This window comes from Perognathus longimembris, chromosome 5 (genome assembly GCF_023159225.1).
Source record: "Perognathus longimembris pacificus isolate PPM17 chromosome 5, ASM2315922v1, whole genome shotgun sequence".
NCBI classification, from domain to species: domain Eukaryota; kingdom Metazoa; phylum Chordata; class Mammalia; order Rodentia; family Heteromyidae; genus Perognathus; species Perognathus longimembris.
Genome location: NC_063165.1, coordinates 46,687,139 through 46,749,551, shown reverse-complemented (window position 1 = coordinate 46,749,551; position 62,413 = coordinate 46,687,139). Strand labels below are relative to the sequence as shown.

Sequence of the window (62,413 nt, the reverse complement as noted above, 5' to 3'; positions counted from 1 at the left end):
GGTTCAATTCTTCACTACCACATACAAAGAAAAAGCCAGAAGTGGTGCTGTGGCTCAAGTGGTAGAGTGCTAGCCTTAAACCAAAGAAGCTCGGGGACAGTGCCTAGGTCCTGAGTTCAAGCCCTGGGACTGGCAAAAAAAAAAAGAATGTAGACATCAAGCTAGAAGCCAGTGGCTCATACCTGTAATGTCAGCTGATATTCAAGAGGCTGAAATCTGAGGATCACGGTTCAAAGCCAGCCTGGGTAGGAAAGTCTATGAGACTCTTACCTCCAATTAACTACCAAAATAAGCTATTAGTAGAGCTGTGGCTCAAGTGGTAGAATGCTAGACTTGAGCACAAAAGCTCAAGGGCAGCATTCAGGCCTAGAGTTCAAGCCCCCAGACCAGCATGAAAGGAAGGAAGGAAGGGAGGAAGGGAGGAAGGGAGGGAGGAAGGGATGAAGGGAGGAAGGGAGGAAGGGAGGGAGGAAGGGATGAAGGGAGGAAGGGAGGAAGGGAGGGAGGAAGGGAGGAAGGGAGGAAGGGAGGAAGGGAGGGAGGAAGGGAGGAAGGGAGGAAGGGAGGGAGGAAGGGATGAAGGGAGGAAGGGAAGAAAGGAGGGAGGGAGGGGGGAGGGAGGGAGGGAGGGAGGGAGGGAGGGAGGGAAAGAGAAAGAGAGAGAGAGGGAGAGAGGGAGGAGGGAGGGAGGAAGGGAAGGAGAAGGATATAGAGAGGGAGAGGGGAGGGAGGGAGGGAAGAAGGAAGGAGGAGGGAAGGAAGGAGATAAGGAGGGAAGAAAAAAGAAAAGAAGGGAGGAAGAATATGACATTTGACATTAGATCTATAAAACTGCACGTTCTCCCTGTAGTGCCTTTTTTCTGGCTCCCTGGGGAAGGTGTCTGTAAGTCACCACCAGAAAAGATATTGCTACCTCAGATACCCAAAGAAAAACAAAGAAAGATGTCTTCATCCATTTGTGCTGCTATATTAAAACATCATTTAGGTGGCCAATACATAACAAAAAGGCACCAGAGTGCTGACAAATATAATGTGCAGCAAGAGCTTCCTTTCTGCTTCATAGATGGCAGTTCTTGTTGTGTCCTTACAGGGTGGGAGGCGCAGGGACTTCTTTTGAGCTTCTTTTATGTTTGCACTAACTCCTTTTATGAGATCTAAGTGCTAAAGTCCAATTCCCTCCCTAAGGCCCTACCTTCTAGTACTATTACCTGGGGTGTTAAGATAGCCAAGGAGCATCTAGTAACAAAAAGCATAGAGGTAAGAAAGATTCATAAGGTGATTGATAATAAGAAAGATCATAGAGTCAAACGAGCAAATCAGAAAAGCTTAGATGTTAGTCTCACCTTCTGTGAATTTTCAAGATTCTATAGCCTTTTTCCAGTAATGCCCAGAAAAGACTTTAACAAACATCTTTATGCATAATAATTTTAGTAAGATGTCTGTTTCTCAGACTCTCCTGTGTATCACCAAAGTGCTCATGTGTAGCACCATTTTACACACACACACACACACACACACACACACATCTAGCTTTGAGAAATTGTAAACTTCCTTTGTTCTGAACTCCCCAACCAGTCATCCATCACTGAAACATAACCAATGAAATAGACACCAAGAAGTCTTACCAGGCTTCCAAACATTCATTCTGAATTTTACTCAGAATTTGACATGTGAAAAGCCTGAGATCCAATAAAAGTATCCATTTAATAAAACAGAAATAGAAATAAAAACACAAGACTTCATCATACAGACCTGAGAGAGGCATATTATGGGAGCTCCTCTCATTTTGGTTAACTGGTAGCACACTAGACCTGATCGCTTGCTTCCTTCCTTCCTTCCTTTCTTCTTTCTTTCTTTCTCTGTCTGTCTCTTTCTTTCTTTCCTTCCTTCCTTCCTTTCTCTCTCTGTTTCTTTTTATCTCTTTTTTTTTCTTTCATGATGTCTAAGACAAAAAGATCATTGTCCACAAGAGAAACCAGGGCTCCATTGCGTAAGGGCAAATCAGGTCCTTGAGTAGATGTAATTAAAATCTCTTAATAGTAGCCGTAGGATCCAGGATACTTTTTCTCTGGAGGAAAAAGAGAGAGGGAAGAAAGCAGGAAAACATGAAAGGTGAAAGTTTTGTGTTAGAGGCAACCCTGCACTTAGTCCCAATGATTTTGTTAAAGCCACACAATGAAGAACACTGGACATTGAATTCTTTGTTCCTCTAGAGTGACAGCTGGCTAAGGGGGCTCCAAGAATCCTTCATTCTCTGAAGGGGAACCAGATCATTACAACGCTCCATTTGTAATAAGAGATTTTAATGTATGCACCCAAGAGTGTATTCATTCATTCATTTAACAAGTATTCTTTGGAGAACAATTTGAGAAGAAACAAGACAAAAGAGAAGGAAGAGGGATGCAGTGGTATTTCCTACTAACTCTCAGAGAGAAAAGGAAACAGCAATAGAGGCTGAGGGACTTAGAGTCTCCCAGAAAGGAGCTGATATCATGAAGTCAGCAAACCATACCACACCAGCAAGTTCAGGAAGAAAATTATCCTCAGCCAAGGAAAGACTGGTGTCCTTGTGAGCATGTGAGACAATGGGATGAAAGGAGGAGGATGCACCTCATCTTCTGTTCTTCAAGGAAAAGAATCAAGGAGTCACACTTGCTTTTTATTTTGTTTTGGTTTTTTTTGTTGGTACAGGGAACTCAGGGCCTGGGCACTATTCCTTCTCTTTTTCACTCAAGGTAGGCACTCTAACATTGGAGCCACAGCTCTACTTCTGGCTTTTTTTTTTTTTTTGAGGTTAATTTGAGATACGAGTCTCATCAACTTTTCCTGCCCAGACTGGCTTTCAACCATAATCCTCAAATCTCAGCCTCTGACCAGCTAGGATTGCAGGTATGAGCCACCACCAGTGTCTGGCTTGAGCATTTTCATTTGGAGGTTCTAAATTAAGCGGCATCTCTAGGAGAGTGCTAATGAGATTAGTTCAAGATGAATACCTATTGTGGGACTGCAGTTTATTAGGAGCCAGAAAAGTCAGACAGAGAACTTTGTCCTTGCAGGTAAGATTCAGTCTTGTGATAAGATGAATAATAACAAATTTGAGCAAGAGCCCAAATGCTTTGAGTGGCCTTGTAAGGAACAACACAATCTGACCTCCTGTTATCCTTCTGATCTTAACTCCTGCACTCTCCATGAACCCTTCTGTTCCAACCTCTGGCCTTCTTGCTGTTCTTTAAACCCACAGACCTTGACCACTTCTAGACTTGACTCCCTTCTTTCTTCAAGTCTTTGTTAAAGTTTAACTTCCCAATGAGGTTTTCTATGGACATTTATTTAAAATTCCAACTTTTCTTCTCTCCTACTCCTCTCTTTCAAATTTGCCTTCTTGGCTTTATTTTTCTCTATAGGACTATTCACCAATCTGAAATTCTACATAATGTTTTATTTTATACTGAAATATGAATACATACAAACAAGGGTGTATGTCAGGCCCAATTGTGTGTGTGTGTGCGTGTGTGTGTGTGTGTGTGTGTGTGTGTGCATGTGCATGCACCAGTCCTAGGGCTTGGACCCAGAGCCTGGATGCTGTAACTGGGCTTTTGTGCTCAGAACTAGTGCTCTATCACTTGAGCTACAGCTCCACTTCTGGCTCACTATTCTTTTTCTTCTTTCTTTCTTTCTTTTTTTTTTTTGGTGTTTAAGAGTCTCAAAGACTTTCCTGCCACGGCTAGTTTTGAATGGTGATCCTCAGATCTCAGCCTCCTGAGTAGCTAGGATTAAAGGCATGAACTGCCAGCACCCAATTATTTTTCACAAACTGAATATAACCATAGAACCAGCACTCAGGACAAGAAACAGAATAAACATACCAACACTAGTAGCTTCTCATAGATCCTTTCTATACCCCAAAAGTAACTACTGGCTTGATGTCTCACAGTATGGACTCTTTTCTATTTTTGTATTTTATTTATATGGACGCATCTGGTGACATACTATGTTTTAATGCTTTGTTTATTTACAGCCTATTTGTCCCTACTGGCAGCATGTAAGCCTCACAAGGGCAGGTGTTTATTTTGTTCCCTGTTGCCTTCCAGTGTCTAAAAGAACATCTGGCACAACATTGGAACCTAATACATGTTTAATGCCTGAACGAATGAAATATTGAACAAACAAAAATGAGAATAAGAAGAAAGAAAAAAGAAAGGAGAACAAGAGAGTTCAGAAGGGCTTCAAGTCTGAGCCAAGTGTTGAAGGATAAGCAGGAATCCACGAAGCAGAAAGAGAAAAGGTATTTGAGGAGAGACAGAGCCAGTTCAAAGATGTGGCAGTGGAGGGAAACACACACACACAAAGTCTAGAAACCACAGGAATCAGCAAGCTCAGAGCAATGAACGCTGGCCATGCACTGAGAAACAGTAGCTGCAGAGCTGGAAAAACACGCAGATTCCAGACCTCAAAGGCTTTATATAAATAAATATATGAAAAGAGGTGAGGGAAATTAAATACAGAAGTCTTTTAGGTATTTCTAGGACCCTTTTCTAGGGTGCTGGAAATTAAGGGGATAAAGAAATCAGGATTCCTTTGAAGTCAGCTCATTAATAATGTATCTTGGAATCCTCAGAAGAGAGTCAGAGGCCCACTCTGTTCAAAGACTTCTAACTGCTCCTGGATATGTGGAAAAGCCTTACAAGTCTGGGGAATAAGCAAGGCCCTCTTTTCTTTCCTTTGAAGGAAAGGCCAGCTCCAGTGGGAATGTTAAATTTATGAGTTCTGTCTGGTTAGTCTTGTTTTATGGAACTGAGGGAAGGGGGCCAGGAGCGCTCTCCCTTCCACACCTGACTGACAGGGCTTCCAAGGGAGGGTGCTCTATGCCCAAAAGCAGGGACAGGACAGGGATACCTCAGGCGTCTTTACTCCCCCAATGTTCATGGTGTGTATAAGTGTTTCCCGGAACCACCTAGAGGCCTTGTCCAAGCACAAATTGCTAGGCCTACTGCAGAGTTTTGTATTTGAGCGGTCATGGGTGAGACCTGGAAGCCTGTACCTCCAACAAACTCCCAGGTGGTGCCAATATTACTGGTTTGGCAATGGTATGTGGAGATCCTTACACAATGCCAGCATCCTAAGCCAGGAGGGGGCTTTTTAACAACTTCTTTCTCTTCTTTCAGAGGGGTCTGGACATTCTATATCTATTCAGTTTCAACCCCACCCCCGGCTCTCACCATGGAGACCAGGCTGGCTTCTATTCTCTTGCCTTAGCCTCTCAAATGCTGGGAGTGCATAGGTAAGCACCATCACACCTGGCTAACTATTGTGCCATCTCTTAATGAATTTCCAGATAAACTATAGGACAGCTAATTAAATTTGAATCTGTGGGAAATAGCATTTAGCATATGACATTATTTGTTGGTTATCTGTAATTCAAATTTTGTGCTTAATAGCTACATTCTTAGTAAAATTCTTCATTTCCTCATGTACCAGGGGGATAGTAAGAGCAATTATCACCAGGCACCAGTAGCTCAAGCCTGTAAGCCTAGCTACTCAGGAGTCCAAGATATAAGGACTGAAGTTTGAAGATAGCCCAGCAGAAGAGTCTGTGAGACTTCTACCTTAAATTAACCAGCCAAGAACTGGAAATAAAGGTGTGGATCAAGTAATAGAAAGCCAAGGGAAAAGGGCAAGCAATAGTGCAAGAAGAAAGCTAGGTGCTAGTGGCTCACACCTGTAATCCTAGCTACTCAGGAGGCTGAGATCTGAGTATCACAGTTTGAAGCCAGCCCAGGAAGGTTGTCCATGAAATTCTGGTCTCCTGTTCACAAAAAAAAAAAAAGCCAGAAGTAGAGCTGTGGCTCAAATAGTAGAATGGTAGCCTTGAGCACAAAGCTAAAAGATATTGCCTAGGCCCCTGAGTTCAAGCCCCCGGGATGGCACCAACAATCATCATCATCATCATCATCATCATCATCATCATCATCATCATCATCATCATTATATTTCTTCCAGGGTTTAGGTAAAGAGTTAAAATGATACATGTAAAATACCAGGCATGTGATGGGTGGCAGTCTGTCATAACACAAAGCTGATGTCGCTAGCAGAGGAACAGAAGCCTCATCAATGGTGACACCCACATCTATCAGAGCAAGAGCAATTAATCCTGACACATGGTCTTTTTCTCAAACGCAGGAAGACTCTACCTCATCTTCTTCTCTGGCCCCAGGTGGCAAGCTTATGTCCCTGTGCTTCTTTAAATCCCCAAAGTGCCCAGAAGTGCATGATGCATTTGGCATTCAGTAAACATTAATGAATAATGCTTCTTTATGATGAAATGCAGCTCCCTCTCCCCTCCCTCCCTATCCCCCACCTGATTTGCACTTACTTGGGAACTTCCGGATGACTCTAAAAGGTCGGTGGTTCTCATCTGCCTCTGCTATGCGGCAGACATATATCTCATGTAACTTGACAGGGTATTTGAGGACGGTGAACACCCTGAACGAGCCATTCATCTGCTCCTCCAGGACCTCCACAGTACTGTGGTTGCTCAGGTCCCTCTCTTTCCGATCCATCCAGGTCACATTGGGTGTGAAGTACCAGCCCTTGGAGATGCACGTAGCCACATCCTCATCATCAATCTGGGAGAACTGCACCTGGGGCATTTCAAAGTCTGATTGGTGGAAAAAAATAACAAAACAATTAGTTACTTAAAAAAAAAATTCAGCCCCAGGAGGCCCAAGTTAGGAAAACTTTTGCCCTCTGTTTTTACATGAGCTCTTATGGAGGCCACATGTTTTGAGATCACCTAGCACAGTGTAAGAATGGGATACACAGGTGCTCTTACAGTCTGGGTCTTACTACCATTACTGTTCTTACCCTGTCCTTTATCCCAGACTCCCCACTGACCCTAGATGCCCTGCTGAGAATCATGGAAGATAAGGAAAGATTCACACCAGCATGTTATCATCTCTTCCACCTCTCATCCTGGAAGAATTCCTCCATGCAGGCAGAGCCCCCAGGCCCCATGCAGTCTCAAATGGGAAAAAGACTCCTCTCCATGAAATTCTGTGAAGGGGAGAGATCCCTGGGGCATACAGAAATGCAATGATCCTGTCTAACCTACCTATGAACATATTAACAAGTGAAAAAAAAGCAAAGCTCAAGAAAGCTAAATGAGTTGCCCTAATTTTTCAAGACTTAGATCTTGAGTCTCCCGATTTCCCAGTGTAGGGCTGTCCTCACTAAAGCATATGTCAGGCTGGCTCATGCCTGTCATCCTAGGTACTGAAGAAGCTGAGATCCCAAAGGGATGCCAGTCTGGGCAGAAAAATCTGTGAGACTCCATGTCCAAAATAGACAGCAAAAACTGGGCTGGAGGTATGGCTCAAGTGGTAGAGTGTTACCCAACAAACAAGCTAAGCAAACAGGAGGCCTTGGTTCAAACCCCAGAACTGTCAATAAAGAAAAGAATAAAAATGAAAAAGGACATGCCAGATGTCAGAGTCTTCATGTAAGACTACTAAGATGCATAAATTTTGGGAATTTGGGGAGTTTGCTGCTGCTTTGTTGATCTGTTCTAATGGAGAAATATTTTGTTGTTGCTTGTACTGGGGGCTTGAACTCAGGGCCTGGGTGCTGCTATCTCTTAGCTTTTTCACTCAAGGCTGGCAGTCTACCACTTGAGCCACACAGCTCTACTTCTGCCTTTTGAGGGTTTATTGGAGACAAGTGTGTCATATACTTTTCTGCCTGGGCTGGCTTTGAACTGGAATCTTCAGATCTCAGCCTCCTGAGTAGGTAGGATTACAGGCATGAGCCACAGGTACATGAAGAAATAGTAATGGATGTACATCTGTACAGACATGATAACTTTTGTTCAGATATTTTAAGTTCACATAAACCAACACCCCAAACCCTTAACTGTTACAGCTTATCCACATAAACAAAGACAGAGTTCAAACTCAAGTTTATCTGGTAAATTCCTTTACCTTCTACTATTAGCTTAATTGAACTTTCTCCTCTTCCATCTGGCGTGATGGCTGAGCACTTGTAGATTGCTTCATCCAGGAAATCCACATTTCTTAGCAGAAGAGACAGAGTCCCCTCTGAAATTTCATCCCTGTCCACCGACACTCGTCCCTCATACAAGGGATTTTGATCTTCTAGCTGTTCTTTGTTGTCATGAAAGTAGTAAACCAATTTTGTGAAAACTTCGAAGAAGTCATAGTACCTGAAAAAGCGGTAATAGTCATCATCGTTGTCTACAAAGTATTCCTCTCTGATGTCTTCTCTTTCCCAAGAAAACTCCAGATTTTCTGTGCTCTCCACAAAGGAGAAATGGCAAGAAAGGGTCACATCGGTGAATGGGGCAGCCCGCAGCTCTTCTACTGATACTGAAAATGTCAAAGAAAAAGTGAAATTAGCAAGAACCCAAGACCATCGCATCTGGGGAGTTTAATAACAGATCAAATAAATTTTTCTACCTATCTCAAACAGTAAAGGATATAATCTAGGGAACTAGACATTTACAAAGCCACTAGAAAGCTGGAGGAATGAGCCTAACATGAAGCTTGGAAGGTGAGAATTGAAATGCATATTTGGCTCAGAATGAGAGAGGCCTGCAGATTTGCTGTGCTTTTATCTGAAAGCCAGTGAATCAGGACAGCGTCATTGCAGGGGCTGGCTCCAAAGCCAAATGGTACCTGCCAGATTCACCCTAGCAAAAGAAAAATGCCTTATGCATGATAACCTTTCTCCCACGTCAGTCTGTTGTCAGTGAATCCTTGGTAAGCATATCTGACTAACAGAGCAAGGGCCTCCCCCCAAGAAACCTTGACAGCAAAGAAATTTTGGCCCTGATGCTCTTTCCTCTGTACTTTTGACTATCCAGGCAGGCAGATATAGATGGCCAGTACATGAATTTATTCTACCTGACCCAAATATCTGCTAGTCTTGGGAACAGTTACAGCCAGCAGAGCTTGAGAGCTGAGAGGAATCAAATACAACCTTCTGGAATTATAGCATGTCTAGAATCCTGGGATGTTACAGGTGGAGAAAATTTAGACATCACCCAATGTTTAGACATGATTAATGTTTTCTGACTATTTTCCCCAGAACTCACCCCAGAGGTTGCTACTGCTGACCAAGAGACCATTAATGGGACTTCCATTTCCTTTCTACTTCACTCCAAACAACTATTTTCCATTTCTCAAGAAGGCTATTGAATCAGAATCATTGTTAAATGTCACTGCTACCAAAAGACATGACTGATTCCCAGGAAGCAAAGTCTGTTAAGGTCACAAATTAAGGTATCAGTAGCACTGCAAAAAGAAACAAGCTGTTTCACAGTTTAAAAATAGTCTATATGGTCACAGTTGCCATTTTTTTTTCCTTGATGGTCCAGGAGTTTAAACTTTAAGCTCTCATACTTGCTGGGCCAGTGTCCCACTGCTGAGTCATAATGCCAGCCTTTTGTGGTGCTGGTTATTTTTTGAGATAGGGTTTCTCTTCCTGCATGGTAACTGGACTCAGATCCTACTTTTGCTTCCCACTGTAGTTGGGATGACAAGTGTGAACTACTGTACCCAGTTATTGCTCAGAAAGGCTCTCTCAAACTTCTCTACCTGCACCTGCTTCCAACTGCAATCCTCCCAATCTCAGTCTCCCACGTAGCTAGGATAGTAGGTATGAGCCAATAGGCATTCAGTTCCAAACTCTTGAACCTATAAGACTAAATGCCTAACTTAAATAATAATGAATAGTGAGATTAAAGTAGTATGAAAGTAGGGACTCCCAATAAACATATTCTAAGGGTTTTTCTGGCGTTCATTCACTAAATCTGCATCACATTGAGGTAGTCCCTATCACTATCCCCAAATAACATTGAAACAACAACAACAAGATAAGAGGAGAAGTAAACTACATGTAGTAGATAATGCTGGAAACCCAGGTGTCTAGCTCCAAAGTGCCTCATCTACAACTTGCTCTTTCAGCTCCTAATTGTGGCACTCTGAGCAAATCATGACTGATGAAATGAATGACTACAAAGAAAGGCAGGTGGGAAGATGGAAGTGGAGATAAACAATGTGAAAATTTAAAAAAAAAACAAGTATTTTAGCCAGGTACCAGTGGCTCATACCTAGCTACTAACCCTAGCTACTCAAGGAAGCTGAGATCTGAGGATCGTGGTTCAAAGCCAGCCAGGGTAGGTAGGTCCCGGAAACTCCAGTTAACCACCAGAAAACCAGAAGTGGTGTTGTAGCTGAAAGTGATAGAGCACTAGCCTTGAACCAAAAAGCTCAGGGACAGCAGCCAGGCACCTAGATAGACCGGGAGTTCAAGTCCCATGACTGACCAAACAAAACAGAACAAAACAAACAACAAAAAAATCCCAAGCATTTTCTTGCTCAAATCGTCAAATTTCTGCTGTGTTTATAATACAGCATAAGAATTATAAACCCAAGTTCTGGTTCTAAGTAACCCCTTCCTAATTATTTGGTATCAGGCACCTAAGTTAACCTGAGTTACAGTTTCCTTGTCTATAATTATTATAATAGCACCTGCCTGAGGGTGGTGATGATCCTGGGGACTATTTTCACAAAAGAGCTCAATCCTTTTCCAGAGGGACAGAAGGAAGAGAGCAGATGGGTGGACAGTTTAGTGAGCTGCCCCCACCCAAGTCTCTCTCACAAGAATATATATGGTTTATTCCTCAGGGACTTTTGATTTTAGCTTCTTGGGTTCTTCCCCAAGAGGCTTTGCAACAGCTGTACCCTTTCTGGCCCCAGGGGAAAGGCACTCAGACTAAGAAATCTAAAGTCACTGGCCAATAAATCATGAAACCTAGTTTCCTGAGGACGTGGCTGATAATGTACAAGCCAGCTTCTAATCCATAAGTCTGCACACGATCTTACTGGATTTTAAAGAACACCTTGGTCTTTTTCTATTTGCGTGATTTCTAGGCCACTGCATCTTTTGCTTCCCAAGGTCCAAGTGTCTGAGGCAAAAGCTCAGCAAAAAAAGTTAACAATGGAGGAAAGACTTTGAAAATGGTACAGAGGTACTACAGTGCCTGGCATGTAACTGATATTGCTGTAACATGTCTTACTACACACATACCCATTCCTTTCACGTATTTGGTTGGGCATTGCCTCACAATGTGTGATTATGAACTCATTTTGCCCTTATTGCCCCTCTCCACCCCTCATGGGTGCACACATAGGTGCACCAAGCATCAGGAGAAAAGAGCCAGCACACCTACTCCCATGGGCCAGGCCTTGCACTCAGTTATCTCTGACTCAGAGTGGGGCACATGCTTGATGCTTCAAACACATTGGGTCATTTTGTAGTGTAGTGAAGTGAAAGGTTTGGATGCACAGTAATTTTGTGTATAAAGAATGACACAAACCCTTTTACTGATGGCACATCTTAAAACAGATATTTTGGATATTACATTGTAAATTAGCATTTGTTAGAGTCACTTGAACTCAGGAGGAAATCTACTTTTTTTTCTTTTGAGTCAGGTGACTTAGACTATAGATGTGAATAGGGCTAGTCATGCAGATGGCCTCACATAAACAAACCAAATTGGAGAAGGAGGCTTTTGTCATGAAAAAGAAAATAAATAATAATGCCCCACAATATGTGTTCAGTATATTTTCCCATCTGCTCTCACCATTTCCAGTAAAGCAAATGTAGCAAGCATTTATTATTTACATTTAGCAGATGAAAAGCGTGTGACTTGAGCAGATTAGGTCATTTGCTTCTTTGCTTGCTTGCTTGTTTTTTTTGTTGCATTTCCCTCCCTCCAAACCACTATCCTCAGGAGTCCCCAAACTCTTTCAGAAATACAAAGTTTTTGAAAAATGACTTACCTGCACCATGAAGAAGAAGAAGAAGTAGGTTGGCATACATAAAAAAGGAAGACATTCTGTGAGAAGAAAGAAAGAAAAGCAGAGCTTACTTAGAGTAGGAAACACTCTGGGTCAGCGTGACTAGAGACCCCTGCTGCTGGCAGGAGGAAGGCTGTGGCAGGCACCACTTCTAACCTCCAGGCCCACCGGAGGCACCCTGAGCAGGCAGAGGTTTCCAGTACCTCAGGACTCCACGTGGAAATGTCATCTGAGTCATGTGCACTCAGGTTGACCTATGCAGTCTGGTTTGATTTGCTACGTAAACCTAGAATTCAATTTCTATCATACCCACACCAGTCTCTCCACATGAATCACTTTGGGATGCAGATCATCAAGATCAGCCATCAAGATATTTGAAGGACCAGTGAGAGAATTCCAAACCATCCTGACCTCTCTGAAGGGTCTTGGGGTACCTTGGAGAAGATACAACTTGGAGATGCACAGGTGGACTTGGGAAGTTCTGAAGTGATGCTTCCAGGTGGAAAAAAAATAAGCAAGAGGTAGTATTAACCCATCCTGCCCAGCTAAAGCTGCCCTGCATGGGGAATAATATTTAATGGGCCTAGGACATCTCTGGAAGGGATGGGAAAGGGCTCCGGGAACAATCCGTCTCCTCAAGGAGTTCTAGCACAAATGCACATCTGTGTGCATATCAAGCCACCGAAGCTCTCAGGTTGAATCCAACCTCCTTGTCTGGCCTCAATTCTCCTCATTCCCCATACTATAAGTTCCATCAGTACACCCCAATGTCTTGAGGCTGGTCAAACTTTCTCTGCCTAGCATCCCACTACTCTTACCTGGCCTCTACTCATCCATTCACAGTTCTGCTCCAGCAACCAACCCTCTCAAGCCCTCTCCAATCCCAAATCCAGTTAACCTTCCTTCATCTTCATCATGGGCCTACTTTTCTTTTTGCATAAATACACTTTTACCCACAACAATTTCTTTACATGTTTCTTTGTCCCTTACTATTTCAAAGAAGGACAAGTAAGAGAATCATTCCCTCACCTTGTTTTCTTGTCCCCTCTTCTTCCTGTTATTTAAGAGGAGGGGGAAAATATACCAAAATTCTCCAGGTCTACACCCTAAGAATACCAACTAAATGTCAAATGCTCACAAAGGACAAATTTAATCTTCAAAGTAAGTCAAGGAAGTAGGTACAATTGTGACTTCTACTTTGTTGGTGAGCCAACCAAGACAGAGAAAGTAGACTTCATCAGGGCCACATAGCACCAAAACTTGTTCCTACTCTTTAGTGTAGCTGAAACCTGTCCATTCCACCAAAGCTCTGTCCTAGCTAGGCTCTGCCAATCACCCACACATTTCTGGATGACCCCATCTCCCTGCGCACTCACCAAGAAAACAGAAGGTTCATGGGTCAATGAGGCAATGGCTTGTGGGATCTTATAGTTTGTTTCTTTCCTAGAGGCCTGTTAGGCCCTGGAAAGTATATGCACTGTAGGTTGACTATTAACAAACACAGTCTCTGAAGAACTAGAGGATAAAGGAGCAGCTCTTGCCAGCCAGTAAAGAAAGAAAAGGAGGGAGGGTGATTGACATCATCTATTAGCTTAGAATCTCTCCATGATAGGTATAGTAAAATATTTAGAGAGATAGCTATAAATTAATTGTTACTATACTTTTAAGAAAATTCAATTTACCCATATAGTTCAATGTTCCGTGTAATTTTTCTCCTGATACTATTTTGTGAGTATTTCTTCATAATTAAATATTATTATAACCTGGACTACTTTGTCTTTGAGTTATTTATATGCGTATCTTATCACTCCTACCAGGCTGTAACTTCCCTAAGGGCAGTGCTAGATCTTCCTCCTCATTCATGTATCTAGCATGGTATTCCATATATTGTAGGTCCAATAAGTATATATTTAATTAACTAAATTCAATTCAATCTTCTATAAGAACCCCACAAATGTTTACTAAACAACAGGAAAAAAAGAGAAATAACAGCAGAAACCAAAAATCAAGAAAGGAATTCACAGAGTACTTAAGACAAATATAAATAGACCAAACCAGAAAATTCCAATCATGTATCCATGGTTTCTGGGACTTATGACCTGAATGTTCACTCTGGTTTGCAGGTGAACAGGAAGAAGTCTATGAACTAGCTGTACATAGTGTTACATAGTGACATTACATAAAGGGACCAAGCAACATTATGGTAGACACTTTCATATTTCCATCACTCTGCTTGTCACTGGACTCTCCATTTCACAGTCATGACTAACCATTTCCCCCAGATACAAAGCACATTCATGGAAAGAACTTACCTGCTTCACAGCTGTTCTCTCTGATCAGCCAGGTGCCAAACAAGTAAGGCGGAGTCAGCATGTCTTCCAAGGGATAGTTGTGTGGCAGTCCTTAGGGAGATACTGTAATTACCAAGCTGTTGTCACAAATGCTCAACGAGGCTCTGGATGACAATACTTCTACAGTCATATTTGTTAGGGTTTTTTTTTTTTTACATTTACAAGGTATTATGGTGGAAGACTATAAGACAACACCATGATATTCAATATTATAGAATCATTTTGCACCCATTTTTTAAGAACCACACTTTTGAAATTAATTAACATGGGGGAAAGATTCACTACACAATTCTTGATGAGAAATCAAATCATGAAGCTTAATATCCATGTACATATGATTTCAACTTTGTGGGAGAAAATTGGTGCTTATAGGAAAGGAAGGAAATACACCAACATGTTAATAGTGCAAGAGACAACTGAAAAGTTACTTTCGCTGGTGTTAGGTCCTCTCCCTGAGGGCTCCATGTAGCTGCCCCCACCTCATTAAGTCTCCACCCAGTTACCTGGGTAACCTGCAGACCTGGAGGCAGTTATCTCCCCTTTCCCTGAGGTCACATCCTAATCCACCTGGCCACACCCCTTACCCCTGCCCTAGAAATAAGGCAGGGCTGGGTGGGAGTCACTCTCTCTCTTTCTCCCTTCTTTCCAGCCATGGATCATCTTGGCCACAGGCCAGCAGTTCGGTAATAAACTTTCTTTCCTGCCTGAGTACCGCGTGGTGTTCTCCTTTACCGGCTACCTACTTTAAAAACCTAACAGCTGGTCCATGAATTAACTGAAAAGTGCTAATCCTTCCTTCCACTTTGCATCTGTGCCCTTTGATCTGACCCATTGCCCTCCCGCAATCATTTCGCAATCACCTCTAGGAAAGACCAGACTTACCATCTTGTGACAAGAGAGGCAAACCACCCCTCAAGCTCAATACAGACTACCTTCCAGGCAGGTAGCTGATTTGTTCCTGCTCTCTTCAAGTGGAACCAGCTCTGGCCACCTTTGGTCACCTCTGAACCTTCCTGTGACTTGGGACTATTTTAACTTTGTGTGCCTTTTCATTCCCTGTCCCAATTCTTCCTGTTTAACTTAAGACAAAAGTCTGTACCCCTGAAGACAGCTGAAGAACACTGAAGTCCCACTGTCTTCCTATGGCTGCCAGGAAATAATCTGCTTTCTTTGCCCTTCACCATGTCTCTTTTTTTTTTTTTTTTGGCCAGTCCTGGGCCTTGGACTCAGGGCCTGAGCACTGTCCCTGGCTTCTTCCCGCTCAAGGCTAGCACTCTGCCACCTGAACCACAGTGCCACTTCTGGCCATTTTCCATATATGTGGTGCTGGGAATCGAACCCAGGGCTTCATGTGTAGGAGGCAAGTGCTCTTGCCACTAGGCCATATTCCCAGCCCCACCATGTCTCTTTATTTGGCAGATAGGGGCCAGTACCTGGGCCTGACATGGAATTTGGACCTGGAGTCTAAGTCTAAAAATCTAATTCAATAATGGTTATTCAGAATAGTTGAGATCATGTGTGTAATTTTAGTGTTTTTATTACCTAGCTCTGAACTTTCTACAATGACCTTTAATGTTTACACTACAAGAAACACTTTATAAGTATAAAAGCAGTGGAGAAATGTACCAGATACATGTAATGGGATACACAGGAAGGTTACAGGAAAGAGCAAATGAGATCTCTTCTTCTCCCCCTTTATTGATAAGTGTAGTTTATATATCCCATGGGTGCCTTGCCCTTTTATCTGCAGGCTCAATAGCGATCAGTTCCTTATTAGGATGCTCCTCTCTCTCCTCCTCCTCCCCCTCCAGCCCCTCAGCACATAGAATACAACCAGGTCTTAACCTCAGTACCTCACAGGTGAAGATAAGATGGGTGTGAGCGAACACTTCTCTTGGTCAGTGCTCATTGGAACAGGGCTAGTAAGATGACCACAAGAAGGGAAGCCTGCTGGGAACTGTGTCCAAGGCAGCTTTGCTATGGGTTCCTCATCTCCCCCGTGAATGAAGCAGGAAGTTTCTGGGTCTGCCTCTCCAGACATTATCAGTTCTTCTAATCACTTGTAAAGGCTGAAGGAAGGAAATATGCAATTGCAAAATAAGCATAAAGCACATGCTCTAACCTAAACCATTAAGGTATTTTCCTTTGCTTTCTTTTTTAATTGCTGCAGCCTCTACTGAGGGAAAGAAAGGGGAGCTATTAGGTAGATCAAGAGCTCAGGGACTGTGCCCAGTCCCTGAGTTCAAGCCCCACAACCAAAAAAAAAAAGTGGTGGGCATAACATGTGGTTCATCCTTGCACTTCTTGCTCCCATAGTATATCAGTCTCCTGGTCAATTGCTTCTTCTTCCCACTATGCTATGAGTTCCTACTCAAACCTTCCTTCTTCCCATAATGCCCCAGGTGCCCGCTCAACCAGTGAAAAGAGCCCAGCTAGCACATGCACAAGTCATCAAGCAATCAGCACAAAGCCGGTGGCGGGGGGGGGGGGGGGGGGGGGAGTTATGGTAGAAGCCAGTACTATAACAACCACCCTCCAAGAAGACTCCATTAATAAACTCTTTGAGGCCCTTCTCTGGAGAGTCTCCTTACTACTTTACTTTCAAATATACTTACTGTTTACCTGAAACACTTTCCTGCCTTTTAATTCTTTAATGGGTAGAGAAAACAAACCCATACTCCTAGACAGCATCACTACTATTGTTTTTAACTAAACCTAGTGAGTTCTCAATACAACTGAAGATTGTGATATAATGGAATAAAATCATTACATTTAGGTAAAGTCACTCCTCCAATTAGTGCTAGGAGGCCGGAGGCTCCAATTAGTTCCATTGGGCTTGAAGCTTGACCTATATTTGACTTCCACTTTGAGGCCGAGGAGGACATTCCAGAAGCTATCTTGCTAGGACGGAATAGAGGAGCCATGAAGAGAGAAGAATACTATGGCCCAAGATAAACAACTGAGGCCAGGAGCTGGTACTCACGAGTGTCATTCTAGCTATTCAGGAGGCTAAGATTTGAGGATCATAGTTCGAAGCCAGCCCAAGGAGGAAACTCTGTGAGATTCTTATCTCCAATTAAGCACTTAAAAACTGGAAGTAGAGCTGTGACCCAAAGCCGCTTGTCTTGAGCACAAAAGATCAGGGACACTGTCTGGGCCCAGAGTTCAAGCCCTATGACTAACCAAAAAAAAAAAAAAAAAAAAAAAAAAAAAAAAAGATAGAAGGCTATTTGTGTTAGGGAAAGATCAAGCCGATGAAAGGAGAGAAAGGCTTTATTCATGGCTGCAGATGAACTCCACGTAACACCAAGCAGGATGGGTGAAATGAGGAGTGGGGAGTGTAGGGAGTTTTATACATTCAAGGATGAGATCTTCTTTGGAATTTCTTTGTCCTGTCCGGTTAGGGATTGATTTATTGTGCAAACTGTCCTAAGTGGGATTTATGCTGCAAACTGTCCTGTTCAGGGTTTTATGGTAGGGGGATCCTTCTGATACCCACAGTCCTGTGCTTTCAGATAAGGTCAAGGGTGAAGTTTTCTTGAGAACCAGGAGCAGTCCCTGGGGAATGGTGGTCAATGGACCTTGGGAGCAACGTGGAGTTGTGAGAACAAAGCAGATTCCCATCAGTTTCTACAAGTGCCACATTCTGCAGACCCTCCTGGGCCTTACAGTGTTCCAGCACTGCTGGGTCTGGAGCTTCCTTTAAGATAAAATCTGAGGTGATCTCACCTGCTCTCTGTCTCTCTTTCTCTCTGTCTCTCTTTTTCTCTCTCTCTCCTCAAACCTATTGCCTCAAACTTGCAAAGAGCTTATAAGATGTATCTATACTCCATTTGCTTTCTTTCCCTTGCAGGTCTTGGGACTTGAACTGAGGGCCTGGATGGTATCCCTAAGCCTGTTTGTGCTCAAGGTTAGCACTCTACCACTTGAGCCACAGCACCACTTCTGGCTTTCTCTCAGTAGTTTATTGGAGATAAGAGTCTCACAGACTTTCCTGCCCAGGCTGGCTTCAGACTGTGATCCTCAGATCTCAGCCTCCTGACTAGCTAGGATTACAGGCGTGAGCCACTGGCACCCGGCTTCTATTTGCTTTTTTTTTTTTTGGCCAGTCCTGGGGTTTGAATTCTGAGCCTGAGCACTGTCCCTGGCTTCTTTTTTGCTCAAGGCTAACATTCTACCACTTGAATCACATTCCCAGTCCTTCTATTTGTTTTTATTGCTGAATAATATTCAATTGTTCACATACACCATATTTTACTTATCCTGTATCAGTTGAGGGATATTTGGGTTGATTCCATGTGGGTTTTGTTGTTGTTGTTTTGGTGATAGTGCTGGGGCTTGAACTCAGGGCTTGGGTACTGTCCTTTTTAGTTTAGTTTCATTTTTTTCCCTTCAAACCTAGTGTTTTGCCACTGGACAGCCACATCTATACCTCAGATTTTTTTGCTGGTTAATTGGAGATAAGAATCTCATGGACACTCCTGCCCAAGCTGGCTTTGAACTCAAGTTATCCTCAGATCTCAGCCTCGTGAGTAAGCTAGGATTACAGATGTGAGTCACCAACACCTGTCTTCCATTTGTTTGGTATTTGAAAAGTGCTGCTTTGAACATTCATGTACAAGTTTTTGTGTTGACATAGTTTAAATTTTCTCTTGGGTATAGGCATAGAAGTGAGATGGTTGGGTCATATGGTAACTGTTTTTTTAAAACCTTTTGAGGCTGGGCCGTGATGTCAGCTCATACCTGTAATCCTAGCTACTCCTCGGGAGGCTGAGATCTGAGGATTTCGGTTCAAAGTCAGCCCAGGAAAGAAAGTCCATGAGACTCTAATCTCCAATTAACCACCACTAAAGCTGGAAGTGAAGTTTTAAAGCTGTATCCTAACTGTGTGTCTTGACAAGTTAATCAATTTACCCAAGCTTGGTTTTATTATAAAGCCCACAGGGTGGTACCCACACAAAAACAAAACAGATCCAGACGGTTTACCACCCTCAGCCTAGGAGTCCCATTACTTTACACTTTCCTCGGCACTTATTATCTGGTTTAGTTTAGGCCTCCTGACTGGGTGTGAGCAGTATCTCCTTGTGGTTTTTGAGGTTTTGATCTGCATTTTCCTTATGGCTAATGATGCTGAACATCTTTTCCTGTGCTTGGGCATTTTTCCTCAATGGATTCATGCTTACTCTTTGTTCCTGCATAGCAAGGCAGTGCTTGTACACAATCATGAACACTGGAGTTGGTCTAGTTTACTGGAAATAAGAATCTCACAGGGACTTTTCTGCCGGGGCTGCCTTCAAACCACGATCCTTAGACCTCAACTTCCTGCGTAGTTAGCATTACAAGTGTGAGCCACTGGTGCCGGCTTCAACTCCACTTTTTTCTTTTTTTTTTTTTTTTTTTGCCAGTCCTGGGGCTAGACTCAGGGGCTGAGCACTGTCCCTGGCTTCTTTTTTTTTTTTTTTGCTCAAGGCTAGTACTCTGCCACTTGAGCCACAGCACCACTTCTGGCCATTTTCTGTATATGTGGTGCTGGGGAATCGAACCCAGGGCCTCATGTATACGAGGCAAGCTCTCTTGCCACTAGGCCATATCCCCAGCCCTTTTTTCTTTTTTTTTTTTAATCAGTCATGGGGCTTGAACTCTGGGCCAAGGTGCTGTCCCTAAGCTCTTCAGCTCAAGGCTAGCACTCTACCACTTTGGCCACAGCAACACTTGCAGTTTTTTAGTGGTTAACTAGAGATAAGAATCTCACAGACTTTCTGCCTGTGCTGGCTGTGAACTGAAATCCTCAGATCTCTCCCGAGTAGCTAGGATTATAGGCATGAGCCACCAGAGCCAGGCTTCAATTACACTTTTAACCCCACATCTTCTAGCTAGTATGGCTTTTGAAAGGAACCACAACTCAGATTATTTCTTGGTTTCTCTACAGTCAATAGGTCAATGGGGCCTATGTAAGTTTGGTATGTCAAAAATTATTCATGCATTTATTTGATTTCACTACTTAGGGAGTGCCTACTATGTCTTTGGTATGGCATGATAAACAGAGTTCCTATGGTCAGAAACCTAGAATGACTGAAAGGCAGGCTATTTTTGCTCTCCTTTCTCTGACGAGAGATGATGTATTCTGAAGTACATATAATTTGATTAAGCTTGTTTAATGGTGGTTTTGATAGTGATTAGAATGTCTTGTACTTTGCCAATCCCTTGTAGTTCTTAATGATTTTCCTAATTGGTTCATTACATTGTCTGCTCCATCTTCACCCTCTCCAAGGTCCATCCCTCTGCTGGTAGGCCATATCTCCTTCAACTAGCCACAGACAGCCATTGCCCACACTGTGAGGACCCACAAACCATCATGGCTCTTTCCTCTCTCACTTGTCTGCAGCACTTCAAGTGGGTTTGAAGTCCACTGAAGGGTTGATGATGTTGCTTAATTTGGACTTATTTGTATCTGGCTTTTTTTATTTATTGAATTTTATTGACAAGGTGATGTGCAGAGGAGGTACAGTTACATAATAAGGTTCAGTGAGTACATTTCTTGTCATATTTGTTACACCCTCCCTCGTTTTTCTTTCCCTTCCTTAGTTCAGGTAAGTGTATATACAATGTCTAGTGTACCAAAATCATTGTACCTGGCTATCTTGAAGAGAGAAGCAAATACAGTAGCTCAGATAGAAGGCTTATTATAATGAACAGTCAGGAGACTCTCACATTAACCTAGCTATTCACAAAGCTGACTTTCATGACAACTGAGTGGCATTCTGGATATAAGGCAGACATGGTTCAGGTTTATGTTCTACAAGTGACAAAAGACAGCATGTCTCTTTCTGATCTGCTACCAACTGTGTTACCTTGAATTTCAATTCTTAGGGAACACACACACACACCCCTTCTCTTCATTTGGACAGTATCTTAATATATGATAGACACCAAGCAGTCTGAAGATGGGCTCACCTTGGTCAAATGTCCAACATGGATCAAATCAACCGTGGTCCTGAAGCAGGATCATCTGATACAAGCATTGCAGTCTGAATTTTGTTTGGTTCAGGTTCATTTTGATTAAGTGCTCTACTCTAGTTTTGTGTCTTATAACCACAAAACCTACAATCTCCAAGACAACTGCCTTTTGTTTTCAGTTTTTAGTGAAAGTAATAAAGCTTATGAGGAGAAGAATACACTAAGAATGGGTCATCTTCATGGTGAGAATGACCATTACAAGTCTAAAGGCCACTTGTAAATATTGTCAAGTCATTGTTTGTCAAGATCTTATCTAACTGCTAAAAACAACAACAACAAAGGTCATTAAACTGAGTTCAAGAGAGCAATGTGATGTAATTGAAAGATCATGGACTTCAGAGTCATAGATGAATCACAAATTCTGTCAAGTCTTTCACTGTCTGCGTCATTTGAGCCAATTCTCATTTTTAGATTTGAGTTACCTCAGGTCTAAAAAGAGAATTATAAAAGTTGAGCCAGGTATAATATGGTGTATACTTGTACACATTTAGGAGGCTGAAATATGAAGATCGTGAGTTCAAGGACAGCCTAGGATAGTGAGAACTTGTATAACACAAACAAAAAAAAGTCCCTCTTTAGAAATTATATCAAAGTTAAAATTACTTGAAATATAATTTTACCTGAGATGACAAATAAATTAATTTCAGGTTTCTGATAAATATGGATATTTGATAATTAATCTTTTTTCAACTAAAACTTATAGTCACAAATATATTCAGCTATTCCAGAGATATAAAGGGCTGGGCATGGTGAAACATGCCCATAATCCAAGCTTCTCTAGGAGACAGAGAAAAGAGGAACATTGAGACTAGACTGGCAAAATCCATAAGACCCTAGTTAAAACTAAAACAAAAAAAGCTAGGAGCATGGTTCAAATGGTACAGCACTAGTTGGCCATGAGATCAAACCCTAGTACTACCCTTAAAGGAGGTATAGGAGTACCTACTACGAAGTGGGTCCTGTGTTTTGTTTAGGCACTAGGGATGTAATGACAAAGAAGGCAGTTTCTCAGTTTCTCTTAAGATCTTTGCAATTCAGTCTAGTTTTAAAAATCTGGCAATTAGGGGCTGGGGATATGGCCTAGTGGAAAGAGAGCTTGCCTCGTATACATGAGGCCCTGGGTTTGATTCCCCAGCCACCACATATACAGAAAACGGCCAGAAGTGGCGCTGTGGCTCAAGTGGCAGAGTGCTAGCCTTGAGCAAAAAGAAGCCTGGGACAGTGGTCAGGCCCTGAGTCCAAGGACCAGGACTGGCCAAAAAAAAAAAAAAAATCTGGCAATTACTAAAACTGACGAATCCAGTCAATTCAGGTTATTTGCAGGAATCATGTTTTTGATGGTATGTGTTGGTACAAAGGAGAATACAAAAATAAAAATAACCAGCCTACTCTAGTAGAGTATGGGATAAGCATTTTACACTGAAATTTAGTTTCCCTGTCAATAGCTTCAAAAGGGAGAAACACAACTGTCAACAGAAGACTTTTTTTTTTTTTTGCCAGTCCTGGGCCTTGAACTCAGGGCCTGGGCACTGCCTCTGAGCCTCTTTGTGCTCAAGGCTAGCACTCTACCACTTGAGCCACAGCACCACTTCTGGGTTTTTCTGAGTAGTCTATTGGAGATTTAAGAGTCTCACTGATTTTCCTACCCAGACTGGGTTTGAACCATGATCCTTAGATCTCAGATTCCTGAGTAGCTAGGATTAAAGGTGTAAGCCATCAGCACCAAGCTAAGACTGCTTCTCTTGACAGTAGTCTAGCCTTTTCTGTTTATGTAGTACTGAGTAGTCAAACCTAGGGCCTCATGCATGCTGGGCAAGCACTCTACCTTCCCGGCCTCTCATTACCCATTTCTTTCCTTCATTACTTTCTGATTTCCTTTCTTTTGTTCTATATAATGTCTAGCCTATGGATTTATTCACCAAGTATATTACAAGTAATTTCATTTTCTATTATTGAAGTTATTGTTTTCTAATTTGTAATCTTTTCCCACATTGCATTCAAAATTTTCATTTTACATTTCTGTCACTGTTCAATCACATATATGCACTGTAAGCACAAAATTGTTATTTAGTACATATATTTATTAGGGCTACTACTAGAATGTTTGGTCCAAAATAAGGCCCATTTTTTTTCTTTAAAAAAGACCCTTTCAAAATCTATCTCTGCAAGACAGATATATTACCAGAAATTTAGGGCAGCTAAATCGACTTTAGAATTCAGACAAGAGAACATATATACAGATGAAAGTTTATTAGAAAGAAAACAGGTGGCAGACTTGCAATCTCTTTTCAGATGGACCTTGAGATAAATAGGGAGAATTGGAACTGTTGAAGACTGCTTTCTGATTGGTGTGTCTCCTTTTTGTTTCCTATAAGGAAACATTTAATGTTCTGCCTTTAAGTCTTCATTTCTTTACTTTTTATTTGGCCAGTCTTGGGGTTTGAACTCAGGGCCTGGGCACTGTCCCTGAGCTTCTTTTCCTCAAGGCCACTTGAGCCATTGTTTATGTGGTGCTGAGGTCAAACCCAGGGGCTTCGTGCTTGGTAGGCAAGCACTCTAGTACTAAGCCACATCTGCAGCCATTTCTTCTCCCTTTTAAAAGGCCTTCTTACTACCTCCTTCTTTTGTCAACCTAGGCACCACAGCATGACTTGGCTTATCCGCTTACCTTGCTACCTGCCAAGAGGTGTGAGCTGAAATCCTCTCACTGCCTCTTCTTCTCCTGAGGCCTATTACTAGGAGGTTTTAAAAAGCATTCCACCCATAATACCTTAAACTGACAAAGCAGATTCCCCCAGGCTGCGACTTAACCAAACATTAAAACCTGGCTGTGGAGCAGGAAGCCTGAGGTTCTTCCTGGAACGAGAGGCCAGAAACGTTCCTTACCTTCTGGTGTTTTAAAGGAAATAAAGAAAAGCAATTGCATGTTTATTGATCATATACCCCGCTTGCTTTCTAGATAAACAAATCGGTAAACTATTCCTGAATGCCTCTTCAAAAACATAAAATGTATCTCAGAAAAGACAATCGGACAAAGAAGAAAAATGTTCCATATTTCTGCACTGAAAGCCTGAGTGAAGTCTTTTTTTTTTTTCCCCTTCCCCAGTTGAGTTGTGTCGTCTTCAGAAGCAGTGGGCAGCTCCACGCTTGCTTTCTCCGTGGTTAAACTGACCCAGTTAATTTGCGCCATCTACACGTAAAGAAATGATTCCATGGAACTCCCTAGTCCCTGCTAAGGGAGACAAAAGAAAAAGTGCTAGCACCCCCCAGAGGGCGGGGCCCCGCGGCGCGCAACCTCCCTGCTGCTAGCCAAGGCCGCTGGGGACGGGTCCCCCGACGGCCGGGACTATAAAGGGGTGGCCGCTCGCTCCAGGCCCCTTCAGAGGACGGCGGGCGGCCCCGCGCCGGCCTCCAGCTCCCACCTCCTTTCCGCGCCACAGGCGGTGCGCCACGCGAGCCGAGCGGGGCTAAGCCCCGCCTCCCGGGGCTGCGCGCGCACCTCTGACGCCCGGCAGGCGTCCGCGTGACTTGGCCGGCGGGAGCGCGTGGCTAGCGCTCCTCCCGCGCCACTTCCGCCGCAGCTCTCCTTTTAAGTTCCGGGGCGCTCCAGAGATCCGGGGAGGAAGGGAGGGGGCGGGGCCCGCCGGTGGTCACGCGCGGCGCGGCGCGGCGCGGCCTGGCCTGGCCTGGCCTGGCCTCCAGGATGGAGGAGGCCGGAGCGGCGGTGGCCGCGACCGGAGAGGCCGAACTGAACTGGTCCCGCCTCAGCGTGTCCACCGAGACGCTGGAGTCTGAGCTGGAGGCGCGCGGCGAGGATCGGCGCGGCTCCCGGGAGGCGCTGTTGCGGCTGCTGCTGCCCCACAACCGTCTGGCGTCGCTGCCGCGGGCCCTGGGCAACGGCTTCCCGTACCTGCAGCTGCTGGACGTGAGCGGCAACGCGCTGACAGCGCTTGGGCCCGAGCTGTTGGCGCTGAGCGGCCTGCGCACACTGCTGGCCCGCAACAACCGGCTCGGCGGGCCTGGCGCGCTGCCCAAGGGCCTGGCGCGCTCTCCGCTATGCCGCAGCCTCCAGGTGCTCAACCTCAGCGGCAACTGCTTCCAGGAGCTGCCGCCCGAGCTGCTGGGGCTGCGCGCGCTGCACACCCTCAGCCTGGGCGGCAACCAGCTGCAGAGCATCCCGGCCGAGATCGAAAACTTGCAGAGGTGAGTGAGAGACTGCCCGTTGGGGATAGGGGAGGGGTGTGTGTGTGTGTAGTGTGTGTGCGTGCGTGTGCCGGGGAGTGTGGGGGGGGAGTGGAGCGCTGGGCATTTGTCACCTAACTTGTCCTTGCGAGTTCGAGTCCTGCCGGCCTAACTCTACGAGTTGCAGTAAAGGTCTAGTATTAAGATGGCAGCCGGGCGCCTGTAGCTGGCGCCTGGAATCCTAGCTTCTCTGGAGGCTGAGATCTGAGGATCGCGCGCTTCCAGGCCAACCCGGGCAGGAAAGTCCGTGAGACTAATCTCCAACTTACCACCAAAGGGGGGTGGGGGGAAAGCCCGAAAAGGAACTGTAGCGCTGTAGCTCAGTTGGTAGAGCGCTAGCCTTGGCGTGGGGGGGGGGGGGGGACGACCAACAACCCAGAACTGACCAAAAAAAGAAGAAAAAATATTGCAGATGTCACCAGTATTTGGCCCTGTGCACGTTTCCCAGGAAGGTTTTTTCTTCTTCTCCTTCTCCTCCTCCTCCTTCTCCTTCTTCTTCTTCTTCTTCTTGTGTTTTTTTTGTTTGTTTGTTTTTCTTCCTGTCTTTGTTGAATCCCGGGAGTGAGCTGAACAGAGGGGTTACTCATTAACGGATGTACATCTAATGTCATCACTTCCTTGCTCAAAAGCCTTCAGTGGTTTTTCCATGCCTCTACATCAAAGTGCATGCCTTTAATGCTCTGACCTGCCTCTTGCTTTCCCCTTTCTCCAGCAGTACCCTTTGTGGAGTTAGTGAGCCATGCATTTTCCCACACATAGGGGAAACGGCTTGCAGCTTCCGTCGCACGTAGGCACTCTGGCAGGGCCCCTTAGTGCTTGTAGAACCCCTCTGGACATGCACGGGTCCTTTTACCTGGAATGCTCTTTAACCTGCTTGTTCTTCAAAAGCCTTTACTGCTGCTCCCTGTACTATTTGTGCTAAAGCACTTCTGCACCACATTTGCCTCACTGTTGTTCTAAATACAATGCCTTGTCTACAGGAATTGTCTCACTTACTAGATTGATTATTCAATAAGTGTGTGTTGAATTTAATGGTTGATTATTCAATAAGCGTGTGTTGAATTTCATGGAAGGATGAAATGCAGATACTGGATACTAATTGTGCTCTAAGGTCTTCTCAGGGGACTTGGAAGTAGAAACAAAATGAGTATATATCTTCCCTCTGCAAAATAGTTTCACCTCCTTATTGAGTTTTCCAAGTTATAAACAGGGTTTCCGAGAGTAAACAGAGTTGTTAGAGCTGGAGGAACCTCATAGTTAAGTGTAGTGAAAAGAACACTGGTCTGGGAATAAGAACTCTTGGCCTCCCAGCCTGAGGCAAGTTATCTGATACTTCTAAGGGCTGTTTCCTAATCTGCAAAATGAAGCAGTTCACCTGAAAAATTGCCTGTCAGGCTCTATCCTAGGTGCTGGGAAAGACATGGTGAATGTGATCCTCTCATTGTGAAGCCTAGATACAAGCAGAAGAGACAGACATTAACTACCAGTTGGCCTCATTATTTAATTATAGTGGCTATAAGTTCTGTGAAGACTTGCAGAATGACTTGGGACAGAATAACAAGAGGAACTTGACCTGGTTTGGTCCTTGAGCAAGTGACATTTGAATTGAGTTTTCGAAGGAAGAGTATAATTATGGTGTGAAGGCGGTAGAAATCAATCTAGGTAGGAAGAACTGTAAGTAAAAGCCCAAGGCAAGGAGAGAAGCTACCACTTCTGAAAGGTGGACAATAGATTAGGAAGTGAGCAAGAGTGAAGGAGATAAATAGAAGTTTGGGCACATCTCATTTGAAGGCTGTTGGGATTTGGATTTCGTTCTCAGTGTACCTAATGTGCTGTTTCTGTGTAGGAGTGGAGTCAAAAGAGGCTGGAGATGAAAGAGGATTTAGAAAGGTGGTCGAGAGGACACTGTAGTAGGATGAGAAGTGGTAGCTTATCAGTGTGCTGAGACAAGAAGGTTGGGACATTTAGAGGTAAAATTGACAGGGCTTTAATTTTAACAATTACAAACATCTCATTTGAATTATTTCCATCACATGGGAAAAGGAATAGCCAAAATACATGTGCCAGAAGACTAAACCTGGCTTTAAAAAAAGCAACCTGGCTGTTTGGCGCCCATGGCTCACACTACTAAATGTAATCCCAGCTACTTAGGAGGCTGAGATCTGAGGATGGAGATTCAGATCCACCTGGAGCAGTGTTACAAATACGCTCTCCAAGAACCAATGGAGTCACAGTGATAGACATGAAAATAAAGAATTGTCTCAGCAAGGTAAATCTTACTTCTGTAGAAGAATGTACCATCAACCAGAAATCTGGCAAGCGAGCACATTGAGCAGTCAGGCTGCTTATTATTTATGTCTAATACAGAAAGCCCTGCCCCTCTGCTCAGATTGGTTGAACTCAAGTTCACAATCTGCTTGCAGTTGGCTAGTTTGAGTAGGGTGAGATGTATTTACATAAGATGACCATTAAAAGACTTTAAAAGAAGATGTACAGTGCACAAGTAATCTCAACATATCTTCACCCCCTAGTATTTCTTGACCAATCTGAGGCGTGTCTTCTGAAATGTGTCTTAATTCCATCATGGCAAAATCAGTTAAGATAAATCCTCTTTATCCCAAAGTAGTCCCTCTTTCACTTTCAAGCCAAGGCAGGAACTTTTAAGTAACACACTTGGATAGAAAAGACATTTTCTTTTCTTCACAAACAGGAATGTCTGAGATTCTTATTTCCAATCGATCCCCTCTACCACCACCCCCAAAAAGAGCTGGAAGTGGAAGTTCAGCATAGTGCCCAAGCCCTGAGTTCAAGCTCCAGACCAGGCACAAAAGAAAGAAAAAAAGCAACATGGCTTATTCGTGCAGTGGTATAAAATGCTTGCCTAACATGTTCTAGGTATGGAATGCCCTTAAGTATGGAATACTTAAAACGTCCTGTGGTAGAGCCCTGTCTTAGGTGCTCAGTATGTACTTCTCATGGTTCTGTGAAGTGACACATACACCTCTAAACAGAGGCTTTAGAGAAAGCCAGTCTCAACATGATAAAGCCAGTAAATGGTGGAACTGGATGTGACCTCTGGGGTCTCTGATATCCAGTACAAAGTACTAGATAGAACCTGAATGTTTGGAATGTTCTTTTGTTGCATAAGTCATCAGGAGGACTGTCCTTGTCAATCACTGCCTGACCTCATTTTCTGGACCCACAACTGTGTTGCCCATGGCTCAGTAATGTGTGGAATTTTTACATCTGCGTTCCTACTTAGTAGTTCTACCCTCTATTTCTCTGTACTGATAGAAATCAGTAAAAGGTTAGACTCTGAACTCTGGTTGAATATAGGCCTAAAGGGTAACGTAGAATGATCTCCCCCCCCCCCCACCCCCCAGTTAGAAACAGCCTTGGTAACAATGTGATTCCCCCATTTCCTTTTATTAATGAAGAAACTGAGATTATATATTAATAACTTGCTCAAGGCCCAATAGTGATAGAGTTTGTTTTTTTGGTTCAGCCTAAAACATTGCTAAGTCTTACTGTAATGTAATGCGTTTGTTATGGCATCAAAACTCTAGAGGTGAAGGTCCAGTCACTTGAAGCTTGAGGTAACTGTCCCAGGACACCATTTCCTGTCAGAACATGTGTGAATTCACTGGGCCTCACTTGTAACCACTGTGCCATGCTACTCCCCCACCTACCCCACTGGGATGCTAGAGATGGAACCCAAGGCCTTGTACATACTAGACAGGCACTCTACTATTGAGCTATCTGGGTTACTTTTTAAGCCAGGTGTACTATTTTGGTACATCCAAATATGTAAACTGGGCATGAGAGTGTGCATCTCTAATCCCAGCTACTCAGAGGATCATGATCCAAGGTGGACACAAGCAAAAAGCAAGCCTCTGAAAACCTAAAGCAAAAAGGCCTAGAGCCATGGCTCAAGTAGTAAAGCAGTAACAAGTGCATTGATGCAGAGTTTAGGCCCCAGTACTGAAAGAAAAGAAAAAAGTTAAATGTTGGCTGGGAATATAGCCTACTGGCAAGAGTGCTTGTCTCGCATACATGAAGCCCTGGGTTCAATTCCCCGGCACCAAATATATAGAAAACGGCCAGAAGTGGCGCTGTGGCTCAAGTGGCAGAGTGCAAGCCTTGAGCAAAAAGAAGCCAGGGACAGTGCTCAAGCCCTGAGTCCAAGGCAAAAAAAAAAAAAGTTAAATGTTATGCAGAATATGTGCTTTATGAAAACTTGTGCTTTCCCCCTACCTGTCATTATTCCAGGAACAGCCATGTTTTCATTCTTCATTTAGTATGTTGACTGCTCAGATTTAGCAGGGTGCTTTTCGTGTGCTATTGATACTTTTCCCTGATGGTAAAAATCTTTTAAGAATAAATTAGTAAATAAATAAAACAAAATTTGCTTTCAAAATATAACAAATAAGTAGCGCTGTCAGCCTTTTTTCATTTCGTGTTCTTGCTGCAAATTACACTGTCAATGTGAACTGAAGGTTGTGAATGTAAATTCTGTCCACTAAAATGTGAGGCTGTTCTTCAGGAAATAAGTTTGTTTGGCTTTTATTTATATAAACTTCTTTTGCTCTAAATGCTGGAAAAGTAGGGATAATTTGTATTTTGACCTAATTCTTCTAAATTCTGACCTTTTATTCCTCACTTGGCTCAGCATTTAATTAAGAAAGAACTTAATAATTTATCACACCACTGGACAACAAATTGGAAGTAAAGGAAAGAAAGCTTCAGTGCTTCTTGGCATCAGAATGCTGGATGTTTAGGGAGAGGATTTAAACCATTTGCTCATTGGTACTTTTCCATAGTCCTTTTTCTCAAGGAATGCCCTTCTTCTACTACTGGCCTCTCAAAATTGAGCCAAATGGCTTTAGAAGCTAGATACAAGAATTTTGTCAAAACAGAAGTTAAAAATAACTGCCCTGGAATGTTTGGAAGCTAGTGTATAATAGGTGGGTATCTTAGGAAAGAGTCAGGCAACTGGAAATGATAAATAGAATGTGGTAAAGTTTGTATAAAAATGCTTTTCCCTGTTTAGACTCGGGTGTGTAGTTTGTGGCTGTCAGTTTATTTCTACATCTGCCCTTGTAAGGCACACAAGCCCCAAATAATACATCTGGTCCTATGTTTCCCCGTGAATGTATAATGTGCTTTAAAATCCTATGGCAAGGGGCTGGGAATATGGCCTAGTGGCAGAAGTGCTTGTCTCGTATACATGAAGCCCTGGGTTTGATTCCCCAGCACCACATATATAGAAAATGGCCAGAAGTGGCGCTGTGGCTCAAGTGGCAGTGTGCTAGCCTTGAGCAAAAAGAAGCCAGGGACAGTGCTCAGGCCCTGAGTCCAAGATCCAGGACTGGCAAAAAAAAAAAAAAAATCCTATGGCAAGTGATACATTTTAAATGGTTTAGTAGTGATGCCACTGTTGTAAATATACCACTGCAGTCACAATGATATATACACATGATGATAAAGAATTGTCTCAGCAAGCAAATTTTACTTCTGCAGAAGGATGCACCATCAGCCAGAATTCTGACAAGCAAGCACACAGAGCAGGCAGGCTGCTCCCCTATTTATCTCTAATGCAAAAAAGGCCCTGCTCCTCTGCTCAAATTGGTTGAGCTTGCTAGTTTGAATAGGCTAAGATGTATTTATATACAGTGGCGCCATTAAAAGACTTTAAAATAGGATTTACAGTACACAAGTGATCTCAAAACTTATCTTCACACCATAGTTTTTCTTGAACAATCTGAGATATGTTTTAATTCTATCTTAGATAAATCTTGAAAAATCCTTCCTTATTCTCTTTTCCTTTCTGTACTTGTTGATACTGTCTTAGCGGAATAATTGACAAGATGGGAGCCACGTCTAAATAAAGAACTTCCAGGCAACCTGCTTTGAATGAAGACAGTTTTTCTCACACTACTTGAAGAAAATTTGATATTTAAATGTATGATTCTTCCTGTACTCATTACCTGACTTAACTGTAACCCCTCTATATCACCTTTATATAACAGTTAAATTTTTTTGATATAAAAATGTGAGGTCAAAGAATTAAAAAAAAAACTAATCCAAAATGGGCTTGAAATATGGCTGAAGTGATCTAGTGTTACTTTGCCTGCCTAGCAAGCATATGGCCACATGTGCAGACCCCATTATCACCTAAAAACTGTGAGGAATAAGACTGACTGTGCAAATTTAATATGCTGGTTGGGTAATCTGACCAGTTATGCCCCGCAGTTTCAAAAGAAGATTTTGAGTACATTTCAGAATGAAGCACACAGACACACAGACACACACACACGCGCACACACACACACACACACACACACAGAGTATCCTCCCCTTATTTGTGGTTTTACTTTACTGGGTTTCAATTAATTGGTCACCTGTGGTCCAAAGATATTAAATGGAAGATTTCGAAACAAACATTTCCTAAGATTAAAATTGCTCTGCATTCTGAGTAGCATGTCGAAATCTTGAGCCAACACATACTAGATGTGAATTGCCTTGTAGCCAGAGTGTCCACTCTGTATGCCACTTATAGTCAACAAGATCACAGGATATTTGATTTAATAATTTGCCCCCAAAACATCAGAGTGGTGATGTTGGCAATTCAAGTGTGCTAAAGAGAGCTCACAAAGTGTTTCCTTAAAATGAGAAAGTGGAAGTTCTCAAGGAAAGAAAAAAATTATAGGCCAGGTGCCACTGGCTCATGCCTGTTGTCCTAGCTACTCGGGAGGTTATGATCTGAGGATCACAGTTAAAAGTAGCCCTGGCAGGAAAGTCTGTGAGATTCTTCAGTTAACCACCAGAAAATTGGAAATGGCACTGTGGCTGAAGTGGTAGAGCACTAGTTTTGAGCTGAAGAGCTCAGAGACAGCACCCAGGCCCAGAGTATAAATAAGCCCCCAGGCAAAAAAAAAAAAAAAAAAAGCATGTGCCTCAATTGTCTCAGTGATCAGAATGAATTGTGTAGTTGTGAAATTGTGAGGAAGAAAACAGAAATTCATACTCATTTTGCTGTCACCCAAAACTGCAAGTGTTAGGACAAAAGCGTAGTTAAGATGGAAAATGCAGTTAGAGGATTTGCTACCATCCCTGTGTTCAGGAACCCATTTGGGCTCTTGCAGTGTGCCAAGACTGAGAAGCCACTACAATTAGGAGCTCACTAAATGGTATGACTTTAGCTGAAGAGGGGATTGATGAGCAGAGATCTCTCCCAAGCACCTTTTTGGAAGGTCACACAGAGCAAATGAAAAGCAGAAATGAGATGAAAAGGAGGTTAGATCTAGAGTTTAGAGAAATTAAAGAATGTTAAGACAATGAAGTAATAGTGGCTGAAATTTCAACAAGAAAATGCTCTCCAAACATACTTGACTCATTAATGTCAAACTTTAGACCAGTAAAGATAAAGGGAAAATGTCAGCACTCCTAATGGAGAAAATAAAAGAAGCAGCATATCTACAATGGAACTATACTACCATTGACTTAATGTGATAATGAAATAGCAACTTCCTAATGCTAAGGATAAATGGCTATCCTAAGATTTTATGCCCAGCTAACCTAATGTTCAAGAGTGAGAAGTTGGGGCTGGGAATATGGCCTAGTGGCAAGAGTGCTTGCCTCCTACACATGAAGCTCTTGGTTCGATTCCCCAGCACCACATATATGGAAAACGGCCAGAAGGGGCGCTGTGGCTCAGGTGGCAGAGTGCTAGCCTTGAGCAGGAAGAAGCCAGGGACTGCTCAGGCCCTGAGTCCAAGGCCCAGGACTGGCCAAAAAAAAAAAAAAAAAAAAAAGAGTGAGAAGTTGGGTGCCAGTGAGGCTGAGAATATGAAAATCTAGTCTGAGGACAGCTAGGCATCCTTCTTGGTCACAGTGTTCCCCATCTGAAGAATCACCTCCATGGCCACCTCATTGCCCCCCTTCTTCCCTAGAACACGTATAGCTTGCCCTTTAGAGAAAAGCATTTTCCCTCTTGCTGCAGTGCAAGCTTCCTCTGAGCAATCAATACTTGATTGTGTTTACACTGGAACAATCATACTATGGTCATTTAGTTTTTGCTTTTTTTAATTGAAAAACATTAATGCAAGCAATAATACTAATTACAGTGATAAAATATGAGCACGTAAAATAGAATAAGAACATTCACAAAACCTAAATATGTATTGTTAAAATAAAGACTTTAGAGAGTCTTTTAAAAAAATGTTATTATAAAGCTGATGTACAGAGTGGTTACAGTTACATAAGTCAGGTTACATAAGTTATATGTCTTTTTGGACAATGTTACCCCCTCCCTTGCTCTCTCCCAGTTTTTCCCTCCCATCCCCACCCACAAGTTGTATATAATTCCTTTTCAACATAGTGTCTAAACATAGTGTCTATTGAGTACCACTGCCGTGTTTCTTCACTCTTGTCCTTCCATTTCTGTGACATGGGCATTATTTGTGGCATACAGTAATACTACTCTGAAAGAAGATGAAGAAAGTAACTGACTCATAGTTTGTACTAGTAAGTTGTGGAATTGGAATTGAATGAAAGAAATGCTAAAAAAATTAAAGTGAAGTCAACTTTGGTGGTACATGCATGTAATCCCAGCACTTTGGGACTGAGAAAGGAGGAAGGATTTAAGCTATTAAGGAATACTTCACCATGGTTTGGATATCCAGGAATTTGAATGCAGTATGCTTCTATATATGGAGAGCAAAACCCAACAACTCTAAATGGAAGACTAACCAGTAAGAAAGGAAAATAAATGCATTGCTGTTGATAAGCTCAGTATACAAAAAACATGAACAAATGTAGACTCACTCCAGTAAAGGTGAAATAGGAACAAGGTTGTAAAAAAGTGTATTTTATTTTGGTAGTACAGGGTTTGAACTCAAGACTTTGTACTTGCTAGACAAGTTCTCTGCCACTAAGCCACATCTCCAACCTTTTTTGTTTAGGCTAGTTTTAGATAGCATCTTGAGGGATTTTTGTTGTTCTGATTGGACACTGATCTTTTTCCCTATGACCTCTTGCTACTTCTTGGGCCTCTACCTTAGCGTTCAAATTAGTGCATCTGAGTGGGGCCTGCATCTTGTGTGTCGCTTTAAATGTATTCCTGGCAGTTGTTACCAATTGGGAGGTAAGGTAAGAGTTTCCTAAGGTATTTTTTTTTTTTTTTTTTGCCAGTCCTGGGCCTTGGACTCAAGGCCTGAGCACTGTCCCTGGCTTCTTTTTGCTCAAGGCTAGCACTCTGCCACTTGAGCCACAGCCCCACTTCTGGCCATTTTCTGTATATGTGGTGCTGGGGAATCGAACCCAGGGCTTCATGTATACGAGGCTAGCGCTCTTGCCACTAGGCTATATCCCCAGCCCCTCCTAAGGTAATTTCTTGTACTTAAAGGTATATTTAAGAAGAATGAGAGGTCTCCTCCTCAGTAGCAGAGTAACAGAAAACAAAAATAGCAGTAATGGAAAAGCTCTGTATACACTCCTTTGTACTTTGTCTTTATTTTTATGAACTGATTTTGCCATCCCTGCAAAAGTCTTCTAGAAGAAGCCTTTCTACAGCAATTCATTAGCAGCTATTCATGTAATGCATGTGGTCTAAAATGTTAATTTGTTAGTAAACAAAATAACTCTGGAACTTTGACTTCACATATAATTTATTCAGCCTCCAAAGAATGTACTTGCTAAAATAAGAGCAAAGATGAAATGTAGAGACACCTCAGGTATGAATTGCTCTCTATCTCTTAGGTTAGTGATTTTTCCATTGCCTATTATAGCTAACCCACACATACCACATGAAATTGAGTTATTCTCTTAAAAAGTGCCCACAGAACCTTTCAGAGCCTCCTCTGCTCTGATGTTTCCTCTTCCTTCTCAGCTACATGGCTAAATTCGGCCCAGCTGAGGTCTCAGCACTTTGGGGAAACTCTTTCCAATCAGAATTGCTGTTGTTTCTTCTCCCTTTCCCCATCTCCTTCCCATTCCTCTTCTCCTGGGTAATTTGTGTATTGTTCCTTTTCCCTTCCCTCTTTTCCTTATAATTTGTGTATTGTTCCTTTTTAATCATGTAATGCTTCAGATTGGGACTTAACTTGTATTTAATTACAGCACTCTTAACATTGTCTTGGTTGCTGAGCTATGGTATCCACTCCCTAAAGACTGGATTATTTCTCTAGAGACTGGATGGCACATAGCAAATCTTAGTAAACATTTCCCAAATGAATAGAAGAAATGTGCTAATTATAGCACACAGAAGATTATTTTGTCTATCATATTCCTACTTTCTTTTTTGTTTCTTTGTTCATTTCGTTTTGCAGTTTAGAGTGTTTATATCTTGGAGGAAACTTCATCAAAGAAATCCCACCAGAATTAGCAAATCTGCCATCTCTGAACTACTTGGTATTGTGTGACAACAAAATCCAAAGTGTGCCTCCTCAGCTTTCACAGTGAGTAGCTTCATTTAGCTCGTGTGTGTGTGTGTGTGCACGCGTGTGTGTGTATTTGCTTAGAAATTGTCCTAATTCTTCCACATTTTGTTTTGTTTTATTTTTTGCCAGTCCTGGGGCTTGAACTCAGGGCCTGAGCACTGTCCCTGGCCTCTTTTTGCTCAAGGCTAGCACTCTATCACTTGAGCCACAGTGCCACTTCCAGCTTTTTCTATATATGTGGTGCTGAGGAATCGAACCCAAGGCTTTATGTATAGGAGGCGAGCACTTTACCACTAGGCCATATTCCCAGCCCTCTCCCACATTTTATTTATTTTTAATTTACTTTTTAAAAACAAATTTTTATTTTACACTGAATTCACTGAATGCACTGAATTCAGGGCTTGCTACACAAAGTGCTCTCCTACCTGAGCCAAGCCTTTAGCCCTTTTTGTATTAGTTACTTTTAGGCAGGATCTCATGCTTTTTGCTGGATCATGACTCTCCTACCTCTGCTTCATGTCCAGCCAGGATTACAGGCAGGTGCCACCTTGCACAGTTTGTTGCAATAGTATCTCACGAGCTTTTACCCGGGCTGGCCTGTAATAGAGATCTTCCCATCTCTGCTTCCCAAGTACCTGGGATTACATGGTTGAGCTGCTGTTCCTAGCCTCACATGTTTTTTGTATAGAAAAGAATTAGGAACCAGGCATGATGGTGCCTGATTATAATCTTGGGAGGCTGAGGCAGGAGGATCTCAAGTTCCAAGGGCAGACTGGGCTACACAGAGACCCTGTCAAAGAAAAAGAAAGGGAAAAGGAATAAGGGGAGTGGAAAGAAGGGAGGGAGAAATGAAAAATAACTAGGTAGTCTCAAATGTTACAGTTTTAGCTGGGAGGTTTGCTGTGAGTCAAGTTATTTTCAATGTTACTTTTTTTTGTTTTTGTGTGGGTCCTATGGCTTAAAGTCAGGGCCTAGGTGATGTCTTTGAGTTTCTTTTGCTCAAGGCTAATAATGCTCTACCACTTGAGCCACGGTGCAGCTTCAGGCTTTTTCTAGGTAGTTTGTTAGAGATAAAGAGTCTTACAGATTTTCGTTTCTGGTCTGGCTTCCAACTGTGATCCTCTGATCTCAACCTCCTGAGCAGCGAGATTACAGGTGTGAGCCACCAGGGCCTGGCTTTTAATGTTACTTTTAAATGCTCTAGTTTATTCCTCAGTGCTTGTTCAGTTTGTTTTCTGTAATCAAAAAAAAACAAAAAACAAAACCGTATTAATTTGGCATAGATTTCCCAGGTTTTTATGTAATAACTTGTTGATAAGATACAAAGAATTCTCAAGTAACATTCTCATTGTGTCTGAATCCTATTGTAACATTCTTCTTATTGTGTCATGAATCTTTAGGTGTCTGAATATAATATGCCCCCCACCCCCAATGTTATAATTTAGCATTTCCCTCAGCCAGGACATTAGCTTCTCATTTTCCTTCCTTAGCCTTGATCATAATTGTTTATTCTTATAAGGAGCCCTTGTGTGTGTGCGCCTGCGCTCTCTGCCTCTCCCTTTCTCTTTCTCTCTCTCCCTCTGTCTCCCTCCTTCTTCCTCCCTCTCTCTTCCTCTCCCTCATTCTCCCTCTCCCCCTCTCTCCCTCTCCCCCTCCCTCCCTCCCTCCCTTCCTCCCTCCCTCCTCCCCTACCTTTGCAGTAGGTATATTGTTCCTGGCCATTGATTCTGTGCTGTCTTCATTCCAGGTTGCATTCCCTTCGTTCCCTCAGTCTTCACAATAACTTGCTGACCTACCTGCCACGGGAGATCCTCAACCTTATTCATTTGGAAGAGCTGAGTTTACGAGGAAATCCATTGGTTGTTCGTTTTGTAAGGGACTTAACCTATGACCCTCCCACTCTCCTGGAATTGGCTGCACGGACCATTAAGATCCGCAATATTTCTTATGCTCCCTGTGATCTTCCTGAGAATCTTCTTAGATACTTGAGTTCAGCTAGCAATTGCCCAAACCCAAAATGTGGAGGTAAGTAAATTCAGGGTTTGTGTTTTCTAAGCTAGTTTCAAAATTTGAAGATCTAAGTGTTGTTGTGTTTTTGTTTTATGGTACTGGATTTGAACTCACGTTTCACACTTGCCAACTAATTGCTAAACCACTAGAGCAATGTCCCCATCCCTTTTTGCTTCACTTATTTTTCAGATAGTCTGTGCTACCCTGAGCCACAATCCTCTTGTGTCTCCCAAATAGCTGAGACCATAGACATGTGCCGCCACACCCAGCTTTTTTGTTGTTGAGGTGGGATCTCATTAACTTTTTGCTCAGTTGTCTTTGAATTGTGATCCTCTGGATTTCTACCTCAAGTAGCTAGGGTTTCAGGTGTCAGCCATCACTTCTGGCCTAAGTGTTCTTTTAATTAAGGCTTCTTTTAGAAAAAGAAAAAAAAATGCACCTTCGTAGTTTTCCTCCTTCCTTTTTCCCTTCTTAAAGTTCTTTTTTGCTTTTTGGCCAGTACTGGGTTTTGAGTTCTGGACCTTGCACATCACTTGACTGGTGCTCTTAACACTTGAGCCATGCCTTCAGCCCAGCTTTTTGCTGGTTGTTTTGGGATTGGAGTCCCAGGACTTTTCTGCCCAGGTTGGCTTGAATCACAGTCATCCAGAGCTCAACCGCTTTTTTTTAAATGTGCATATATTGTGATGCCATTTTATTAATATATTCTTTTATTTATTTATTTATTTTTTGGCCAGTCCTGGGCCTTGGACTCAGGGCCCGAGCACCGTCCCTGGCTTCTTCCCGCTCAAGGCTAGCACTCTGCCACTTGAGCCACAGCGCCGCTTCTGGCCGTTTTCTGTATATGTGGTGCTGGGGAATCGAACCTAGGGCCTCGTGTATCCGAGGCAGGCACTCTTGCCACTAGGCTATATCCCTAGCCCTATTAATATATTCTTTAAAAATATTTTTTGTCAAAGTGATGTACAGAGGGGTTACGGTTACTTACATAAGGTAGTGAGTACATTTCTTGTCAAATTTGTTAACTCTTCCCTTATTTTTCTCCCTCCTTCCCAACTCCTACCCCCGCCCCCACAGTCGTACAGTTGTTTTACAACATATTGTCTTGTAAGTATTGCTGTTATGTTGGTTTGCCTTTTACCCATTTTCTCACCATTTTGATGTTCCCCTTCCTTTCCCTGATTCAGACAAACATATATACAATACCCAGGATAACAAAATCAAATACAGTGACAGCAGGTGCTAAACCATAGGGAAGATAAAGAAAAGAAAAAATTTCCTATACTGCATTAAAAATAACAACAATAATAATAAATAACTTGTTTCTGGAGCTCAGCCTCTTTGAGCGGCTAAGGTTACAAGCGTGATCCACGGCTTGTGGCTCCTTTTTAAAAATGCTTTTTGTAATATTTTTCGGCTTCATACAAAGAAAATATCCAGGAACTGCCATTTTGTCTAGGAACTATAATAAGATATAATAAAGTATGGTAAAATGAATGGAAGTGTTCAAAAGCATTTTTTAAATGTTTGGGGACTTTTCATGTTTACTTGGAGGACATTTTGTACAACTCACCATTCTTTGTAGCAGCTCCCTTTATAAAGTGGTTAAAGATGTATGAGAATAGGCTGACTGCATGCCCATTTCGGAATGAATATGTCCTAGAACTTGTAAATTACTGTTTCAGAATTTTGAGTTTAGAGCATTTGGAAAGAATTAAATAAATGGGCTTTATAGGGTAGAGTTATGTAAGTATCCCAAAGAATTCAAAATACTATTGGAAACTAAAAGGCTGATCTTTTTAAAGATCTCTTTCCAGATATTTGATCTGGGATGAGACCTTCCTGAGAGATTTATTTAGATTTTTGAGAAGTGAGACAGGATGGGAAGCTTTTCAACTCACAGAGCAAATTGGAGACAGAACCATGTAGAACCAAAGACAAGCATGAAAGGTCACTGGAGCCAGGTGGCAAAGGACCTGAAGGGCCAGGATATAGCTGCTAATGAGTAGTGCTAATTCTATCTTGACATCCTCATAAAATACCTAGCAGAAATCTGTTGTAATGGGAGGAATAGAACAGGTTTTAGTGCTGAGAATATATGTCATATAACACAAAACTAGATGAGATTTTTCGTTTAAAATCGTGTCTTAAAACTGTTAAAAGGTTAAAAAGACCAAAGAAGTAAATTCCTCAAAGGTTATTACAAGGTGTAAAAGGTATGTTGGGCTTAGGAAATAACTAATGACATACCCTGAGCCATTTCTGGCTCCCTACCCTTAGAAGTAGAGGTTGCAGTCTGTGTTAAATTGAGTGCTTACATATTCCCTGAGGTCTCCCTCCTCCCTCCCTGTACTGGATGGCAGGGGAGCACATAAGAGCCAAGGCCTTCTGGTGTATATCTCCTCTGCTTTGCATTCATCCTCTTCTCAACATGGACCTCTTCACCAACTCCTTTTTCTCTCTCAAAAAACTTCTTAAGTGAACTGAAGTGCCACTTAGAAATGCATTTTAAATTACTATTTTAAATTTTGAACTATATAGAATGAACACAGTATTCCCCCCGACATGCTTTATTGAACTATAATTTTATATTTTATGAGGTGTTATCTCTGTGTATTCTGAGGTCTTACAGATGACAAAATATTGTACTATTTTGGTGCATTGTGATTTCATCATTCATCTGTTTTCAGGAAGCTAATACAGTTTTATTATAGTATTATCCATTGACTGACCAGCTTGTGGAATGTATCCTTTTTTTTTTACTATTTCAGAGTGATATTGCATAAAAAGGTATTATTATTAGTCCACATCTTTTCATTCGGTCCTTTAGGTGATGAACATGTTGGGACATTTAGGTGTGGGACTTGAGAATTCCTCTCAGAAACAGCCAGACCCACAATTCTAGTTAGTCTGATTACATTATGACCAGAGGCAGCCTAAGCTGTGCTATATCATTTTAGGGATCTGCTGAAGCCAGAGGCATTATAGCTTTTACCTTCCTCATCCCTGCCTGCATTCCTGCTTGAATGGCTGCAGCTCAGGAGCACTAATTGAGCAGCCAAAAGAGCTGAATACTAGTTTAAAGTCTCCTACTGACCAAGTGAGATAAACTGAGAATCAGCTATTAGACTATATAAACACAAGAACGGAACGGTACCAAAAGTCATCTCCTTTATGCACGTTTCCTTTATATTAATTATATCTTTAAGATCATTAAAACAGGTGTTGGTTTTGTTTTATTTCCTAATGTTCTTAAGTATCCTGTAATCTGCATCAGCCATTGGCCAACTCACCCAAGGGGGAAAAAGATGTAAGAACACAGTGTCTTTTCTGACCTTCTGACCCACATCTCTTAAGAGATATCTTCTGGCGTTCCCTTTCCAGCCAGATTGTCCATTGTTCAGCCCTTTAATATGTCTATACAGTACTAAAGAATCAACTACTTGTGCTTAAGATGTCCCAAAGCAAAAACTTTGTGACATTTCTCCAGAATGCTGAAGAGAAGGCTGGCATGCACAGTGTTCTTGCTTTCTACTGTTTATTTGTATTTCTCCTTCTCTCTAGGAGTCTACTTTGACTGCTGTGTCAGGCAGATTAAGTTCGTGGACTTCTGTGGGAAATACCGCCTCCCGCTCATGCACTACTTGTGCTCTCCTGAGTGCTCCTCCCCCTGCAGCTCTGCCTCGCACAGCTCAACATCCCAGAGTGAGTCCGACTCCGAGGATGAAGCCAGCGTAGCTGCACACAGAATGCAGAAAGTTCTCCTTGGTTGAGCACAATTGAGGGGCTTGTGAGAGACAGCTTGAAATTGTCTAGAAACCTTGTTGCCCTCCTCAAGAAGAGTACATGATAGAAGAGTTTATATTCCATCTGCCTGTCCAACAAGAATGAATCCAGTTCCATGCTTAGCTAGACTTCACTCCGAATGGCAGTTTGCAGTGTTCACAGCAGGGTGGTACATTCTCAGCAGCCTTGGACCAGCTGCTGCTGCTGAGATGAGAAGTGAGGAGTCATCAAGGGTGTGATTATTACAGAGCCGCCTTTGGCAGTGAATACAACAGAAGAAGCCTTCTCCTTATATTAGCCCTGTTTTTATATGACAGACCTATTCGTATGAGCCCACAGGTAGTTGCATAGGACTTAATTAAGCCTTTCTGACCAAATAACCGCTTAAGTAAAGAATATAACTTTTAAGTGGGATATTGAAACTTTTTGTTTTGTTCTATATGATTATTAATCTGTATAGCCTAGGAATGATTGTTAAAGTGCCTTCATCATGCCAGTAACATGGAATTTTATGCAAGAAATAATGCCAGAGCAACTTAGAACCTGATATTATGCAGAACCCTTTAAAATGTGCTTTAATAACTCAGTGAATAACACCAAGCCCATGCCATCTTAACTCCTGTTTTGGTTTCAACAGTGATCCCTCTTTAAAAAAATTTTTTTTCTTAAACTGTCTTTAAGTAGTTGTTTAAAGAGGTTTCAGTCTATGTGTCAGTTTACAAGTACATTGCAACAGTGATCCTGCTTTAACCAGTCACTTTATACTTAATGGGAGACCACAATCTTGGTCAGTCTGTTTATCATAAGATGGAATAGTATATCTTGACAGAAAATTGTAGAGGACACACTAATTTGTGAGTGAGAAAGGTTAGAATTTCTAACAGTCAAATATGACCCTTTGCCTGTGTTATACACTAAACTGTAACTTTGGAGCATTTCCAAGAAAAACTAATATGGTTAGATAAACAAGACAAGAAGGCCAAAATTGAAAGCCAAGAAATTACATTCATACAGTGTCTAAAATTAGTTTAACATTGGAACATTTTGAAACTAAAGCATTGATAAGTAGCAAAAATACTAAGCTTATTCTGTCTTTAAAGTGTAGAATAATAGTTTTTGAATTTTTACTAGCTAGTTTAATGTGCAGTAGAATTGAACAGTAGTACACTGTAAGTTCATGTAAAGTATAACAACACACTTATAATCATTAGATTAGAAGCTATAATGACACAATAAATGCTAAATGTACAGGTCAGATTGCATTAGAATGCCAGGTAACCTCTTGTGGCACACCGTTTTGTATTATAATATTTATGTGTGTTAGGTTTCTGTATATATTATTTTTATTTTAGAGTATCATAGAGGTAATTCAGGGTTTGTGTGTGTGTTTGTATGTTCATTCATGAAACATGAGAGTTTCATGACTGCAGTTGTGAGACGCTGCTATAGTGAGTCCCCTTACCTTCTCCTTGTTAAAGTGTAGTAAGATTTTTTTTATTATTTAGAAATGTTCTGCCTGTATCTATACAAGTAATGATTATATTGTATATTGTAAAATACAAGTAACAGAGTCTTTGCTTACATCTTCCACTGAGCCACAGCAAGCTGCAGACTGAAATCATGAAAGGTAATGGTCAGGTAGGCAGTGCCTGCGCCAAACCTAAAATGCTAATGTAAAACATACAAACTGATAGCATCAAGTTTTTCTGGCATAAATGCTTCTAAATAGAATTATTTCTGTGATACTGAGGTTGGACTGAGGACCTCATGCTTACCTGTTTGTTGCTTAGCTGGTTAAGCAAGACTGCAGTCTGACTTTTTGGTGATTAATTGGAGGTAGAGTCTTTTTTAAAATTTTTCTTTATTAAAGTGATGTACAGAGGGGTTACAGTTTCTGAGGTGGAGTCTTGTGGACCTTTTTCCACCTATTCTGGCTTCACACTGTGTTCCTCTGGATATCAGCCTCTTGAGTGGCTAGGATTGCAGCGTGACACAAGAGGACCCAGCTTCTCCTTCTTTATGGACTGTCAGCTTAACCTAAGTAACAGCTTGAATAATCATATAAGAATTCGTTTTTGTAAAATAAATAGGTAGGTAAATATAGCACTTAGCCCTACATCGCTCTTTCCAGCTTCCCATGAAGGAAGTATACTGCTTGATCTTTAATAGAAATACATGTAAGCAGACATGGTTTCTAGCCTTTGCCATATAATGTAGCTGTATACTAATAGTGAGTGTTCTGTCAACAAAACGTTTATAATAGTTCCTTGCCTATTTTCGAAGCGTAGGATTGGTGTGCATCTGTTCTTACTGTTTGGAAGGGGTGCGAGAGATTAAACCCAGCCTCTGCACATGCAGGGCAAATCCTCTTCCATGGAGATGCCGCCCCAGCCTAACTTTGTTCTGATTTGTGTGTTTTTGAGACAGGGTCTTGCTACATAGGCTGGCCTAGAATTCTTTATGTAGCTCAGACTGTCCTTCACTGGTAATCTTCCTGTCTCTGCCTCCCAAGTATTGGGATTACAGGCATATACCACCACGCCTGGCCTATCTTTGGTAAACTTGTGGTGAAATCTTTAGTTGTTAGTTTTCTCTCTTTTTTTATTCTTATTTTTGATCTTCTACATGGATGCTAATGATGTCTAGGATTTTCCTTGTTATAGAAATATAGAAGATGAGGTAGAAGGGATTTGATCATCTAGAAACAAGATGATCCTGAGTCAGACAGAAGACATATATTGAAATAGAAGGACGAATATTTGAAATAGAAATGGGTACAGTGTACAGTCTTAGTCATCTTTACCCATAGAATGCAAACTGAGTTAGAGACATAGTCCTATCCATTGAGGAAATAGGAAGGTTAGCTAATATATTTGGTGCCAGGGACTGATTGACACAGGGACCAGCTGTGCTCAGTGTTCCCTGTATTTGAGTAATGACAAAGGTAGATCCTTTTGTTATGTTATCAAGAGTCTCATTATGGAGTTCAGTCTGGCCTCAAACTTGCAGTCTTCTTGTCTCTGCCTCCCAATTGCTGGTATTATAGGTGTGGGCCACCTTACCCAGCTTTGTATTTTACTTCCAAATGTGTGCTGGAGGTGTCTTCTAAACATCTTGGTAAACATCTTGGTATTAAAAATTTTAAGTTGCCAACTTAAAAATACATTTTAGACTGTACAACAAACATAGAAATTTTTTGTTGGTACAAATAAAAATAAAAAGTTGTCCACAATCAGTAACTGGTGGCTCATGCTTGTAATCCTGACTACTCAGGTACCTTAGATCTGAGGATTGAGATTCGAATCCAGCCTGGCCAGGAAAGTCTGTGAGACTCTTCAATAAAGTATTCAGAAAAAGCTGGAAATGATGCTGTGGTTTAAATGCTAGCGCGCTAGCCATGAGTAAAATGAAGCTCAGGGACAGCACCAGGCCCTGAATTCAACCTGGAGGGCCTGCACTAAAAAAAAAGTCCACAGTTTTTTTCTGGTTCTGGGGTTTAAACCAAGGGCCTCATATATCCCAGCCCTTTTAGTTTGTATGTTTTTGAGGTAAGGCTTCACTCACCCTCTGCTTGAGTTGGCCTGAAATATGTAATCCTTTTGCCTCTGCCACCAAGTAGCTGGGATTACAGATGTATACCACTGAGCCTAGTTTAAAGTAAATCTTTAGCAACCAAAGGCAGAGAGAGAAGTCACACCTAAGGATGTTATTCCTAAACTAAGAAAGCCCTTTAGGGTAACTGAATTGTTTCATAAAGTTATTACATGACCTACTGACTGTCATCTAAAAACCTTTCATACTAAAGTTATTCAGTACTTGCTACTAAGAGCTGGTTTTCATCTCTCAAATGAAGAGCCAGCAAATGGTAGGATTTTCTTCCAGCCAACTTTGCTTCTCCTGCAGGGAGAAAGCAGTACTTCATTAACCTAGATTTTGTGGTACAGCAGATAATCTTGGTTAATGTTTACCTTTTCACTGTAAGAAAGAAAAAAGTAAACAAATACTGAAATTTTTTTATCTTTGAAAACTTTTTTAGCAGTACCTATTTATGTATTAAAGAAACGAATGGTTATTTGCTAAATTTTATATGATCTCATATAGGGAAACTTTACCCATTATAGTACATACACAGAATTAGTTTAGCTATGTATAGTAAACTAGTTTAGGTAAAACCTAAGTGTTTAGGTAAAACCTAAACAATCCCCCATTCATCCAAAAGTAGAGATTTTATTATGTTATAATACTCATTTAATCCAAAGAGCTTTTCAGTTGTGCTGGATATTTAACCTCAGTAAAAGGCTATTGTGTAGGCATTTAGGCAGCACAGCCTGTAATACATAGTTCTAATTTCCTCTGCATGAAAGAAAAATACTTGACCATCACCTCTTTTAACACTAAATTCTATGTATCAACAGATTTAGTTTCTAATAGTGCATTTAATTTTGTGCTTTGTAATAGTTCTAATCTTTTAAAACATACTTAGGTTGTTTGTGGTCAGAGAGTACTAAGTGCCTTAAATCCTCCGTTGACCCAGGATTGGGGAAACTAGGTAACAGCCTCATCATCTCTGGCCTTTGACTTGAGGGAGAAAAACTGATCTTGAGAGATTTGTCAGCCTAAAACAGGAGCCATTGTATCAGTGTAGAACTTGTGGGGAGGCACCCTCAATACACTGCTACCGGAGAACCCTGTCATAAGGAACAGTACCCTGAAATAAAATCAGTAAAGGATGTTTCCTAGAATTTTATTTCAAAAATGTATGTGGTACCATGAAAGGATAACAGCAGTTTCTTTCTATTACTCCTTTTTATATAGCACATATATAACAACTCTACATATATAGTGCACATATAGCGTCTGGTGGAGTATTAGCACTGTGAGGCCTAGCATGCTTTGTCACTGATTTTTTTTTTATTATAGTATAGATTGAAAGAGGGTGTATTTTCAGTATTTTTACCTGTAAATACTAACATTTTACAAATCCTTTTCTTGGTTTGAAGTTATTAAGAATTAAAGTAAAGATTTACTAACAAACTCTGCACATTGTGGAATCCATACTTTCCAGGCAATTCTGATTTGGAGTCTACAATCACTTACCTAGCTCGTTAGTTTCTATGGGAAATAGTGTGAGACATATTAAAATCTATTAGTTCTAGGAAGCTTATTTATATACTTTCAAACCAGAAAGCCATGGTGAAAGAACCATGCACATTCACCAGACACTGCTTTGGCTTTGCTCCTTTGATTATGGATAAATTAGATAAAACTGCTTTTTTTTTTAGATATCACCTGGTATTGAAAACATTAAGACATTCTTTAATTTGTCTATAACTGATATAAAAGAATCCCTTCACAAATTTTGCTCCTGAGTAGCATTCTACACTTGAGCTGCACCTCCAGTCAGCTTTGCTGATCTTAATGATAAACCTTGATGTGTTACTGAGAATGAGTATTATCCTCAACAGTCACTTTACAGTAGTATGAGACTTATGTTGAAGTTTGGTGCATTCTGATCCCATTTTGTATTCGCGATAAACAAAAATGTAATAGGAAAAACCCTTAGAATAACCAGTATTTTAACTTCAAACTTTAACTTTTAACTTTAACATAAAGCTTGGGACTTCAAAGTATCAATAGAGGATGCTGAAAATGCATTTTACTTTCACTTTGGTCAGATGACTGTGATCTGATTTCTTAATTTCTATATTCAAAACCTTTTGAATTAGGTATATAATTAAAGCCTAACATTAAAAAATAGTGTAATTCAGCAATATAATTCAAGAATGAAGTTTTATTTTCTAGATAAAATATAGTTTATTGTATCAAATTTAAATGTTACTTTATAATGGTAAATTCCTTTAAAAGAATATTTAAACTATGTTGCATACTTCCTACCCCCTCCAAGACATCAAAACATTGTAATCATTTATTAACTATGTAAATTTTGCCTTATTAAACATTGTGCCTTACTTTATTAAGTTTTGTTGAAATCCAGCTCTATATTTCAGGAAAATAACAGTATTTTATTCTTAATGAATAAGAATTTATTCTTAAAAAAATCTAAAATCCTCATAATGTTTGTATTTGCCTATTATATCATTGCTTATCTGTTTATTAAACTTATTCAATACATGAATCCATAAAATGAAGTGTGTGTGTTAGCATTTATTCTCTGTGCTTGAAACAAAGGATAAACAATGGGTTAGGCTAGGTTCCTGTCTGCTAGAGTTCTGCAGGAAAGCTCAGCCCATGTGTTCTAGATTGTAGAACAGGACATAATGTTCTGAGTAAACAGGTCAGATAGGTCAAATGTTAAAGCCCTTAGTGCTGCCCAGTATAGGAATCCAGACCAGTTATATTCTGACTTCAGCCTTCGTAAGTAGGTAAGTTTTCCTCTGTTGTACTTGTTTCCATTTAAGAATTCATCTGGACAGCTGGATTAAGAGAACTGAATTGAACTTTAGAATCAAGGGAGAGTTCCAAATATGCAGATAATAGGGGTCCTATCCTCAGACCAACTTAAACCCAATCTCCAGCTGCCCTAAGTGACTTGGTTACCTAGCAGGTGCTAAGCAGTGCCTTAGTGTAGTGACTGTCTCCTTGGTAACATGAGGCTGGTAGAATCAGATATTTTTAAATACTTAAATAGGACTAAAGTGATGAAGTGACTTGCCCAAGTTCTCTTGGATAATGACAGCTGGAGCTAGATTCCATATATTTTCCAATATATTTTAAATGTTTTTATATTTATATATAGACATAAGAAAATTGAATGCCTACACTAGTACAGATTTCTGGTCCAGTGTTTTTTGTTCATCCATTGGTCACTTATTTTCTGAACTGAAAGTGCTTTGAGCATGTAAAATGGTATATTCAACCAGAATGGGCATGAAGGAAGGTGACGACCACTAAGCTGGTTTTCACCAAATCACGGAAACCAGAAGCAGTGCATTGTTTGGCATGATAGCCATAAGGCTGGGGACTTTGTATGAGGAAAAGCTGGTCACATTGCATACTGCTTGTGATGACTGCAGACCAAGAGGGCTGACATAGCCAACATTGCCAAGAAAGGAAATATGGGATGAGGCTACAATTAATCTATAAACGGAGGTTCTTGGGACAGTAAACAGGACAGTTGAAGTCAACTACAAATTTTTGTAAGCACCATGCTAATTTTTAAAAAAACTTTTATTTTTTCTTTTATTTATTGTCAAAGTGATGTACAGAGAGGTTACAGTTTCATACATTAGGCCTTGGGTACATTTCTTGTACTGTTGGTTACCTCCCTCATTTCCTCCCCTCCCCCTCCCTTTCCCCTCCCCCCCCCCCACCATGAGTTGTTCAATTGGTTTACACCAAATGGTTTTGCAAATCCTGCTTTTGGAGTCGTTTGTCTTTTTATCCTTTGTCTCTCAATTTTGATATTCCCATTCACTTCCCTAGTTCTAATACCAGTATATACAGTATCCAGTGTACTCAGATGAGATACAGTGATAGCGCAGGGACAATCACAGGAAGGGATACAAGAGGATCATCAACAATAGAAGCTATGGTTTCACATGGCATGTTGAAAGTAATTACAACAGTAATATAACACCATGTCTAATTTTTGCTGAGTTTTTTTTAAAGATTATGTGATTCCTTTTCTGTTTCAATCTGAATAATGTTGCCATCTTTAGACTTACATAAATACATAGATTTAAATAGAAAAGAAAACTTCCTGATGTCATGGGAACTCTGGAAAAGAAAATGGTGTTACAGATACTTTCTAACACTTTTTTTTTTGGGGGGTGGTCCAGTCCTGGGACTTGAACTCAGGACCTGGGCACACTGTCCTTGAGCTTCTTTTGCTCAGGGTTAGCACTCTACCACTTTAGCCACAGCACCACTCTGGCATTCTCAGTTTACAAGTTTATGTGGTGCTGAGGAATCGACGCCAGGGCTTCATGCTTGCTAGGCAAGTACTCTACCAGTAAGCCACATTCCCAGCCCCATCTCTAACTTTTAAAGACTTTTTTGAGTTTAAAAACGACAGTACGTGAATTGGATATAATCTCAGAAGTTAAGCTTATTTCACAGCTGAGAAGCCTCTACAATTTTAGAATTTTTTGTTAGCCTCGACAATGACCTCTGAGATTCTTTGTATCTAAGAGTCTACAATTATCTGTGGTCAAAGTTCTTCCAATTTTTTGTAGCTCAAAAACATTTAAACATTTGTATCACTGACCACACCCCGGGCTTTTCATCTTCCCTCAACCTGTGTACTTGCAGCCAGGGACAAAACTAGTAAAATACTGAAAACTTCATCGCTGCTCATTAATTAAAATTCCACCCTTTCTGCCATTTGTAAGGGGTTGGAGTAATGGGTAGCAGATGTCAATATGCAGTTTTGAAACCATTTGTGCCCAGGGCAGCATCTTGTGCAGGAAAGGCATGTGTGTAATCAATGGACCAGGTGATTGCTAGCTGCCTGTGGCATATTTGTAATTACATTTTGACCTCAGCATGTTATAGGAATTTCTCCTTAATCTTAAGCCTTTACAGAATTAGAGGCTTAACAGTGAATGCTTGGAAAGGCATTACCCCAAAACTGATGCTATAAGATAATCCAGCCATTAGAGTGGACAGATGTTTAAAAGCCTCAGGATTTTACTTTAGCAATTCTGAAGTTTTAACAATTGTCACTGGAGGAAGTGTTTTATAATGACCTTGTGATGTATACTAGCCAGATTAGATATGTAGGCAACTTCTAGATTACAGGCAGGCACTGTGATGCTAGTAATGTATAGTATTATGAGTATAGTATTATGAGTGTATGTGGGCTATGGTGTTACTATTGGACCTTATCTGGCTCCAAAAATAGTCTCTCTCACAATCCCAAACTACTCACCACGGTAAAGCGAACACACACAGACACACTTCCCATGGTTCCTACCTTGTGTTGGTGTGACAACTGTTTGGAAGAGAATGGAATCTGAGCTCTATACAGCAGACATAAATCTAATCACATGGGCTGAACATCAAGTGATAAATTGAGAAAAGAGTTCTTCACAGTGAGGCTTTCCACCTGATGCTAGAAGCATCCAGACTAAGGTAGACAGAGAGGTTGACATCCAAGAGGAAGGAAAAGCAAACTCCCCACCACTCTGGGCTGTTGTCATGACTCACTCTGAGGAAGTTTGGGTGCATCTTTCTTATTGAGTCACAATGAAGTTGTGTATTTGTTGATTGTCATGTAAAAGCCTACATATATTCATTGTAAGCTTGTCCTAATTACTAATGCCTTATTTATAAACTCTTGGGTAATACCTCATCAAGGTAGTTTTGAAGACATGTATTGACTTAGGTCAAATCAATAGCTAGATTTAGACAGGCCCAAATCTTTCTGTAGTCATAGTCCCATGTGCAGGGAGAGGTAGACTCTAAAAATTTACACATGTGGGCTGGGGATATGGCCTAGTGGCAAGAGTGCTTGCCTCATATACATGAGGCCCTGGGTTCAATTCCCCAGCACCACATATACAGAAAATGGCCAGAAGTGGCGCTGTGGCTCAAGTGGCAGAGTGCTAGCCTTGAGAAAAAAAAAAAAAAAAGAAGCCAGGGACAGTGCTCAGGCCCTGAGACCAAGCCCCAGGACTGGCCAAAAAAAACCAACAAAATACACATGTGCACCCGAAGTTGAAGTTTGGATCATGGGATACAAAAAGCAGAATGTATCAGCCATTTTCACCAGAACACATGTCTTAGAGATGCGATCCTAGTCAGGTCTGGGCCCACTGTGTCCTAGGAGTGCTTTTCCTACCCCTCCTTTGAGAGATGTAGAGACAAAGCCAGCTTAAGACAAGTCCCTAAAACATGTTTCTTAAAGTTTGAAGGGATTTAATTATTAATGAGCCTCTTGCCCCATGAGAGATTTTCCCAAGTGTGCTTTTAGTCTAATCGCTTCCCTCCACTTTGCTCCCTCCTTTTCTTTCTTTCCCTCTGTAAGGCAACCATGAGAACCAGGACAGGATTAGGCAATCATTCATACACCACCAGCCCTGGGAATACATGCTCCATCATAAACTTGCATAGTTGGAAAGGTGAAAGGTCAGGTTAGATGCAGATGCTGACCTAAGAAATCCTAGGAATCAGTCTTCAAAAGACAGCAACATCATCGATGATTTTTGGCACTATTATCTTACCTTCCTTTTTGTTCTCCTTTTTCTCCTCATACTCTTCCTTTCTTCCCATCATTATTATGATGATGTTTAGGTCACATAATTAGATCTGGAGGACACCCTAGGTGTCTTGACTTCCAAAGGTTGTAAGTGGTTAAGAACTAGAATACTCAAGACAATGGCAATGTGAGTATAGGTACCTTTCCCTCAACTAATAATAACTCCAATACTTTAGTTAAATGGCCAATGAAGTCTATGAATATATGAATAAAAACGAGGCCGATGGCTTTGTATGAGTCAAAGAAGGAAGAAAGGATGCCAGAATACCCATTCCTACCACTGAAATCCCTAAAGCAAGAATACTAACTCCAGGGAAACTTGACTCTCAGAGATTATGTGGCTCCTAAGCATAGGGTTGATTTCAGCCCCCACATAAATACATGTTTTAGCACTGGGTGTCAAGAAGATAAGCAGGAACAGAATGATACAAGTTCCCTCGTGTGTGTGTGTGTGTGTGTGTGTGTGTGTGTGTGTGTGTATGTACTGAGGTTTGAACTCAGGGCCTGGACATTGTCCCTAAGCTTTCTTTTTCAAGGCCAGTGCTCTATCACTTGAGCCACAGCTCCACTTCTAACACTTATTTTGGTGGTTAATTGAAGATAAGAGTCTCACAGCCTTTCCTATCCAGGCTGGCTTCCAACTGTGGGCCTCAGATCTCAGGCTCCTGAGTAGCTAGGGTTACAGGTATGAGCCCCTGGCACCTGGCTAGGTTCCTTCCATTTTCTGAGGCTGAGACAAGCACAGAAACAGGGCTTAATGTGGACAGCTTGTATCTACAACTAAGAGCTCAAAGAAGGAGACCCGGTTGCTCAGAACACTGAGTTAAGCATCCCTAGGGAGAGGGAGAAAAGATTTGCCATTTAATTTTGTATTTGCATGAAAGGAACATGAACACCTAAATTAGCAAGCTAGACAATCAAATGAAGTATTTCAAAGCACAAAGTAAAGTTAGGAAGCAAGCACCTGAATTCATTGAGAGAAAAGATGACACTTGATGGTAAATCAAAAAAACTCCTTACTAGATTGGGAGACCTGAGTGGAGAAAGAGGCTCAGATAAGGGAAATATAACAAACACAAAGAAGAACTTTTTGGACTAAAATATTTCTGAGATTGTAGACTGAATAAGCTCACCAAATTCCCTGCCAGTTTGATGAACACATACACCTCTAGCAATATCCCCAAACAATCCTGCAACTCTAAGGGAAAATAATGCTTACAGGATTCCACACAGAAGGAATAAATCACCTTATTATAAAGAAAACACAATCTGACATCTGTATTACCAGCATCTGGAAGTTAGTGGAATAACATTTATAGGAATTTTGATAGACAAAACTCATAAATTCCTTGACAGGTCAAGACATCATTCAGTTGTCAGGGTGAAAGAATGATACTAGGCAGATATATAAGAAGTCAAAAACTACATCTAGAATTTCCCACCTATAGAAAAAACTTAAGAAGTGACTGATACAAATAACAGAAAAACAATAACAAAGATAGCAAGATAACAGAAAGGAGATAAGCCACCAAACTTAGAATAAATAGATCACATAAAGACAGAGATGCTTAGACTAACAGTATAGACTGAGAATATGTATATATTGCAAACAGCTAACGAGGACAAATACTGCAAGGAATAAAATAATTTGGGAAAACAATTATATTGGAAGATTTCAACACATTTCAGAATTGGGCAAGTCTAGTAAACAAATGTAGCCTAATAGATCTGAATTACTAAAAACGTGACATAATGATCTAGTATAGAAACTAACAGTCTTCAGACAACAACAAAACACGTTCTTATACTCATAAAATATTTACAAAAGTCATGGTGCATTTAACCATAGAGGAATTTAAAAACTGTCCTCGATTGAATGCAGGACCTCTCACATGCTAGGAAAGTACTCTACCATGGAGCTCCATTTCCATTCACTATCTCTTTAATCCAATAAAGCTGAAAACAGGGCTGGGAATATGGCCTAGTGGCAAGAGTGCTTGCCTTGTACACATGAAGCCCTGGGTTTGATTCCTCAGCACCACATACATAGAAAACGGCCAGGGGCTGGAAATATGACCTAGTGGTAGAGTGTTTGCCTCATATACATGAAACTCTAGGTTCGGTTCCTTAGCACCACATATATAGAAGAGGCCAGATTTGGCGCTATGGCTCAAGTGGCAGAGTGCTAGCCTTGAGCAAAAAGAAGCCAAGGACAGTGCTCAGGCCCTGAGTCCAAGGCCCAGGATTGGCAAAAAAAAAAGCTGAAAACAGAGACTGTAAGAACAACCAAAAGTCATTGAGGAAAAAAGTATATAGGAACACTTTTTACCAAAATTTAATGTCACAGTAAAGCCATTCAGAAGAAAATAGTAACATATTTTTATTACTAAAGATGAAAATTTGCCATCTGCTTTTTTTCTTAAACAGAAAAAATAAAAAAGAGAGCTAAGGTAGAAAAATGAGGGGAAAGGGTTAAGTAAGGATAAAAGCTAAATTGAATGAAACAAAAAGGATGTAGAAAGTACAAGTAAACACAAAGTCTGTTTTGCAAGAAAAATAATCAGATCTGAACTGATTAAGAAAAGACTGAGCAAAGGTAAATAAACAAGTCCATAAAAGACCAGAAGAGTGACTATGAATAAAATAAGAAAAACCTTAGTCTTTGTCACCAAACTGGAACGCCAAAGGAAGTGAGCAATTTCCTAGATCAAAGTGGACTCTTAAATAAAGAAAAGATAAATAGATCAATTAGCTTAGAATGGTACTTCAAATTTTGCGCTGAAAAAGATCCCAGGATTACTTGGGTTCCCAGCTGAGTATAAATTAGGTGTCTTTTAGTTCATACTGATGTTATTTCAGAGTCAAGGCCTATGGGGGCGGAAGGGAAGGGAGGGGAGGGGAGCCCCTCAAAACTATCTTGTGAGTTGCTCTTTCCAGGTCAAAGCTATCCCATGCTCTGCCAGATGTCTTCTGTATCTTCAAAATGTTGTCACTATAGCTTTTTCCAAAAGAAAGGTCCATTATTGTCTCTAAGCCTTTCTTTTTCCAGACTGCTGACATTCCCTTAGCAAGTTTTGATGTCTTAGCTTTCTTTCTCGTCTGAGGTGTCAAAGGAAAGTTCTAGACAGGCTCACATAGGTACAGGCACATGTGATGACGGCCTGATTCCAACCTAGGTCTGATTTCAGAGATAGTAAAATGTAAAATATTAGTCACAGAGTGGGTGAAATACAGGAGTATAAAAAACCCAGACTACCAACTGCTCTCTCTTCGGGTGCACTGTCAGGAGCCTTCCAGATAAGGTATTAGCAATCCGGATTGTACCTTGTATCAGGAGAATAATGACCCAGGCCCCAAGTTAGCAGGAAGAGAAAGGGATGAAGGTAGTTCATGTGTTGCTTCAGCTTTTGTTTTAGAAAAACCTAGGGGCCTGGAGATCAGAATTACAATCCTGATGTTGTCACCTAGCAAGAGAGGGATGCTCTGGTTCTCCCAGTCTTCTAGTGGAAGGACAGGCCCAAGGTTCTTACTAGATACTCTAGGAATTCCTGAGTCTAGGGCAGTTACTCTTCCACCAAGAATCCAGTCCAGGACTTACCTTGGCTCTTGGACAAGAAACCCTGGAGTCGTCAGGAAGAAAACTGGTCACACTGGCCAATAAATCTTCCGGTTCTTTCATTTCCCACAACAGTGCAGTCTAATCCCAACTAGAATGGAAATAAAAAATTACTGGGTTCCCTCTTCAATCTAGTCTATAAAAGCCTAGATCAGCCCCCACAGCTGCCTTGGGTAAGAGTCACAGAACAAGACCTTGAGCTTGTTTTCCAGCACACCTCTCTCTCTCTCTCTCTCTCTCTTCCTCCTTCAGGCATTGCTTTTGCGATGATGAATTTACATATATTTATTTACTTTCTTTTCTAGATATTTATTTACTTTCTTTTCTAGACAAACATACATAAGATAAACGTTGGCTATCTTAGCAATTTTTAAGCATACAGTTTAAGCATTAAACACATCCATAATGCATTGTTTTACAGCCTCTTCATTTTTTATATTTGTGTGCCCTTCAAAACAAGTCAAATAGCACCTAAAGGCATAAAGGCATAAAAAGGAAGTGAAAAAAAATCTCCCAGTCATCCTTTCCAAAGAAGATTTCTCTCAGATTCAGTTCCAGAAAATGTATATATCCACATATATGTGTGCTTTCTTATATTTATATAGTACACACAGGTTTCTTTTTTATTTTTAAAATTTTACATACATAGTGCTACTGCCCCTTGCTTTTCTCATTTAATGGAAAAAACAACAACAAAAAAACCTTGAGTCAGGCACTACTGGTAGCTCATGTCTATAACTCCAGCTGCTCAGGAGGCTGAAATCTGAGGATTGGGGTTTGAAGCCAGACTGGGCAGGAAAGTCTGTGAGACTCCTATCTCCAATTAACCACCAGAAAACCAGAAGTGGTGCTGTGGTTCGAGTGGTAGAGCACTAGCCTTGAGCAAAGAGCAAGGGTCAGCATCCAGGCCCTGAGTTCAAAGCCCATGGCTGACAATAATAATAATAATAATAATAATAATAATAATAATAATAAATGCAACCTAATTTTTTCTTTTATTTTTCTTTACTGTCAAAAGTGTGATACAGAGGGGTTACAGATTCATATGAAAGGCAATGAGTACATTTCTTTTCTACTTGTTACCTCCTCCCTCATTTCCCCCTTCCCCCTTCCCCTCTTCCCCTAAGAGTTGTGCAGTTGGTTTACACCAAAAGGTTTTGTAAGTGTTGCTTTTTGAATGGTTTGTCTTTTTGTTCTTTGTCTCTCGATTTTGGTATTCCCTTTCCCTTCCCCAGTTCTAATACCCGTATAAACAGTATCCAGGGTACTCAGATGTGATACACTGGTAGTGAGGGTACAGCCACAGGAAGGGAGTACAGAGAAACAAAACTAAACAAACCAAGCAGTCAAACAAACAGACAAGGAAAAAGAGAAAAAAAAATAGTACGAGTTCACTTGGCATGTTGACAATAATTACAACAGTGGTATACCTCTTGTTTCCATAACGTGGAGTTCATTTCACTTGATATCTTCTTATGTGATCATATGACTAGCTACCGTGACTAAGCCTATTCATGTACTAGCTATTCCCTATGAGGGACGCCATGGGTCTAGTTTTAGTTTGTTACAGGTGTTGACCCAGTTTTGTCAGCACCATTTGTTGAAGAGGCTGTCTTTGTTCCAATATATATTTTAAGCTTCTTTATCAAAGATTAGGTAGCCGTAGGTCTGTAGGTTCATTTCTGGGACTTCAGTTCTGTTCCATTGGTCCTCAGGCCTGTTATTGTGCCAGTACCAAGCTGTTTTTATTACTATAGCTTTGTAGCACAACTTAAAGTTTAGTATTAATCTTCCTCCTGCACTGGTCTTTCTACTTAGGATTGTTTTTGCTATTCGAGGTTTTTAATTGTTCCATATGAATTTCTGAATTCCTTCCTCTATTTCACTGAAGAATGATGTTGGGATATTGATGGGTATTGCATTGAATTTGTAGATAGCTTTTGGTAATATTGCCATTTTCATGATGTTAATCCTCCCAATCCAGGAGCATGGGAGGTTTTTCCATTTCTTAAGTTCTGCCTTAATTTCCTTTTTCAGGTTTTAAAAGTTCTCATGATAGAGTTCTTTCACTTCTTTGGTTAAGGTTATTCCTAGGTATTTTATATTTTTTGAGGCTATTGCAAAAGATGTCGCTTTTCTGATTTCAGCCTGGCTCTTCAGGTTGTTGGCATATATAAAGGTCATTGATTTTTGAGGATTTATTTTATATCCTGCTACTTTGCCAAAGTTTTGGATCAGCTCTAGTAGCTTGAGAGTAGAGTCTATGAGGTTCTTTACAACCTAATTTTTTCTTATATTTTATCTTGTGAAGCTACCTTTGGAGTGTGTGTGTGTGTGTGTGTGTGTGTGTGTGTGTGTGTGTACTGAAGTTCGAACCATTTGAATCACATCCCTTTAATTGGTTTTTCAGATAAGGTCTCCTACTTTTTCCTAAGGTCAATCTTGGACTGAGATCTTTACATCTCTGCTTCCCAACTAGCTAGAATTACAGGAATGCAATATCATATCCAGCTTTTGTTGCTGTTTTGTTTTTAGATAGAGACTTGCTAACTGTTTTACCTGGGCTGACAAACATACATCCACCTATGTTTACCTCCTGCATAGCTGGGATTACAGACCTACCTCCCCATGACCAGCTCCAACTTCGCATTTTAAATGGATTTTAATTTAGAAACACAATAAATTCCTGGTAATTTCTTGTCACATCAATTTAGCTACTTACCAATTACTCTTCAAAAACAAGATGACCATCAAGACCATATGGCAATACCTAGTTGCCCAAACTTTCCCTTCTACTTTTATGAAGTTCAAACTTTCTGGAAGAAAGTTTGCCTTCTACAGTACGATTGAGAATACAAAGTACCCGTGCCTCTGTTATCACATGAATATTTCCCTTATTGATGTTGGACAACAATGGCAGCAAGGTAAATTTGGGGTGGTTACACCTGACTTTCTTTGTAATTATCTCCAAAAGAATGCCTTACCTCTGCCAGCCTGAGAGCAGATGTTACCAGAGGAACTGGATCTCCTCTGAGTGCTGGGCCTGCAGTGGTACAAGTGGTACAAGTGTCCCTGCTTCCTGGGAGATAACCACTACATCCAAAGTAGTAGGCATGCCTTTGTCATTCATGGTGGGCACCTCAGACTAAATCTGACAGTTTATAACAGGTAGATTCATGGTAGGCCCTGGAAGGTCATGCTAATGTGATTTTGGCTGGGCACTTTCCATGTGAGAAAGACCAACTCTATGTTTAGAGTGATAGGGTTTAAAGCTATGTGTATGAAATCAGCCCAACTCTTCCTTTTGCTTTTCCCATTGTTGTTTCTTTTATTTCCTGTTTCTTTTTTCTTTGAAGTTTGGCTTTTTAAAATGGGGAGTTGAGGATTAAATTCAACCGCATGAACAATGATTCCATCACACATTCCTCTGCAATAAAACTCCAATAAAAACTCTGTACACTGAAGCTTGGGTGAGACTCCTCAGTTGGCAATACTCCTCACATTGTCACACATGGATGTGTCAGGTTGACAATACGCCTTGAACATAACAGAAGCTTTGTTTTTGGGTGCCTCCCTGACCTCACTCTTTTCCTGTTGCTGGTTCTATGTTGTAAAAAATTTTTTTGCTATAATAAAATGAATTGTTTTGGCTTTTATTTGAGACAGGATCTCACTCGGTAGCCTAGGGTGGTTTTGAGGTCCAAATCCTTCCACGTCAGACTCAAGTGCTGGGATTATAGGTATGCAAACACCACCAGAACTGCCTAAAACTGTAACTGTGAGTGTAATACTTTCCTGACTTCTGTGATGTGTTCAGCAAACAATTAAACTAGAGAGGATAGTGGGATTCCCTAAATTCTTAGCCAGCTAATCAGAAAGCAAGGGTGCTCTGGTTCATATCTGAGTAAGAACAGCTGTGCAGAGGCCTCTGCTCTTTTTTTTTTCCTACTTAGAAAAGTTTATTGAACATTATTCTTGCATCACACTTAAGAAAAACTTAATTTTCCCCGAAGGCACCCTTCATTTCATATGATTGATATTTTTGTAGTAAAAATACAATTAAATATGAAATTAGTAAAAGGCAGAATATAAAACATCATGCTGAGCAAAAACAATTCCAAAAATGTCACCATATATCCACAGAATATTTCCTATGGTACATGTTTTCTATGTAAATCATATCTTAATGCAATTTTTAGAACCATACTTAAATAGTCTTGCAATTTGTTAACTGTAGTTATTGAATTTTTCTTCCATCACATAATTAATATTAAATTGTCTTCATCTGCTATGATCCACACACTGTAACCCAAAGTTTTTTTTTTTTTTTTTAAAGAATTGCAGTTACTTCTCAAGGTTTGAGAAATCTGGTCCTCCTTTTGTGTAGTTTCCTGAGATTTCAGCTCCACTGAAGTCAAAGCCAGGATTTTCTTTCTGGAACCTCTCTAACGTAAGCTTTCTCTGCATTTGGTCTTGCACCCAGGGATCGGCTGCGTACTCAGATTCTAGAAGGGAAGTCCAACAGTTGGCTGCGTCTCTCTTTGTCTTTGTAAGAACAATGCGGACCATTTTTCTATCCTCCAGAGTCCATGTCCCTTCATCCGCGATTGTGGAATCGAAGAGCTTGCCCTTGAGGATGTCGCGGCCGCCCACGGCCAGCGCCACGTGACGGCTCTGCAGGCCGCACTGCACGTCCTGCGTGCGCGTGCCCGGCGGCACCTGCACCTCGATGAACACCTCCTCCAGCGTCTGGTACCACTGGCCTCACGGCGTGCCGCACGGCACCACCCCGCTGCGCTCCTCGAACGGGGCCGACATGCTCCCCGGCCCGGCCCGGAGCCGGCCAGGCCTCTGCTCTTAACCTGTGAAGTTTTGGCCTAACTCTGGCTAGTAGGTCTCAGAACTCACAGGAAGGTAGGTATTTAAGCAAAAGTGAGAACTGTGAAATTCAGCTACTTCTATCCCTGTGGAATGTCTTCTCCTATGACACAACAGAGTTAGATAGATGTCTTTTCACCTTTCCATACTACTGAACTCCATGTTACTTTTAATTTGGGCCCACAACTTAGCTAAAAGCAAGATAAAGGCTAAGCATTCCAAAGTACTTCATTTTGTACCTATGTCCTTTGCCCTGAGCCAGTCTCTCTTGTGGTCACTGCAGCCATTTTGGAAGCCTGGAAGAAATGGATAGGAGAAAAGACCACCTGCCAAACTTCAGTGACTCTTACTATACCAAGTCCCCAGACCTGAGACAATGTCAGACCATCTCTGAACAGGCCTGAACACTGGAACTGTTTTTAACTATGCATACCTTCTCACCCTAATTTTTCTCTTTAACTTAAAGAACATGTGCATCTTAGAAGACAGCTGAAGATGTACTGAAGTGCTCTCTGCTCAGTCTTTACTATGTCTTTATTTGGCATAGCAGGGTAGTGTCATCACTGGAATTTGGGTCTGGGTCTACAAGCACTGCTTTCACACTGGGAATATTCTATCTCCGCCCTGAATTCCTGGCCCAATGGGCCACTTCTTTAACCTTCTGTAAGAAGATGTTTTAGTAGATTCATCATAGATCAACATTTATTCAACTTTCTGTCACTCTCTAAGAGCCTAAATTTCCCTATGATAAATAATAAGTAGCAGCAGTAATCATAATAATTTAGCAGAAGTCAGGACACCCCATGTATGGTGGTTATAGGACTTCAAAATCTCTCACTTATGGCTTAAAAAATGTTTTAGGGAAAAGCAATGAAACCCATAAGGAGAAATGATCGAATTGCCAGGTGCCAGTGGCTCACATCTGTAATTCTAACTACATAGGAGGCTAAGACCTGAGGATCATGGTTTAAAGCCAGCCCAGGCAGGAAAGTCCATGGGACTCTTATCTCTAATTAATCACACACAAAAAAAAGCCAGAAGTGGAGCTGTGGCTCAAGTGGCAGAGTTCTAACCCTGAACAAAAAAGAGCTCAGAGACAGTGCCCAGGCCCTGAGTTCAAGCCCGAGGACCAACACACACACACACACACACACACACACACACACACACACACACACACACAGAGTTCATAAAGTCATCAAGGATATGGCTGAAATAACCAAATACAATTAGTCAAGGTATTTCAATCTTGACACAGGAAAATTTAACACAAGCAATATCTTCAATAGGTAATGGACTAAGGGAGCCCAGAGTTCAGTGAATACCACAAGGTTTTAGAGGAAACTCCAGAGGCGCACTAAAATAGATGGCTTCTCAAGGAAAAACAAAATCCAGGGAATTTATCCTGACATATTGAGGTTGTATCCAAACCTTCACAGAAGTACTCAGGATTCCCTCCCAAAGTAGAGCCCTCAGCTGAGATGAATGGAGATTGCTCAAGTCTCCTCTTCTGAAAGAAGGGACACATTGCCTCAGATGTGGCTCAGCCCGTTAGGGCTCCCCTGAGGCTTAGCCAACTGCCCAGTCATGCCAGAACTTTTTGTCCTACCCTGAGAGTTGGGACACACACTGAAAGAAATTATTCAGGTTCTTGTTTTGCTGTCCAATTCTACTGGTGCCCTTGCCCACTTTGGTAGGAAAGGATACCAGACAGGTCTCAGTAATTTGTCATTCATTGTTGAGGAGTACAACTCCAGGTCAAACTCAGAGGCAGATATATTAGTCTCACCCACAGGCAATTATCAGGCTTTGCCTGGCCAGCCTGTGGAGGCTACACCATACTTGAGGCTCTGCCAGTGAATTGCAGTTTTCTAGAGGGAGCTGCAGCCCAGACCTCTGGCCTTCTCCCCACCCCACCCAGCCATGGTCCCAGGCCATCGTGTTCAAAGTACAGGGCCCTCCATTCTGAGGCCTCC

General features: G+C 41.3%; 2 protein-coding genes and 1 pseudogene across 3 annotated transcripts; 1 reads left to right on the top strand and 2 right to left on the bottom strand.

Moving 5' to 3' along the window:
• Window positions 1-1,683: 1,683 nt before the first annotated feature.
• Window positions 1,684-11,914, bottom strand: LOC125351299 (V-set domain-containing T-cell activation inhibitor 1-like). The gene is made up of 4 exons (XM_048345992.1): window positions 11,862-11,914; window positions 7,977-8,381; window positions 6,374-6,658; window positions 1,684-2,068 (listed from the first exon to the last, which is right to left on the bottom strand). Exons 1-4 carry the CDS (start codon window positions 11,899-11,901, stop codon window positions 2,034-2,036), a joined length of 765 nt encoding a protein of 254 aa, XP_048201949.1. The 5' UTR covers window positions 11,902-11,914; the 3' UTR covers window positions 1,684-2,033.
• A 12,903-nt stretch (window positions 11,915-24,817) lies between these two features.
• Window positions 24,818-53,038, top strand: Lrrc58 (leucine rich repeat containing 58). Of its 2 annotated transcripts, XR_007211008.1 has the most exons (5): window positions 24,818-25,450; window positions 35,818-35,946; window positions 37,676-37,953; window positions 41,503-44,036; window positions 53,028-53,038. XR_007211008.1 is itself a non-coding variant. In XM_048346712.1 (4 exons), exons 1-4 carry the CDS (start codon window positions 24,951-24,953, stop codon window positions 41,709-41,711), a joined length of 1,116 nt encoding a protein of 371 aa, XP_048202669.1. In that variant the 5' UTR covers window positions 24,818-24,950; the 3' UTR covers window positions 41,712-44,974. The 2 variants fall into 2 exon arrangements, 1 of the variants encoding a protein (XP_048202669.1); XM_048346712.1 differs by lacking the exon at window positions 53,028-53,038 and having other exon boundaries at window positions 41,503-44,974.
• Window positions 53,039-59,835: 6,797 nt separating this feature from the next.
• On the bottom strand, window positions 59,836-60,403 carry LOC125351298 (annotated as a pseudogene).
• Window positions 60,404-62,413: the final 2,010 nt, after the last annotated feature.

Excerpts from the sequence above, each read along its gene's own strand:
- LOC125351299 (XM_048345992.1), bottom strand. The coding sequence starts at position 11,901 with ATGTATGCCAACCTACTTCTTCTTCTTCTTCATGGTGCAG. Across the intron at positions 6,659-7,976 it reads AATTAAGCTAATAGTAGAAG|ACTTTGAAATGCCCCAGGTG; the intron begins GTAAAGGAATTT and ends TCCACCAATCAG. Across the intron at positions 2,069-6,373 it reads AGTCATCCGGAAGTTCCCAA|AGAAAAAGTATCCTGGATCC; the intron begins GTAAGTGCAAAT and ends TTTTTCCTCCAG.
- Lrrc58 (XM_048346712.1), top strand. The coding sequence starts at position 24,951 with ATGGAGGAGGCCGGAGCGGCGGTGGCCGCGACCGGAGAGGCCGAACTG. Across the intron at positions 25,451-35,817 it reads GAGATCGAAAACTTGCAGAG|TTTAGAGTGTTTATATCTTG; the intron begins GTGAGTGAGAGA and ends TTCGTTTTGCAG. Across the intron at positions 35,947-37,675 it reads GTGCCTCCTCAGCTTTCACA|GTTGCATTCCCTTCGTTCCC; the intron begins GTGAGTAGCTTC and ends TCTTCATTCCAG.